The sequence below is a fragment of the Aquarana catesbeiana genome, linkage group LG05, assembly GCF_042186555.1.
Source record: "Aquarana catesbeiana isolate 2022-GZ linkage group LG05, ASM4218655v1, whole genome shotgun sequence".
Taxonomy (NCBI): Eukaryota; Metazoa; Chordata; class Amphibia; order Anura; family Ranidae; genus Aquarana; species Aquarana catesbeiana.
The window spans coordinates 491,579,352-491,651,440 of record NC_133328.1 but is presented as its reverse complement, the minus strand read 5'-3'; positions in this window follow the sequence as shown (position 1 = coordinate 491,651,440).

The window sequence follows — 72,089 nt, the reverse complement described above, 5'->3', positions numbered from 1 at the left end:
TGAGTAATATTTAGCACTTTTTCAAAAAAACCAGCATGAGGATTGCCTGCTATTTGTTTGGACACTATTGTGCACTTTGATTTATATACTCTTATGAATGGCTTGGACTGAGATATATTCATTTGTATGAATTGGTTTCGGACACTTTATTTATCAAGTAGCACTTATATATTTTTTTAATCATTTAAAGGATTTTTTTTTTTTTTCACATTTTTTTGCATGGTGCATGTTACCATTTTTCATATATTCAATTGTGGATTATAGTCACTTTCTTCACAGGTGTGTGACACTGTTTATAATTTATAACAATTTTTAATATTGTATAGATTTATTACTGATCCATCCCGTCAGCTGTGCCTGCCATCTGATCCTTCTGCTGTTGATCCTGCCAGGCACTCATACCACTCCGCACTCCTGCACCCCTGTCACCACTACCAGGGGCCCTCGAGTCGGAGGCATAGGAGAGGCCATCCTCTGCAATTCGGGCTCACCCTTTAGGTACGTAACAGTAGCAAACAGCCATGTCTGAGCCCGAGCAGGGAACCTCTCCTATGCAGGAACTTTGTTTGCCTGACCCAGGCTGTCAAAAGCCTTCAGGAAGGATGCACCCGGTTGGAGGAACGGGTCCAAGTACTGTCTTCTCCCACTGGAATTCAAGGAACTCCTCAAGCCTCTACCTCTTCTACAGGCACCGCATCCTCTCCTACGGTGGTGATGCTTCCGCCCGAACCACGTGTCCCCACACCTGAAAAATTTGCTGGGGAAAGTAGCAATTTCAGGGCGTTTTGCAATTCCTGTGAACTGTACTTTGCCCTCCAGCCACGTACCTTCTCCTTGGAAGCCACCAAGGTAGGCTTTGTCGTCTCTTTACTTTCGGGTGAACCTCAAATCTGGGCTCATCGCCTCCTGGAACAGAAAGCCGATGTGTTGACCAACCTTACCACCTTCTTCAATACCATGGCTCAACTGTATGAAGACCCTCAGCTTTCTGCAACTGCCGAAGCCGCACTGCACGCCCTTCAGCAAGGGCGCCGGAAGATTATGTGGCTGAATTTCGGTGGTGGAGCGCAGACACTGACTGGAATGACGCTGCACTCCATTACCAGTTTCGCATGGGACTGTCTGACCCTTTGAAGGACGAGCTAGCCCGAGTTGGTGTGCCCCAGACCCTAGACGCATTAATCAATCTTGCCATACAGATTGACCGGCGGCTGAGGGAACGTAGGTCGGAAAAAGCAACTGGATTTTCCCAACCAACCTGGATGTTACCTAGAGTGCCCAGTCACCTGCATCCGGCCCCTACCTCTCAGTCCACTTCTACAATGGACACTTCGGAACCCATGCAGTTGGGGGTGCCTTCGCCCTTCTCTTACTATGGAAGAGCGCCAACGCCGCCGGGTAAATCTATGTCTCTACTGCGGGGAACCCGGTCACTATGTCAAGAATTGCCCTACTAAACTTCGTAAGTGTTTCCGAAAATCTCCTGAACATGTGCTTACTGGAATCCAGACCTCTTCTCATCTTGCCCTCTCTATCTCTTTGCAGCTTCCAGGAAAGACTCTGTATCAGGAGACTAGTAGACCAGACTGTGTGGACTGCACAGAGGAGACCAGAAACACATGTAAGTGAAATGATGGTGTTTATTAACAAGTGATAAGTGAAAGGAATATAAACAGTGCAAAACCCACACAACAACCCACTACAAACAACAATATATATATATAAATGGAGATACTGTAATCGTAAACAAAGCCAAGCCAAGGTCATACACAGGGAAGTCAGCAGAAGGGTAAGGACGGGAAACTGAACAGGACAAGGAGAGGATGGATGGATGGGGTTCAGGGCAGGGATCCAAGGTAGCCAGGAACAGAAGGGACAGGACTAGGAGGGCCTCAGGATAGGGATAGGATCAGATCAGGACAAGGCAGATGCAGGCTCAAGGTCAAACAGGCAGCAAGGTCAGAACGCAGGGAGAGAGAGATACCAAGGCAAGCCTATGAGGGCTTGCCGGGTATTTATAAGGCTGTGGTGATTGACCTCATGTCACAGCTGAGCGCAGTGTGTGTTGTTTGCTCCACACTGCCAGAGTGCACCCGCTGGTTGACACCGGTACTACGGCCCAAGGATGCAACAGTGCCACCAGCAGGAAAGACCCCTTACTGCAGGTCCTAGGTGTTGGAAGACACCTGCTGATGGACACTGGTACTGCGATCCAAGAGACCGATAGCGCCACCAACGGGTAAACCCTCTCATGACAGTACCCCCCCCCTAAAGGAGCGGCCTCCGGACGCTCCAACAAGGTGCATCTGTCCAAAGTTCATGGCCTCCAACCGAACAGATGAGGGCACATCAGGCCGGGCATCGGGTACATCAAACTGGACGGTGGGTACGTCTGAGATGACAGTGGGCACATCCGAGCAGACGGCTGGCATGTCAGAGTCATTGGGCTGGGCAGCGGGCAGGAACCACTTGAGCTGGGCAGCAGACAGGAACCCCTTGAGCTGGGCAGCAGACAGGAACCCCTTGAGCTGGGCAGCAGACAGGAACCACTTGAGCTGGGCAGCAGACAGGAACCACTTGAGCTGGGCAGCAGACAGGAACCACTTGAGCTGGGCAGCAGACAGGAACCACTTGAGCTGGGCAGCAGACAGGAACCACTTGAGCTGGGCAGCAGACAGGAACCCCTTGAGCTGGGCAGCAGACGACAGGAACCACTTGAGCTGGGCAGCAGACGACAGGAACCACTTGAGCTGGGCAGCAGACGACAGGAACCACTTGAGCTGGGCAGCAGACGACAGGAACCACTTGAGCTGGGCAGCAGACGACAGGAACCACTTGAGCTGGGCAGCAGACGACAGGAACCACTTGAGCTGGGCAGCAGACGACAGGAACCACTTGAGCTGGGCAGCAGACGACAGGAACCACTTGAGCTGGGCAGCAGACGACAGGAACCACTTGAGCTGGGTAGCAGACGACAGGAACCACTTGAGCTGGGCAGCAGACACCCGGACATCAGGCTGGAGGGCAGACACCCGGACATCAGGCTGGAGGGCAGACACCCGGACATCAGGCTGGAGGGCAGACACCCGGACATCAGGCTGGAGGGCAGACACCCGGACATCAGGCTGGAGGGCAGACACCCGGACATCAGGCTGGAGGGCAGACACCCGGACATCAGGCTGGAGGGCAGACACCCGGACATCAGGCTGGAGGGCAGACACCCGGACATCAGGCTGGAGGGCAGACACCCGGACATCAGGCTGGAGGGCAGACACCCGGACATCAGGCTGGAGGGCAGACATCCGGACATCAGGCTGGAGGGCAGACAACCGGACATCAGGCTGGAGGGCAGACAACCGGACATCAGGCTGGAGGGCAGACACCCGGACATCAGGCTGGAGGGCAGACACCCGGACATCAGGCTGGAGGGCAGACACCCGGACATCAGGCTGGAGGGCAGACACCCGGACATCAGGCTGGAGGGCAGACACCCGGACATCAGGCTGGAGGGCAGACAACCGGACATCAGGCTGGAGGGCAGACACCCGGACATCAGGCTGGAGGGCAGACACCCGGACATCAGGCTGGAGGGCAGACACCCGGACATCAGGCTGGAGGGCAGACACCCGGACATCAGGCTGGAAAGCTGGAACATCAGACTGGAAAGCTGGAACATCAGACTGGAAAGCTGGAACATCAGACTGGAAAGCTGGAACATCAGACTGGAAAGCTGGAACGTCAGACTGGAAAGCTGGAACGTCAGACTGGAAAGCTGGAACGTCAGACTGGAAAGCTGGAACGTCAGACTGGAAAGCTGGAACGTCAGGCTGGAAAGCTGGAACGTCAGGCTGGAAAGCTGGAACGTCAGGCTGGAAAGCTGGAACGTCAGACTGGAAAGCTGGAACGTCAGACTGGAAAGCTGGAACGTCAGACTGGAAAGCGGGAACGTCAAACTGGAAAGCGGGAACGTCAAACTGGAAAGCGGGAACGTCAAACTGGAAAGCGGGAACGTCAAACTGGAAAGCTGGAACGTCAAACTGGAAAGCTGGAACGTCAGGCTGCAAAGCTGGAACGTCAGGCTGCAAAGCTGGAACGTCAGGCTGCAAAGCTGGAACGTCAGGCTGCAAAGCTGGAACGTCAGGCTGCAAAGCTGGAACGTCAGACTGCAAAGCTGGAACGTCAGACTGCAAAGCTGGAACATCAGACTGCAAAGCTGGAACATCAGACTGCAAAGCTGGAACATCAGACTGCAAAGCTGGAACATCAGACTGCAAAGCTGGAACATCAGACTGCAAAGCTGGAACATCAGACTGGAAGGCTGGAACATCAGACTGGAAAGTTGGGACGTCAGACTGGAAAGCTGGAACGTCAGACTGGAAAGCTGGAACGTCAGACTGGAAAGCTGGAACGTCAGACTGCAAAGCTGGAACATCAGACTGCAAAGCTGGAACATCAGACTGCAAAGCTGGAACATCAGACTGGAAGGCTGGAACATCAGACTGGAAAGTTGGGACATCAGACTGGAAAGCTGGAACATCAGACTGGAAAGCTGGAACGTCAGACTGGAAAGCTGGAACGTCAGACTGGAAAGCTGGAACATCAGACTGGAAAGTTGGAACATCAGACTGGAAAGTTGGAACATCAGACTGGAGAGCGGGCACAGGCTGAAAAGCAGGCACCGGGACAACAGACTGGGAGGCAGGCGCATCAGACTGTAAAGTGGGAGCAGGTTGGGTTACTGGCAAGATGGTGTGGGTCGGGAAGAATTTTTGTTTCTTTTTTGGTTTAGCCCATGCAGTTTTGTATGTAGGTGCAGGGCTGTAAGAAAAGAAAGTAGCTGGGCAGAAGGAAGACCAAGGAACTGTAGCTAGAGAGGGGTTTTGTGGGACTGTTACAGGTGGAGGAGAAGAGACAGGTGAATTGAAGGCAGGATAGGTGCGACACTTGGAGACTGGGTGGTAGTATTTGGTAGGGAGCTGATTAAACTGGGTTGTAGCTGAGGTTGCCATAGGTGATGGGGAGATAGATTTTTTGGAAGGCAGATGATTAATGGCAGGGCTGGAATATTGTGGTTTAGCTAAAGACAGGAGATCTGACCATGCCTGCAGCAAAGGTTGAACAAACGCTGATTTACACACAGCCTGACTAACCAAAGATTGTACTGAATAAATGCAATCGGATAACACCTGCTGGGAACAAGCGGAATAATGTTCATCAAAGGAAGCCGGATCATCCTCTAACAACCATACCAGGGATTCAACCTGGTCACAACTGAAAGGAGGGGAGAAATTGTCACTACCTTCGGGAATGCATGACAAGGCTGACTTTGTACATAATTGGATCAAAGGCTGAACATCCTCAAATAACATATGACCTCGATCTACAAGTAAATGGGCGGTTTGTATCGTTTCCAGCAGTTGGTCTCGGGTCCAATCTTTAAGAGTCTGACAACAATATTCATTATCCTCTGCCGCCAGCAGAGAATAATAGACAATTTCATCAAAGTCCATTTTGCGCGCCCATCGTAACAGGACGGTTTCTCAGTGCAGCCACGTCTGGTCAGGGATGGCCTTGGTATACTATCAGGAGACTAGTAGACCAGACTGTGTGGACTGCACAGAGAAGACCAGAAACACATGTAAGTGAAATGATGGTGTTTATTAACAAGTGATAAGTGAAAGGAATATAAACAGTGCAAAACCCACACAACAACCCACTACAAACAACAATATATATATATAAATGGAGATACCGTAATCGTAAACAAAGCCAAGCCAAGGTCATACACAGGGAAGTCAGCAGAAGGGTAAGGACGGGAAACTGAACAGGACAAGGAGAGGATGGATGGATGGGGTTCAGGGCAGGGATCCAAGGTAGCCAGGAACAGAAGGGACAGGACTGGGAGGGCCTCAGGATAGGGATAGGATCAGATCAGGACAAGGCAGATGCAGGCTCAAGGTCAAACAGGCAGCAAGGTCAGAACGCAGGGAGAGAGAGATACCAAGGCAAGCCTATGAGGGCTTGCCGGGTATTTATAAGGCTGTGGTGATTGACCTCATGTCACAGCTGAGCGCAGTGTGTGTTGTTTGCTCCACACTGCCAGAGTGCACCCGCTGGTTGACACCGGTACTACGGCCCAAGGATGCAACAGTGCCACCAGCAGGAAAGACCCCTTACTGCAGGTCCTAGGTGTTGGAAGATACCTGCTGATGGACACTGGTACTGCGATCCAAGAGACCGATAGCACCACCAACGGGTAAACCCTCTCATGACACTCTGTCAGTGCCCGCCATTATTGATTCAGGAGCCTGCAGCTGCTTTATGGACTCATCTTTTGCAACAAGACATCAGATTCCTCTGCTTCCTAGGACCCAAAGACTGTCCATTCACCTGGCTGATGGGTCCACTATTAAATCTGGGCCGGTTATCCAAGAGACTTCCCCTTTGCCAGTCACCATTGCCGGTGCCCACCACGAACTGCTTCGTATGGACATTATCTCCTCACCTCTGTTTCCTGTAATTCTTGGAATGCCTTGGCTTCAAGCCCACAATCCTGGTGTCAACTGGGCCACAGGGAAGGTCACCTTTTCCTCTCCTTATTGCCAGCAATTCTGTGCCTCAAAACCCATGGGCCCTTTCCTTTGCTATGTCTGGACACTGAAGCTGAGCTATGCCAAACTGTCCCGAAAGCCTACCATGACTTCATTGACGTGTTCAGCAAGAAAGGAGCAGAAACTCTACCTCCCCATCGGACTTATGATTGCCCTATCGAGCTCCTTCCAGGGGCCGAAATTCCCTTCGGAAGAATCTTTCCGTTAACCGAGTTAGAACAGGTGGCCCTTAAGAACTATTTCGATGAAAACTTAAAGAAGGGTTTCATTTGTCCATCCACTTCCCCGGCAGGTGCGGGTATCTTTTTTGTAGAGAAGAAGGATCACACACTTCGGCCTTGCATAGACTACCGTGAGCTAAATAAAATTACCGTCAAGAACAGGTACCCCCTTCCCTTGGTCCCCGAGTTATTCCAGAGACTGGGAACAGCTACTATCTTTACTAAACTTGATCCTCGAGGAGCCTATAACTTGGTCCGCATCAGTGAAGGAGATGAGTGGAAAACGGCGTTCCGCACCCGTTTTGGGCACTTTGAGTACCTAGTAATGCCCTTCGGGTTATGTAACGCTCCTGCCACGTTCCAGTATTTTATTAACGATGTTTTCCGGGATTATTTAGATCTGTTTGTCATCATCTACTTAGACGATATTCTAATCTTTTCTTCCTCCCTAGATGCTCATCGCAGACACGTCAGGTGTGTTTTGACTTGACTTCGACAGCATGGCCTGTACGCAAAGTCAGAAAAATGTGAATTCGAACAAGAGAGTATACCATTCCTGGGATTAATCATCTCAATAGAAGGTATCAAGATGGATCCGCAGAAGATCGCTGCAATACTTGACTGGCCAGTTCCTGTTGACAAAAAAGGAATCCAACGTTTCATTGGATTCGCTAATTTCTACCGGAAATTCATTAAGGGGTTTTCTGCCATCATTTCCCCTATTTCCCAATTAACCAAACTGGGGGTTCGCTTCCATTGGACCCCAGAAGCTCAAGTTGCCTTTGAATCTCTCAAAGAATTGTTTACATCTGCCTCCGTTCTAAAACACCCTGATTCCGCCCTGCCATTTGTACTTGAGGTAGATGCTTCTGAGATCGCTGTTGGAGCAGTACTCTCCCAATGCCAAGGAACCAAGGCACTGCTCCACCCAGTAGCCTTCTTCTCCCGCAAACTTTCGGCTGCTGAAAGGAATTATGATGTGGGGGATCGGGAACTGCTGGCAATCAAATCTGCACTTGAAGAATGGCGGTACTTACTTGAAGGAGCAACTCACCCAATCTTGATCTTCACTGATCATAAGAACTTAGAGTACTTGAGGTCGGCAAAGAGGTTAAAGCCACGGCAAGCCAGATGGGCATTGTTTTTCTCCAGGTTCTCTTTTCATGTTACTTACCGGCCAGGCTCTAAGAATACAAAACCTGACGCCCTATCCAGAATGTTTCACAAATCCAAAGAAATGACTTCCCCCGATACCATTCTTTCTCCAGGGAATTTTCTTCTGCTGCTGGAAGATTTGCTCTCCCGGATCAAGCAGGCTACTCTGGGGTGGACGCCCCCCGCTAAATCGGAACTACGAGCAAAAGATGGGTTGTTCTGGTACAGGGACAAGATTTTTGCACCTGAAAGCATACGAGTCCCTATATTAGAACTCTGTCACGATCACGCACTAGCTGGACATTTTGGCATAACTAAAACCACCGATTCGGTACAACGTACCTTCTGGTGGCCTCAGGTAGGCAGAGACTGCAAGAAGTTTGTTGAATCCTGTGTCACTTGCATTAGGAACAAGAGCAGTAGAGCCAAGGCCTGGGGATTATTGAGATCACTGCCTGTTCCGGATAGACCCTGGAAGATGTTATCCATAGACTTCATTGTAGTGTTACCCCCAGCAGAGGGTCATACCACCATCTTTGTGGTGGTAGACCGGTTGTCAAAAATGGCACACTTTATCCCTATGAAAGCCACTCCCTCTGCTTCTGAGACTGCACAGGTTTTCATCAGAGAAATCATCAGACTCCATGGAGTACCGGCCAACATTGTCTCAGATCGGGGGGTACAATTTACTTCCCGATTCTGGAGGTCCTTATGCAAAGCTTTGAAGATCGAGCTATCTTTCTCTTCCGCTTATCACCCCCAGACAAATGGGCAAACAGAGAGGACCAACCAAACCCTCGAACAATACCTCCGCTGCTTTTCTTCATTTACTCAAGATTACTGGATCTCTTTGCTTCTGCTGGCTGAATTCGCCTACAACAATTCTACACACTCTGCTACAAAACAAACCCCATTTTTTGCCAATTATGGCTTCCATCCATCATCCTGCCCAGCTCCATCCCAGAATGTCCTGTACCAGCAGTTCATGAAACAATTAATTTTTTTTCTCTCAACAATCAGCTCTTGCAAGAAACTATGGCCAGGACACAGGAACACAATAAATAAGTTTTTGATAAAAAGAAACGTGGAGAACTGTTACTGGTAATCTAGTTTGGTTGTCTACACTGAACCTGAAGATGGCATGCCCTTCGAAAAAGCTGGGTCCTAAATTCATAGGCCCATTTCCTGTGAAGAGGAAAATCAATGAAGTGGCTTACGAGTTGGAACTTCCTGAGTCACTTAAAATTCATCCTGTTTTCCATGTAACACTATTAAAACGCTCTGTTGCTAATCCCTTTCCAGGCCCAAGCTCTGACCCTCCTGATCCTGTATTAGTAGATGGGGAAGAGGAGTTTGAGGTAGAAGCAATAGTGGATTGCAGTAGGGAACAGTTATTTGGAAAGATGCTGAGCGTATCTTTTGTGTCTCTTCCCTACTGCAGTAGTTATTATTAATTTGGAACCACTAATCAATATGAGGATAGGAGTTGCCTATCATCAATTTAACCGAGTCAGCATGGCGAGCTTTGCCTTAGGAGGGGATTCCAGGTGAGCCTGAGTATCCGAAACGAGGAGCTTGAGACGATCTGGGAATTTCTGATAATCAGCCGGCTGAGGTAAGCCTTTTGCTTACATTTGAGTTATCAGACTTCCTTGATCGGTAAGGCATTTTCGGGACAAAGGGTACCTATTTTACTCCCCTTAATCGAACAGTATTGATTGGTGGTTATATGTTATGTTGTCCCTGTCTATTGTCCATTGGAGTGTTATAGATAAGAAAGGGAAGAATAGTGCTGTTCACAGGTATATGTAGTAAATCTGCTAGATAAAGTAGTTTAGAGGCAAGAGGGTATAGGCATATGTAGAGAAAACTGGCCAGTCATTATGGGCATTGAATTAAGTAAGGGAATGAAGGGTAAGAGACCCTCAAAAATGCCCATCGCAAGAGGAGCGCTACATATGAACCAAAGGTGCGGTTCCACCTATACTGAGCCCCTAGATTAATGGTAAAAGTGGACAGGGATCCACAATGGGTAACTGGGTTACCAAGGTCCACAGGGACTAAGAATCATGCAGCGTTAACAGCTAGAGAAACAGCTATCTATGTGAGCAGGATGTATCAAGGGTGACATTAACACTTGACAGAAAGGGACATTTTCATGTTAAGTTGTGGGATGAATTTGGGGTCAGGCACTACAACTAGTAAAAATCAGAAACAGAGAAATGAGAGTTAAAAGAAAGTGAGAGCGATATTGGTGTATGTGTGTGCGAATGCTGGGACCTTTAGTTCTATTGCTTGTGTGTGTCATGTACGCAGATGTGACCCCCTCCTTTGTGCTCTCCTGAAAGAATGTCCCTGAGAGGTCAGTGATAAGCTGGAAAGACACCATGCCAATTCCAGTTTTTTAGACAAAACATGTGCCGGGTTAACAAATCTAATGGTAAACAATGTGATCACAATTATTTTGAATCTGTTTTCCAGACATGGTAAAATGAAGGTTACATTTAACCGTGTATTACACAAATTGAATATCCTTTGATAGTGGAAACAGTGCATTTAAAAAAGGGAAATTAAGTAAAATTAAGTAATAATGAGTATTCATTTATAATATGAGTTTAACAATTTTATTAATAATATACATATATTGAAACTGGTTTAGACAACCTTTGGTTGGAAATGAAATCCAGGTTATTGGGGAAATTTGTAAAAATGGGATTAGTTTAGATTAAGATAACAATTTTGTAATTTTACATTTATACAATAAGCCCTTATTGAGAGAAAAAAAGATTAAGATGAGGTTGTTATTTGGAATACAGCTGCCATAATATTTAACAAAGCCAAGATGGATGGGATACATAAAAAGTTTTTCTACAAAAATGAAATTTCAAGGTTTTTGATAATAACTTGATGTGCGGTCCATGATGTGAGAGTAATAATAAATAAAATTTAAATATAACAGACCCATCACATCAAGTCCACACACCCTGTTAGGATAGATGCTACATGCAGCCAGTTGTTTTATAGTTTTTGATGCTTTCTGGTCCATCATACAGATTGTTGATCCTTTTGTTTTATTTATTTTTATTTTTGAAATCCAAAGCAGAATGTGTGGATTGTGAAATGATGTGCCCCTTTTTCCTTGTAAGTACAGTGGTATAAGCAGAAGAATATTCTGGATTTATGGACATCTCTCCATGACCGCAGGGTATTGTTATCATTTATTATATTATTGCCAGGAAGAAGTTGTCTTTTGAAACATGAATCTTACACAAATAGCATGATAGAAAACAAGCCATTGTAATATATTTATGCAAGCTGGACCCAGTAATGAAGGGTTCACCCTGATATATCAGAGCTGTAGCTTTTATGCAAAGGTGCTATTAGACAAAGTTAGATATTGTTTTGGTCAAACATTTAATTTTTAATGGTCCGACATTCTGTGCAGCAAATATACAGCTAACTAAATGTTTGTCTAATGAAAGGTTTAAAATATGAGTTTGTTTATGTACAAATCTAACAATGAAAAATGCGTACATTTGAATCCAGCCACCTTATTGCCTCTATTGTAGGAGGCTGTAGACAAAGGAAGACACGTGTGTTAAATTGATGTGGGAATCAGCTGCTGTGAGCCCAGTGCGGGACACACTCCCTGAAGACCCAGATATTAATTTTTTTGTAGATTTGAGTATGCAGTTTATCACCCAGAAGGATACTCTGTATTCAAAGTCATTGGATCCTTTTTCCCCAGCTCAAGAAGCAGAGTTCCATGTTTTAGCAAAGCCTGTGAGCTATAAAAAGAGTGTATATTTATATAGATAGTCGAGATATAGAGAGCTTTTGGTTCCATTTAAAGGGCCAGAAGTTTGTTTTTACTTCGGCAGGTAAACCAACCAAGCATGCCAAGTTAATTTGATCGGCTGTTTTCAGCCTTCCAGGTTCTTGCTGAGGTAGCCATATTAACTTTCACACATGGAAGCAGACCAGGTGACTAAGGATGCTGCATTTACAGCCCCGGACACTTGATGGGTCTGTGCAACTCACAGATTCCACCCTAGTTCTGGCCCAGTATAGCTGGGATTAATAATTCAACTTTAAGGACCCCAGAATGAGAAGAACAAGTGGTCCACAGGGGGCAACTTCTCATGAAATAGGACTTTGGAAAAGGTGATCATTTATGTCTGCCAGCCACTCTTTTCCCTCCAGCTTGACACATGGATCGTGTCATCAGTCACAAGAAGTTATGGCTGCCTTAGTAAATGAGCATGGGATAGAGCCAGGGTTCTCCACAGTTGTTTTTATAACATACCACTTCTTCCCTTCCAGAGATCACAAAAAGATATATCCAGATGCCAAAGTCAGGATCTTACGAGTATGCATTTTGTCTGTATGGACATGTTTTCTGGATGTCCAGTGGCAAATGCTACTGCAAAGGCCACAGTAAAAAGTGTTATCAGAAGTAGTTTGTAAGTACGGAGTGCAGAAAGTACAGAGAGTAACAGAGGAAATCATTTTTTATAGGAGAGTCCTTAATAGAAGTTTTGAGGTTTTATTTTTACACCCCTTACTGTCTACAATGTAGCGGACAAAGTAGAGTAAGAAACTAGAAAACTTTTGCCTGAATGTTTTCTTATATTTTATCAAGCCCCTAAGGAGGATGTTGGACTCTATCCCTATGGGATTTAGTTTGGGAGTGTGTTACTCACTTGCTTATATTTTGTCTCAGCAGCTGAAGTCCTCCATTCGGATCTCACAGAGAATGTTGCTGAACTTTTAAGGTTTTTTGACAAACTCATTTATGTGTTTTCTCCCCAATTCCAGATCCTAAAAGTTTGGAAGGATCTAAAACTAAAGCCAGGTGACTTGTGGATTGTTAAGAGACATTTATATATAAGGAAAAGTTTGGAGACTCAATACAGCATCTATTTCATGTACAGTTTTTGCAAAACGTGAAGAAAAAGTCACCTGGATCCACACCAGACACTGCAAAAATGACCAAATTAAAGAAATCTCTGAGTTTGATTCGTTTCCCTCTTGTGATCACAGTCTAGGGTACTTTTTGATTAAATTACTTTAATTGTAAGGGATATATATATTTGAAAAGTAGTTTAGCCATGTTGAAGTCATATTTTGTCTTTTGAACGTCTTCCATTTTATGTAGAATTGTCTGTGTTCACATATGCTGATAAGTCAGCATGCTCACAATTAAGCTAGAAGGCTATTCTGGTCACAGGAGTGTACAGCCAGTACTCTGTAAATATGTCTTATCAATAATTTGTTTTTCACAATGAAAAGTCATTTTGTAATGAAAATGTTGCTCAGCTATTATTTTCTCCACAATGGAGTTTTTTGCTTCTTTGGACTACCTCTTCCTAAGCGTGTGGAGGTTCCAGGTTAAAGGTGATAGCAGGTATGGTTAGTGATCAAAATATTGATCAAAAGAGGGGAGACTGTAATGGAAATTTGTAAGTTCTGTATATAATTGTATTGTATTTTGTATGTATTGCACATTGCCCTCACTGTGCAACAGCACTAATAATGTTTTCAGTAAATGTTTACATTCTTTCGAGTCCTGATTAGAATAAGCCTGCCTATGTAATGCCCCTTGTTACGATAAACCTACAATTGTAATATTAATGTGATACCTACGTAATCATGTGCATCAAACTCAGTTCCTGATCAAATGGAAGGGCTATGGGCCCGAGGAGAATTCATGGGAACCTGAAGAAAACATCCACGCTGAGAGTCTGGTTCAATCCTTCAAAAGGTCCCATCCTGAAAAATTGGCTCGGATAGGCATCCGGAGGCTGCCCCTTGGGGGGGGGGGGCAATGTCATGAAGATCCTGCCAGTAACAGGCAGATTAGACCCATCGGTGCACGATTGCAGGCGTCTATGCGCACGCACACATGCACTCGTTAGTGTCTGGCGGGTTATTTAAACCTGTCTGGCACTTGCATCATTGCTGTTTGCTCTGCAGCTCTGTGTTTGTGTTCCCTGAAAACCTGATATCTGCTCCTGTTTTGACCCCGGCTTGCTTTGAGACTATTCCTGTTATCTGCCTGTACCTGATCCTTTACTTGTTTGACGACCCCTCTGCCTGCTCCTTTTGTACCTCTGCTGCCAGCCTGCTTACCGACTCGGCCTGTCTGACGATCCTGGACTCCCATCCAGTCTGCTGAGCCTGTCTGCTGAGCCATCCAGGCTGTTCACCTGTCTGCTGATCCATCCAGTCTGCTGGGCCTTTCTGCTGAGCCATCCAGGCTGTTCACCTGTCTGCTGATCATCCAGTCTGCTGGGCCTGTCTGCTGAGCCATCCAGACTGCTCACCTGTCTGCCTGATACATCCAGTCTGCTGTCCTGTCTGCTGAGTTGTTCAGTCTGCAGTTCCTGTCTACTGATCCATCCCGTCAGCTGTGCCAGCCATCTGATCCTTCTGCTGTTGATCCTGCCAGGCACTCATACCACTCTGCACTCCTGCACCCCTGTCACCACTACCAGGGGCCCTCGAGTCGGAGGCGTAGGAGAGGCCATCCTCTGCAATTCGGGCTCACCCTTTAGGTACGTAACAGGTACATTTGTACCCCATTACCATTTCACACGGGGGGGGTGTTTGTTATTTTTTTAAATAAAATGTTTTCTTTTACAATCACTTTAACAAAAATGCTATATAAAATTATTAACAAATTAAATGAATTGTACAACCACTTAAACCCATGTGCATAAATACTGCAACCATAAAAAAATCCCCAAAAAGTGCTTATGTGCACTCATTCACAGTCCGTGTGATGATGATCTTAAAGGATAAGTTCACCTTTTGTAACATGTTACACCTATATACAGGGTGTAACATGTACCATGTTACAGATGCACCAGCCCCCCCATCCTCTGTTTTGACAGCAAGCAGGGATTTTCTCCCCCCTCTTTCTGTCACAATTTGAAAAAAATGTAGCTGTGCGGGACTCTGCCCACCCTACCACATCATTCATTCACAGTGTGCTTCGTGCACCTTTGCGGCTGTCGGCTTGTAGTTCTCAGTGAGCTACCATGGTTCTGTTGAGCGCTCTAGGTATAATAGTTCACTGAATCTTCCTGTCAGAGTGTAACTTCCTGCCAGTATGAGGTAAGAGCAGACAGGTTACCCAAACTGTCTGCAAGAATGCTGCATTGCACCTGCGATCTGCTGATCACGGGTGCAATGCTTTGTAGGCCCATAGTAAAAAATCAAATAAAATGCACATTTTTTTTACCTGCAAAAAGATGTGCTTTTTTTTTTTACAAAGGTGAACTTATCCTTTAAACAAGTGAGCAATCCATATTCAAATCCTCCAAAGTATAGAAACAGAGAATCGAAGCAAAATCCACACTACCTCCGGTCAGTGGGGTATGGCACATATGGCAAGTGCCACGGGCGCCATATGAAGGGGACGCTCGTGAGCAGGGCTGTCAGCATTACAGTTCTTTACTGAATTTAAAAAGTAGAGCTTTCTAAACTTCTCCCCTACTTGCTTATGGGGGGATGCAATAAAATTTTCCTGGGCCCCATCAGGTCAACATAGGGGCCCAGGAGGTGAGCGTAAAGAAGAGACTTTTTCTTAATTTTCGGGGCGCATGTACATCCTGCCGTTCTGCTACTCAATTAGTCCTGGCCGATGGAGTGATTCACTGCCCTGCTCCCATTCTCAGGTGCTGAGATGTGAGGCGTCATGCTTCTGACAAGGATCAGCTGGAGGAGAGCGTGGCTGCATGTGCCGAGCTCCATACAGATTAGCAGTGGAGATTGTCAGTCTGCAATTGTGTCCTGGCTCAGGGCTGCTGTCGCAAAGTTGTAGGAGCTGTGTGTGCAGGGAGGCTGAGATCGGAGGAATGAGGGGGAGGTAATAAAGCCGGGGTCTGACATCCCAGCATCCAGAGCGGCAGGACAGGACAAATCACAGTGACAACACTGCCCAGCTTATATGGAGCTTGGCATCCCGGGATCCCTGTAGACGTGCCTGCTCATCGCTCCCCTCCACGGCTGAGGCTGCTCTGTGCATCGGTGAGCATAAAAGTCATGTGTACATAAAAAGGTCCCCCACCACAGATATGACTGATCCTGCTCTTTTTTTAACTGTGGTGGTGAAATCACCTCCTACAGTGCTGGAGTCATGGCTTTATGTATTGTGGGAGCAAACGCTGTTGCTGTCAAGATAAATAAATTCATGCTGCAGCTGAATGGCGTACCTGAAAACAAAAAAATGGTTAACAATAAAACACAGTAAACAGTAAAGTATCAAAAAAATTACATACCTGAAAAGCAAACATGATAAAACATAACAATAAAACATTGCAGAATAGAATACAGTAATACAAGAGCAGAACAATAGAGAGAGAAAACAATAAAATGACAACTATTTTTTTTTTTTTTTAATTTTATATATTTGTGTGTTTTTTTGTTTTTTTTTACACTTTTATTTGTAACTAACGGGTTGGTTCCAGGTTCTGGTCTCTCAAAATGCGATGGCATCTTGGGAGACCCTGTGAAAATGTGCCCTAGTCTGTGCAGTGCTGTTCCCTACGCTAAAACTCCACTAGTGTATGGTAGCATTCAAAACATTCACCAATGCAAAGACCAGGTTTGTCAGGACAGGAGGGACAATAATAGTGGGTGTCACGCCTATATCCACACTTGCTACAGACACAACATCTTCTTTGGGGGGCTCTTTGGGTAGGGGTACTCGGGAGGACATACAGAAAATGCTTCTCATGCAGCCAGCTTACTGCATTTGGATTGGGAAGGTGGGGTGGAGCACCGTCTGGAAACAGAAGGGCTCTGACAATCTCTTCCTGGAATTTAAGGAAGGATCTAGTCTGTCCTGAAGCTCTGTAATAGCACATGAGCGTGCAGCAAAGCCAATTGAAAGTATACAGACACTTTTTTGTACCAGCATCTGGCCTTACATGCAACTAGGTACGGCGCCAACAACTGGTTATTGAGGTCCACCCCTCCCATATTTTGGTTATATTCGTGGACACAGAGGGGTTTCTCCACAACACCAGTCACCGTAGGAATTTGGACTGTCGTGTCTGCATGAAGGGAGGACAGAACGAAAACATTCTTATTATCCCTCCACTTTACAGCGAGGAAGTTATTGCACTTCAAGCAGGCTCTCTCCCTGTCAGGAGAGTACTTACCGAGGCCGAGATGCCGAGAGCGGTTTGGCCTTTGCAGCTACGCGCACCCCGTCCCCTGTTGGTGGTAGAGGGAATGGGTGGCACTAAGGAGCACGGGCCACCCGCAGGTATTGAGTTCCTGAAGAAAGACTGCAGAGCCAGATCAAGGGTTGCAGGGGTCCTGGACCTGGCTGAGGATCTCATGCTGGGTGAAGCAAGCAAATCTGTAAACAAGCAGAGTGTCAAACACGGGTGACAGGCAAGGCAAAGTCCGTTAAGCAGGCCGGGGGTCAAACACTGGTGGCAGGCAAGGCAAAGTCCATTAAGCAGGCCGAGGGTCAATCCAGGAGAGAAGTAGCGTGGTGAGAACAGTCAGGGTCACAACAGGAAATCAGATACGTCAAACAGGAAGCAGGAACCAACGGGAAGCTGAGGACAAACCAGCAACCCGTCTGGGCGCTGGAGCCGTTTTAAATAGCCCCGCCAGAGCGTCACAATGGGCGTGCGCGGGTCACCGTGCGCACACGTGTGCTATCATGCATACGCAGGCGCCTCTACATCAGGCCGCGTGCGTGTGTCGGAGTGCCAATCCACCGCGCACGCGCAAAGGACCATGGCGGATGCAGCTGGAAAAAAACCCTTCTCTGACAATCCCCCATCCTAAGACTGGAATCTACAAGCCTCTGGGTTAAGCCCCGGCGATTAGATTGCACGGTGCCACATGCGCCAATCTAATGATCAAACAAGTGACTAAAAAGTGGCACGCTCGTGTAATAATTGTCCACATACAAATGGTACCCCTTTCTGAATAAAGGTGACACCAAGTCCCACACAATCTTGCCAGCAATCCCTATGTAATCTGGGCAGTTCGGCGGCTCTACGTGACTATCTCTTCTCTCGCAAACCATAAAACTATATGTATAGCCTGTGGCCCTGTCACAGAGCTTATACATCTTGACCCCATATCTGGCACACTTGCTGGGAAGATACAGTTTGAAAGACAAGCGGCCAGGAAACTTAATCAGGGACTCATCAACGCAGACAACTTGATGGGGAGTAAACAAGGCTAATGTATAAAAATGTGCTGCGCTACTCCTAACCAACAATCAATACAACCTAAGCTGTAAAATAATCTGGATGATATGTGTAACATAAAACAGTGAATTACAAAATAATCCAATCATAATATAACGTGCTTGTAGAATAATAATCCAATCATAATGTAAAGTGCTTGTGCTCCGTGAATCACACACAGTCCATAATGATATAAATATAATCAACACAGTCCATATAAAGTGATAAGGTGTCTTCATGCAATGTGCACTCCTCCCCCTTCAGTTGTACACTCACCTTAAGGGCTTAGAAAATGAGCCAAAAGATGTTTTCAGCAGATATCCTGGACCACCCTTCTATCTCCTATAAGTATACTGGCTGCTGTGTGCTGGTACTCCTCCCTGGTCACCTCCTGCTCCTGATAATAGCCCACCTTTAAGAGGATACCAGTTTTCTCCTGGTCACTTCCAATAAGACTCCTCGCATATGCCACATAGGAAGAATGATAGAGGCATACAATAGTGTGATACCGTCTAATAAATGTTTAATCTTAAAAAACTCAAAGTTCATACAACTCACATTTACATAGTAACAGAATGCTTCTAAAGTGCTAATGCTGTGGTGGTGAGGGGGGGATAGGGTCACCTGAATCCCGGATCTGGAACCCCCGGTTTCTCAGCGTTAAATCTATCCTCTGCCTCCTCTCCAGATCACTTCCTGCTTCCCACATGTCAGACAATCAGGCTCCTCCTACTGGTTTCATCACAAATCTCTTAGATGGGAGTAAACAAGGCTGCAAAAAGTTGGTTGAAGTGGTTTACGAGGGGCCGAATTTTGTAGAGCCGATAGTATCCAGGGTCTCCACAAGGACGACAGAGTTCATTGTTGTTGAAATGTATGAACCGCAAGATCTGCTAGTATCATGCCCTGGCCATGGAGGCAGAGAACACAGGTATATGGTAAATTGGGTCAGTGGACCAATATGACCGCAACATACTCATTTTAACTATGCCCATGTCGAGGGATAGGCCCAGAAAGGTCTTAAATTCGGAAACCATAATTGGTTTCCAATCTCTGGCAAGGAAGGACTGGGGATTAGCGGCGATGAATTGACCAGCATACAAATTACTTTGGTCCACAATAGATCTATAGAGATCTTCTGTGAAAAACAGTGAATAAAAATCAAGTGACGTAAAATCAACTGTTTTCACCTGAATGGCCAGTGAATGGGGGAAGTACGGGTGCTGCAGAAGTGGTGAGCTCCCAATTAGGATTGGCAAATTCTGCAGGAAGGACACTATGGGCACGATGGGCCTGTCTTTGTTTTCTTGGTGGCTGCGGGACACTACTTGTGCTTGCCACCTTGCCAGCTTGAACTGCACTTATGGGACTCGTCACGTCACCACTTGATACTGCAGTTCTAGATGTACGACCAGGGTATACTAGGCCACTGGTGCTTGCCAGTTCACCAGAAGGATGAGCGGCACTAGTACTTCTCTGCTCCATACGAGAGCCCTGTAGTTCTTGCACCTCAACAACAGTAGAAGATCGGGTCTGGTACGCCTGACCTTGGCAGGGACCACAACTCCATTGTCAGAGCTATCTGTCATGGAGTCGCTGTGGTCTACAGGATCGTATTCTGAGCCTGAATCTGACAGATGAGTGACTTCCTCTTCACTATCTGTCATGCTCAGAAACGTGTAGGCCTTTTCACTACTGTACCTTCAATTTGCCATTTTGGGCTCTAAATTTACTGGTACAGTAGTGAGACTCACAGGTAAAAAAGCTCCTAGGCTGTCAGCAACTGTATCAAACGCTACCAAAAAAACTGTTAGTGATTGCAGGGATCAGGCCTGACTCTGCGAATGCTGCAGTTGTGTGTGTAGTGTTTTGTAAGTGATAGTGATCGATCGATACTGCACTTGGGTGGGCTGGGCTGGGCGGAGGGGCAAAACGCAGGTGCTAGCAGGTATCTGGGCTGGTCCCACTAACACTGCGTTTTTGGGAACCCTAAACTGCTGGGGACACTAGTATAGATCTGATCAGATATTGATCCGTTTAGACACTATACCACTAAGGGAGGTGTATGCTGCGTGCGTGGGTGTTAGCGGTACTGGCACTAATCTGACGCTGCCTGGGGCAACGCAGACCCTGACTGACACTAAAACGTAACGGATATCACCCGCTGGGTGATCAGGGGGTTAAACCTTTATTGGGTAATAAACGGTGGGTGTAAAAAAACAAACTAACCAGCGTCACCCGTAACACTTATACAGTGATCACTGGTGAAAGGGTTAACTAGGGGGCAATCAGGGGGTTAAAACCTTTATTAGGTAGTATATGGGGGTACCTGACACTATAAAAAGCTGACGGTGAACCTAAATAACTAACTGGCTACCTAACGTCACCCATGACACTTATACGGTGATCACTGGTCACATGGGGTGAAAGGGATAACTAGGAGGCAATAAGGGGGTTAAAACCTTTATTAGGTAGTATATAGGGGTACCTGACGCTATAAAAAGCTGACGGTGAACCTAAATAACTAACAGGCTAACTAGCATCAACCGTGACTCTTATACGATGATCAGAAAAATGATCGATTAGTGACACTGGCAACAGGGGGTGAAAGGGTTAACTGGGGGGTGATCAAGGGCTTAAACCTTTATTAGGGGGGTTAGGGGGGTACCCTAGACCTAAAGGGGCCTACCACTAATTGCCCTAACACTTATAACAGTCACAAAATGACACCAATGCAGTGATCAGTAAAAAGATCAAAACTGCTATTGGTGTCATTGTGACAAGGGGTGCAGGGGGGGTGGTGATCGGGGGTGATTGGGGGGTGGTTTGTGTGCCTATGTGTACTGGTGTTAGTGTGCTGTTGGTGCAAACTCACATTGATGTCTTCTCTCCTTGGGAGCCAGAACGAAAAGGCTTCACAAGGAGAGATGACATCACTTCCTCTGTTTCTGTTTACATTTCAGAAGCAGAGAAAGCTTCCCATTCGTCAGAAGCGATCGTGAGGGAGAGGCCATGAATCAGTGGCCTCCCCCTCAGGATGGATCGCTCCTGCTACGATGCCGACTGCTTCGCCCGCCCATGGGAGGGGAGTAACGTACCCATACGTTACTCTGCCTGCCCGTGCCATTCTGACGCAGTATATCTGCGTGAGGTGGTCGGCAAGTGGTAACATCACTTGTCTTCTGTCATCAGATTATCTGTGCAGATCTGAGGAGATTGTGTTCCGGACTGACTTCACTCGCTTCAAGATTTGGGACCTGGAGACTGGCACTTTGCTCTTTGAGATTTCCAAACCCTGCTCAGGTACCTGTTATTGAGGACGCCTTTCCTGGGGCAGGGGCAGGTCTCCTTCATACTTCAAGTAGAACTAGAGTTGTTGGATGGAGTAAGGGAGGGTTATTGTTCCCAATTTGCATCCATTTGGTATTTGATATTCATTTGGGTGCGGGTGCATGTCCTTAAATGCACACTGTCTGATCGGGGGCATGTTCCTGCACCCAAATGGATATTAAGGTGAGAGCAGGGGCTGTGTTCATGCAGCTGCTGCGTCCCAATTGATTTGAATTAGCCTGCCTGCCTGTGGATGTATATCTGTGTGAATCTCATGCACTGAAAACACGGCCCTGTACACTTAAAATGTTTTGACAGGGGTGCAGTTTCAGTGCTTGCCATAGGCATTTTCACTAGATACGCCTCTGCCTTCTGTTACTAACTAAACACTTACCAGAGCACCATGACCCTCAAAAACTGAGTGGTCACAACTAGCAAATTAATAGGTCAGCCTGCTAGTGCCTCCAAAGATAAGCTGTTTTCCGCTCTGGACCTCCAAAAGGGTTATATACAAGCATAAAAGCAAAGTCACTTCCAACGGTGTAGATCTGGGTAAACCACTTTATTAAAAGACATTTAAGCCATAGCATAGAAATGAAAATGCTTATCTGTACACAGAGTTCCAGTCCTAGTCATTTAATACGAATGGATGTAGTTACTTCTGGCTCTGTCCTACATGCATCATCAAATGGCGTCCTTACAGGCTCAGACAGGCACTGCTCATCACAATCTCACATATTACCCTCAGGGAAAAGAGACACCATCAGAAGTATCTTTGCTTTTATGCTTACATGTAACCCATTTGTAGCACTATGAATTAGGCACACACTTTTTAGAGGCTTTTAATGGATCCTATAATTCTACGAGGCATTCATTAGTTGGAAATTGAGTATTAGTGCAATTTTAACCTGTTCACCTGGTTTCTCTTGTGAGTGGCTTTTTAACAATAAAATAAGTGTGCATTAGGCATTTATTGTAGACCAATTACACCATTAAAATTGTACTGTATATTGTAGCTGTATATCAAAATATAAGGTGAGCTGCTTTTCTGTTATTTTGCCTAATAGCAAGGTTAACTATTTATCTTCTAATTAGTCTCCACCAACTGAAGCCAGTAGAGGTTCTGGCATTTGACAGTCTAATGCCGTGTACACACGATCGCACATTATGACAACAAAATCCATGTTTTTTTTCCGACGGATGTTGGCTCAAACTTGTCTTGCATACACACGGTCACACAAATATTGTCGAAAATTCCGAATGTCAAGAACGCCGTGACGTACAACATGTACGACGAGCCGAGAAAAATGAAGTTCAATTGCCAGTGCGGCTCTTCCATTTGATTCCAAGCATGCATGGAACTTTGTGCGTCGGAATTGTGTACAATGGATTAAGATAACGGATTTTGTTGTCGGAAAATTTGAGATCCAGATCTCAAATCTTGTTTGTCGGAAATTCCGACTGAAAATGTCCAATGGAGCCTACACACGGTCATAATTTCCGACAACAAGCTCCTATCGAACATTTCCCATTGGAAAATCCAACCGTGTGTACGCGGTATAATGACAGGGTTGGGGCTAGTGAAAGGGGGGGGGTCAGTGGTACTTAATCTTATGAACACAATAAGGTGCACTTTCACTTTAAATGATAAAATCCAATAGTCCACAATAAATAAAAAGTCCATAAAGTAAAACGTCTGCTTGATATCCAGCTCCACTGGATATCAAGAGCTCAGAAAAAACGAAATCTGCACCTGGCTGTTACACAGCTTTATAGTCTTCATTCTTATTTCTACTCAGTATGGCTCCAAACAGGTGATATGTGTAGGGATGAGCGAACAGTTCAGCCTGAGCATAAGTTTGGGCCAAACTTTCTTTTTCTGGTAAACAGCCGAACAAACGGGTCGTTTGACCGTTTGTGCAGCCCACCGAACCGACCACAATGCATTGTGACGCTGAACAGTGCATTGCAAACCCTGATTGGCTGAAGCAGTGAAAGCTTCAGCTAATCAGGGCACAGTGCACTGTCACAGTCATGATTGGACACTGTCATCATGACTTTATCCAATCATGGCTCATTCCCGCCCCACAGTAAAAAAGTATTCTTTCAATGGCAGCCATTTTCAGTGTGATTTTGGCGTGGAGAGGTATTGAACAGGGCTCTGTTCAGTGCTATCAGTTAATGTGCTATACTGTGCTATTTTGCTTCAATTGTGTAGAATATTAGTTTAGTGTCAGTCTAGGGATAGTATTAGTGTAGTGAGGAGGACCAGCATTCAGCTTTGCATAGAGTGCAGCTAGAGTAGGGACAGCTCAGATAGTTTCACTGTAGTGTAGTGAGACAGTGTCATTCATACATACATTAGTGTGGAGTAGGGACAGCTCATATAGTTTCAGTGTAGTATAGTGGGACCGTGTCAGTAATCTTGACATTCGTGTATAGCTAGAGTAGGGACAGTTCAGATTGCGTCAGTGTAGGGACGTTTGAACACCATCTCTTTGATTGCTTTACTGCCAGTTTAACGCCATTTACGTCTGTGTGCCTTACTGCCAGTTTAACACCATATCGCTTTGCGTGCGTTACTGCCAGTTTAACGCCATATAGTTTTGTGCGTTACTGCCAGTTTAACACCATATAGTTTTGTGAGCATTACTGCCAGTTTAACACCATATCGTTTTGTGTACGTTACTGCCAGTTTAAGACCATATCGTTTTGTGCGTTACTGCCAGTTTAACCCCATATAGTTCTGTGTGCATTACTGCCAGTTTAATGCCACATCGTTTTGTGTGCGTTACTGCCAGTTTAATGCCATATAGTTTTGTGAGTTACTGCCAGTTTAACACAATATAGTTCTGTGTGTTACTGACAGTTTAACGCCATATAGTTTTGCGTGCGTTACTGCCAGTTTAATGCCATATGATTTTGTGCATTACTGCCAGTTTAACGCCATATAGTTCTGGGCATCACTGTACGTTTGGCTCATTATATTGCAGTATATTATAGTGTATCCGTGGAGTGTGTCTGTGTAGTGTGAGTACTCATATTTAAGTGCACCAAACACCTCTTTACATTAATTAAAGTGCATCTACCTACAGATTTCAACTTCTTCTTTACATTTGCTTATAAGCACCGCCCCCTCCCAATAATTTCTGAGAGGACAACAAGGAGAGGCAGACGTTCCACAGGCAAAGGTGGACTTGGTGGTCGTTCCTCAGGCAGGGCATCATTTCCTCTGTTTAGTGAGTTTGCCCGTGCTATCCAGCCACAGCGACATAGGAGGTGGTGGACTGGCTTACTAAACCTTCCTCATCCTCTGTCACGCAAGTAGAGACAAATGTGTAGTCCCCTGCAGTTGCCAGAGTGGATAAACCTGTCTCCTTGTCCACATCTATTACTGCCATATCCCCAACATCAGCCATTGAGGAGTCAGCTGAGTTATTTGACCATAGCGTCAGCCACTTGCTCCTTGATGATGCCCAGCTATTACTGGATTCAGAAATAGGTTCTGAGGTTGAGGATGACAGGAACATGAGCCTAGAGAGAGGGAGGAACACTGGTAGACAAATTGGCATTCACGTTTCCCAAGCCGCAGATCATCATCATCATCATCAACAAGCATACCCTGGAGTTCCTGGTTCCTAAATTTCCATGTGTCCCCACCTTTTATACACTTCTGAAAACCCACAAAAATATCCGGACACCTCCCGGTAGACCAATCGTTTCTGTAATAGGATCACTTACAGACAATGCCAGCAAATTTGTAGATGCTTTCTTAATGCCTCATGTACGGAGCCTTCCCTTCTATATACGTAATACTACCGATCTCTTGAAACATATTGAGGGGATCCAGGCCCTGCTCATGGCTATAGATATCGAGGCTCTATACTCAAGTATCCCCCATGAGCAGGGTGTCTGGACGGCTGGTTCCTTCCTCAGAGAACAAGAACAGAGCTCTTGGTCCCTGAACCAATTAATTTTGTGAATACAGGCATACCCCACTTTTAAGTACACAATGGGGTTTATTTACTAAAGCTGGAAAGTGCAAAATCAGGCTCAATTCTGCATAGAAACCAATGAGCTTCTAACCCCAGCTTGTTCAATTAAGATTTGGTAATAAAACCTGGAAGCTCATTGGTTTTTATGCAGAAGTGAGCCTGATTTTGCACTTTCCAGCTTTAGTAAATAAACCCCATTGTTTACTTAAAAGTGGGGTATGCCTGTACTACATTTCATCTTGAACTAAAAACTATTTTACTTTCAATGATCAACTGTATCTACAGACTCAAGGAGTCGCTGTGTGCCATGGCATATGCCAATTTGTATTTGTTGGATGGGAGAGACATCATTTCTGATGATCGTTATACTCATTTCCTTGAACATGTCCTGTTATGGTACAGGTACATAGATGACCTGTTTATAGTATGGACCGGTACCAGAGACAAACTGTTGGAATTAATTCAGGCCTTGAATGACAATAGTTTTAACCTCAAATTTACAGTTGACGAATCCTGTTTTTGGATCTCTCTATCGTCAAACAGGATGGTACAATAGGCACAGACTTGTTCCGCAAACCAACGGCTGGTAACATGCTTCTCTATGTGTCTAGTGCCCACCCATGTCCACTAGTGCGGAGCATTCCGTATGGTCAATAATCTATGAAGAAATTGCACTCGAGACAGATTTCAGCATCCAAGCTAATGCTTTGCGTGACTGTCTTCTACTCAGAGGTTATTTGCGTACCAACCTAAGAAAAGCATTTAATTGAGCATTAGAATGTACTAGGAGCTCTTTACTGTATACCCCACCCAAACCTCCATCAACTGATACAGTTAAATTTATCACCAAGTAATATGCCCACCATCAACAACTCAGAGCGATACTATCCAACCATTGGCATTTGCTGACGGACCACCATGTCCTGAGTAGGGGATGAGCCGATCACCCCCCGGTTTGGTTTGCACCAGAACATACCAAACAATTGTTGTCATAAAAAGTGTATACGGACCTGGGAGCAGTGATTTTTTTTAATGCTTAAAGTGAAACAATAAAAATGAAATATTCCTTTAAATATCGTGCCTGGGGGATGTCTATAGTATGCCTGTAAAGTGTTGCATTTTTCCAGTGTTTAGAACAGTACCACAGCAATTTGACATTTCTAAAGGAAAAATTGTCATGTAAAACTGATCACGGCTGTAATGAATTGTTGGGTCTCGGTAATATAGATAAAACTCATTGAAAAAAAGAGCATGGGGTCCCCCCAGTCCATTACCAGGCTCTTTGGCTCTGGTATGAATATTAAGGGGGACCCCAAACCACAATTAAAAAGAATTGCGTGGGGACCCTCTAAAATCCATACCAGGCCCTTCAGGTTTGATATGGAAATTAAGGGGAACCCTGCGCCAAATTTAAAATAGATGGCGTAGGGGTCCCCCCCCAAAATCCATACCAGACCCTTCAGGTCTGGTATGGATTTTAAGGGGAATCCTGCAGCAACATTTAAAAAAAAATGGCCCCCCAAAATCCATACCAGACCCTTATCCAAGCATGCAACCTGGCAGGCCGCAGGAAAAGAGGGAGGATGAGAGAGCGGCCCCCCACTCCTGAATGGTACCAGGCCACATGCCCTCAACATGGGGAGGGTGTTTTGGGTAGCCCCCCAAAGCCCCTTGCCCCCATGTTAATGAGGACAAGAGCCTCATCCCCAAAACCCTTGCCCGGTGGTTGTGGGGGTCTGCAGGTGGGGGGCTTATTGGAATCTGGAAGCCCCCTTTAACAAGGGGACCCCCAGATTCCGGCCTCCCCCCCTGTGTGAAATGGTAACAGAGTACAAGTACCCCTACCATTTCACAAAAAAAGTGTCAAAATGTTAAAAACGACAAGACACAGCTTTTCCTGCGGCCTGCCAGGTTGCGTGCTCAGATAAGGGTCTGGTATGAATTTTAGGGGAACCCCTATGCCATTTTTTTAAATTTTGGTGCAGAGTTTCCCTTAAAATCGATTTTGGGGGTTCCCCTTAATATTCATACCAGACCCAAAGGGCCTGGTAATGGACTTGGGGGGATCCCATGCTTTTTTTTTTTCAATGAGTTTTATCCATATTGCCGAGACCCGACAATTTATCAGTTTTAAATGACAATTTTTCCTTTTAGAAATGTCATTTTGCTGTGGTACTGTTCTAAACATGGGAAAAATGTGCCACTTTACAGGCATACTATAGACACCCCCCCAGGCACAATATTTAAAGGAATATTTCATTTTTATTGTTTCACTTTAAGCATTAAAAAAAATCACTGCTCCCGAAAAAACGGCCATTTTTAAAAAAAATGTTTCCATTGATGCATGTCCCCTGGGGAAGGATCCAGGTCCCCAAACACTTTTTATGACAATAACTTGCATATAAGCCTTTAAAATTAACACTTTTGATTTTTCATGTTAGTTTCCCATAGACTTTAACAGTGTTCCGGCGGCTTTTGAATTTGCCCCGAACACCGCATATCGTTTGGTGTTCGCAGAACATCCGAACAACCAAAATTCAGCGGAACTTACGCTCGGCCCGAACTGTTTGCCCATCCCTAATCCTGGACAGACTTGTGAGATTTACTTCTGAACCGGTGTTCCGGAGAGCATCCTCATTAAGGGACCCTTTGATTAACAGCCAACACCAAACATCCAAGCGATCTGTTGCAGGACCGAGTGGAACCTTCCAATGTGGGGATTGTCCCCGCTGCCCCTGGATTTGAGGGGAGGAGGTTCCAGTTATCCAACAGTGAAACTTTTTCACCTGGTATCTTTTCCAATTGCGGCCTTCTGGGGGGCGATTTACCTTATGCTGTGTAAGTGTAATGCCTTCTATGTAGGCAAAACAATATGAGAACTTTGACAGCGAATCGGGGATCACTTATACTATTCTTACAATGGTAAAATTACCACCGTAGCTGACACATCGGACCGCACCACCGCTTTGATGTTATGGCTGTCAATTTTTTGGTTCTTGAAGTAGTCCAACAGAGTCCTAGAGGGAGTGATTGGGATAGGACCATTTTACAGAGAGAAACTCTGTGGATCGAACGTCTCAATGCTACTGATATCTTATAAACCGTTCCTGTAGGTTTTTTGCAACTTTCTCCTCCCCCTTCCCCTCCCCCACTCCATTCCTTTCTCTCTCTCCCCTTTCCCCTCCTTCCTCCCTATCCCTTTTGTCCCTTCCAATCCAAATTACCCTTATCCCATGGGTTTTCTTTGTGTACCCCTGCTAACTATTGCAGCAATTCCCCATTGGCCTAATACACCTCAGGTTACCTGCCTATCCATATCTGCCCCTGAACTAGGTCAGTAATAGTCACATTTCTAAAATGTTTTGTTTACAAATAAAGTTCTGTATTATAGATTTGGGGCTATCCAGTCTTGTAATTAATGTTGTTTCTATGTATTAATGTTGTGTATACTTGGTGTAATTAATTTGGGTTGTTGCTTTCCCTAGAGGTTTAGCCAGCCTCTTCCTGGCTGTTTGTTTTTTCTCCCCAGCGGCAGATATGTGACTCCCCTGGTGAGGGCGTTTTCCACCCCTCTCTTTCACTGCCTATTTTTTGGGCTTTCCAGCCCATTTGACATGTACGGCATGTGCTTGCACCTGCGCAGTGCAGGGAGCCAGACCCGATGACGTCACGTGCCACCATCAGGCGGCGTGTGTACGGCTTCCAGGTTGGGGAGCTCATTTAGTGGGTCCCGGCCCACTGGTGAGCACCACGGATATTTCTCTCCAGGGGGGTCATGACCAGCAACCAGGAGGAAGGTAAGACTGGGACCTTTGCGGCAAGGTCTTGGTGGGTTGACTCCCTGCCTTTTCCCATATGAATGCCCTATTTGTTCTATCTTTACAGACCTGACTGACTCCTATAGGCTTTAGCTTGGCTACAGATAGAGGGATCCCTTACCAGGCTCTTGCTTCATGTACACTGAACCCTCAGCTTGCAGCTATCTACTGGTGATGAAGAACGATGGCATATTCTAGCCACCACCGCCTGAGATACTTTATATATGGTCTCCCCTCTCTTTGCCTGTTATCCCTTTTCCTCTCCCCCCTGGAGCTTTGTATATACTCTTTTAAAGTTATCTAAGCAGGTAGGTTATAATTCTTCTAACCATTAGGTATTTATGCACTCCCCTTTCCATCACCACCCATTCCTCTCACCCCCACCCTTCCCTTCTCCCCTTCACATCCCCACTTAACCCAAACCCCCCCCTCCCCCCATTACCCATCTCCTCAAATAATAACTTCACTCCCCATAATCCCCCCTTTTCCCCCCTCCTCACCCCCTTTTCCCTCCCTGTCCCTTCCTCTCTCTATTTTTCTCTTCCACTTCCCCCCCTTTTCTTTTTTTTCTTCCCCCCTTCCCTTCCTTCCCCTCCCCTCCTCCCCCCCCCCCCTCCTTCCCCTCCCAGTGCACTACATAATCCCCATATGGGTATTACTTTACCAACCATTCTGCATATATCTGTCTACCCCTATTTAGATTCAATTTCCTCATAATTCCCCCTTGTCCATTGTGTGGGGGGTCGCCTTTTGATCGGCTGGGCTTTGTACCTGGCGATTGACCTGTTGGGTAAGCAACCTCTCAAAGTTACCGCTGAGCTCTATGTGTATATATCATGCTTTTGTAATTCTTTAATTACTGGTATGTGTTTTTGTGTTTTATTTGATCATTTGTTTTATAGATTATTCCTCCTGACGAAGCCGTCTATATACCGTGAAACTAGTAGCTGACTGGTTAATCTATGAGAAAGCCCCATCAATGGATATCTCTTGGGGAAACCTTTGGGTATTCGTATACTGTTTTTTGAAACTTTTTTTAGTGTGATCTATGTATGTCTTTTTATATGTAATAAAATATTAAATTTTTATCCAAGATTTGTATTTTGTGTACCAGTACCGAGATAGTTCACCACAAAACCTTGTGGGTTGGAGTATGTTTGGTCAGTCTCAGCAACTGCCTTCACGCTCCCATCCCCTCCCTTTTTTCCTATATCATTTTTGGATGGTACCTTTTTTATGCTTAGGTTTAGGCTTTGTCATTTGAGGCTAAACTCAAAAATATCCTATATCACAAAACTGTTGAAATCTTGAAAAATGTCATTCATGAAATGTTGGAAGACAGCAGGGGCATTGAAAGGTCCAAATGGCATAACCAGATACTCAAAATGTCCAGTGTTAAATGCTGTCTTCCACTCATCTCCCTCTCTAATTTGAATCAGATAATAAGCCCCTCGGATGTCCAGCTTAGAGAAGATAACTGCTCCCTTAAGTACATCAAACAGTTCTAGAATGAGAGTCAAAGGATAGGAGTCTTTTACAGTGATTTGATTTAACCCTTGATAGAACAAAGAAAAAACCTGCCCCTACTGGAGAAGAGGGTTGGATAAAACCTCTTTCCAAGTTGTCTTTTACATATTCCTCCATAGATTTTTGTTCAGGCAATGACAGGGGATAGGTATTTCCTTTGGGAAGAGGTGCTCCAGGAGTCAAATTAATTGCAGTGTCAAAATAATGATGGGGAGGTAAGACCTCTGCCTTTTGCTTGCAAAACGCATCTGCAAACCCATGGCAATTGCAAGGCAAGGTTGGTAGGTTGGCCATGGAAGCCAGCAGACAACCAGAAAGTCTTTTGGGTTGAGACAAACAGTTTAGATAACAGGACGACCCCCAAGAGGTTAGTTCTCCATTTTCCCAATCAAAAGAAGGGTTGTGTTTTTGTAACCATGGGTAACCAAGGATAACAGGTAGAAGTGGAGAATCAACAAGAGACAGAATGATTTCCTCTTTATGGAGTGCGCCTACCTGAAGGGTGATTGTCGTAGTCTCAAACTTTACAAGGCCATCTCTCAATGGTTGTCCATTCAGGGTGATGATGCTCAGGGGTCTAGACTTAGGAACAAATGGGATGTTATTTTCCTTAGCAAAAGGGTAGTCCAGGAATATGCCAGCGGCTCCAGAATCCACAAAAGCCTCACATGAGACAAGTTTAGAGACTAAATGGAAAATTGCAGGAACAGTAATTTTGGTCTTAGAGGATATACCTGTAAGGTCTAACCCAGCTCCTCCAACACTGGTTAGACCCTGCATTTTACTGGATGGGAAGGGCAGACAGATAACAAATGTCCTTTACATCCACAGTACAAGCATAGGCCCAATGCACGCCTCCTTTGTTTCTCTGACTCTGTTATGTGGAGACGGCTGACTTCCATGGGTTCCACAGGTGCTTGGGATTCAACTGAAATTTCAGGTTGTGGCTGAGGTGGTGCTTGGAAGTTAGGGGCCAAACGGTAAACTGGTCTAGGAAGCTTGCAAGTTCTAAGTCTCTCTTGGCACCTTTCATGATACCGGACATCCAGACGAACACACAACTATAAATTTTTCAAGGTCTTCTGGGGAATCCTTATAGACGAATTCGTCCTTGATGCGATCTGTAAGACCTTTTCGGAAGGCTACACGTAATGCCCTTGAGTCTCAACTAGTCTCAAAAGCCAGGGTATGGAACTCAATAGCACACTGTGCCACAGACCTGGTACCTTGCTTTATGTCCAAAAGGGCAAGCAATGGGGGGGAAAAGCGAACTTAGGACTTTAAATGGGACGCAAGGGAAGGTTTTGCGCCCCCATCCTTAATATCATGAAAAAGAGGGGGGAAGGTTGGGACTTTGAGGTGCGCATGATGCAGCCCAATCACACTCACAGAGGTGCAAACATATGTATGTTTATTAAGGACCAATGATCAACATGGCATAAAAACGCATTGCATACATTAAACATAAAAAAAAAAAAAATCGCATATAGACAATAAATCTATGTATATACAACCATAGGACATGGGTAGGTACAATTATGCATCTTAATCCCCCAAGCAAGATAAAAGTCATGTGAAGTAAAAAACATCTGAAAATTGGTCAATGTGTGTTTGATGCATCAATGATAGGCCCGATGCTACGTTTCGTGGACTTCAATCCACTCTTCAGGAGCCAGATGCATCTAAATTCTATAAAAAATGTATGAAAAGCAATATAGTTTCAGGGTCTAACAAGATCAGCAGAAAAGGGGGAAATTTGGGCATAATGGGCCATGCCAAAAAGGGTTACTCACATGATAGCCAAAACTTGGACCGTGCGACAAAACAAAGCCAGGGGTGAGCCATGGAGCCTGGCCCGGGAGCTGAGAGGGGGACCTCAACGAGGAACACCGGACTGCGCACACCAACACCCTGCAGTGGAGGGGACTTCTATTATGTAGGAAATGTATCATCATAGATACATTTTTTATATATTTCCTACATTATAGAAGTCCCCTCCACTGCAGGGTGTTGGTGTGCGCAGTCCGGTGTTGAGGTCCCCCTCTCAGCTCTCAGACCACTGCCATTGTGGCCCATTTGTAATGTAAGATATCTGTGATAGGTAGTGTCAGAAGTGGAGCTTGTATGCAGAGGATTCAGACAAAAACGTAGTTAGGCAGGTCAAGTTGGCAACAGATCAGGCAAAGAGGTACAAAATCAAAATTCAAAGAACGGGGAGGAAGGCAGAGGTCATGCATGAGCTGGCGGTGAAGTACCAAATCAGCAGGCTGGAGAATGGTCAAGAATTCAGGCAGAGGTTCAATACACAGTAGTCAAAATCATAGCGCTATCAACACACCCAGGGAGCAAGCCCAAACAAACGGGCACTGAGTAACAGGAAGTGCTGCTATTTATGGGCTGCTTGCTAGTACATTGTCCGCAGCTGGCAGCAGGTGGGGCTAGAGAGTCCAAGGCAATGCATCAAGTTGGGAGAACATTGCAAAAACTCCAGCGCTCCCCTGTGGCGCAACAGGTAAGACTGCAGCTGTGGGACCAGGAACATCCCGGTTCAAAGACCACCAGGTGCATGAGATACCCAACGAAGAATAATTTTCTCCTGAAGAAGTGAACTTTGTTTTACGAAATGCATAGAGTGTCATAATACCAACTGGTTACTTTGATATCTACAGTGCCTTGCAAAAGTATTCACCCCCTTGGCACTTTTCATGTTTTGTTGCCTCACAACCTGGAATTAACATGGATTGTTTGAGGATTTTCATCATCTAATTTACAGAACATGCCCACAACTTTAAAGATTTTTTTTTTTATTGTGAAGTAAACAACAAAAAGGACAAAATAACAGAAAAAGTCAATATGTATAACTATTCACCCCCCTAAAGTCAAAACTTTGTAGAGCCACCTTTTGCGGCTATCACAGCTCCAAGTCGCTTTGGATAAGTCTCTATGAGCTTGCCACATCTTATCACTGGGATTTTTGCCAATTCCTCCTTGCAAAACTGCTCCAGCTCCTTCAAGTTGGATGGTTTGTGCCTGTGAACAGCAATCTTTAAGTCTGACCACAGATTTTCTATTGGGTTGAGGTCTGGGCTCTGACTAGGCCATTCCAACACATTTACATGTTTAACCTTAAACCACTCAAGTGTTGCTTTAGCAGTGTGTTTGGAGTCATTGTCCTGCTGAAAGGTGAATCTCCGTCCTAACCTCAAATCACACACAGAGTGGTACAGGTTTTGCACAAGAATATCCCTGTATTTAGCACCATCCATCTTTCCCTCAACTCTGACCAGTTTCCCAGTCCCGACTGCTGAAAAACATCCCCACAGCATGATGCTGCCACCACCATGTTTCACTGTGGGGATGGTGTTCTTTGGGTGATGTGATGTGTTGGGTTTGCGCCAGACATAGCGTTTCTTTGATGGCCAAAAAGTTCAATTTTAGTCTCATCAGATCAGAGCACCTTCCTCCATACATTTTGGGAGGCTCTCACATGTCTTTTCACAAACTAAAAATGTGCCATTTTGTTTTTTGCTGAATGTAATGGCTTTCTTCTGGCCACTCTGCTGTAAAGTTCAACTCTATGGTGCGTACGGCTTATTGTAGTCCTATGTACAGATACTCCACTCTCTGCTGTGGAACTCTGCAGCTCCTCCAAGGTTACCTTAGGTCTCTGTGCTCTTTCTGTGAATAATGCCCTCCTTGCCCAGGCCGGGAGTGTTAGTGTGCAGCCGTCTCTTGGCAGGTTTGCTGTTGTGCCATGTTCTTTCCATTTGGTTATGATAGATTTGATGATGCTCCTATGGATCATCAAAGATTTGGATATTTTTTTATAACCTAACCCTGACTTGTACTTCTCAACAACATTGTCCCTTACTTGTTTGGAGAGTTCCTTGGTCTTCATGGCAGTGTTTGGTTAGTGGTGCCTCTTGTTTAGGTGTTGCAGCCTCTGGGGCCTTTCAAAAAGGTGTGTATAGGTAATGACAGGTCATGTGACACTTAGATTGCACACAGGTGGACATCATTTCACAAATATGTGACTTCTGAAGGTAATTGGTTGCACCAGAGCTTTTTATGGGCTTCATAACAAAGGGGGTGAATACATACACACGTGCCAATTATCATTTTTTTATTTCTGAAAAATTGTTTTATGTATATATTTTTCTAATTTTACTTCACCAACTTAGACTTTTGTCTTCTGATCCATCACATATAATTCAGATTAAAAAAACATTGAACTAAAGGCTGTAATGTAACAAAATAGGTAAAAAGCCAAGGGGGTGAATACTTTTGCAAGGCACCCTATACATGGCAGTATGTAATTATTTACTATGTCCTGTTATGCTTTGTGGAATTTTCTCATGGTTTTAACTTTTGCATGTGAATAAAAATCACATTTTTATATATTGTTGTTAATTTGTGCAGCTCTTCAAAAGTCCCACGGGCAATTTCTTTTTTGGGGACTGAGCAGCACCCTCATTCATTTACCAGGGCCTTATTTCTCTATGTTAAAGCAACAACGCACCTTATTGTGATCTTACAGTATGTTTTCAGGCATCTTAGTGTACTGCTGTTACACTGTGTGATTTTGTTTTTCTACACCGAGCGCAGGAATTTGTTTTTAGTTTACATAGCTGTCATTGGAATACACTTGTTTCTTGCTTGTGTTCTTTAAGATGGATAACTTGAATATTATAGCTCGAGAAAAATTGATGCTGCTGAAGTGTTTAATAAAAATTCAAACAATTCTACAGAGATTAGCAGTATCTTTTTATGAAAAAAATGTCTTAATTACTGAGATACATACCTCTTGGGGCATTGTATTCCTTGAGAGGTACAGTACTGTGCAAAAGCTTTAGGCAGGTGAGAAGTAATACTGTACTATAAAGTAAGAATGCTTTCAATAATACAGTGTATATTTTAATTGTTTATTTTTTATCAATTTAAAAAATGCAAAGTGCAAGAACAGAAAAAATATCTACATCAAATTAATATTTGGTGTGACTATCCTTGGGTTTCAAACCAACATCAATTCTTACGCTTTCACATTTTGTAATCCTACACAAAATCAGGGATTTTGTAGAATTCCTCTGTGAAAATCTGACTCCCTTGTTCCCATGTACCTGTGTACATGGAAAAATCAATGTCCCCTCATATCAGTGCCCCCTGCCCCTAAAGACCCCAGTTAGCTTGCCTTACCGGCAGGAGCCACTGCTACCCATGAAGTGAAGCTGGGAGGTGGAGCAGCTCTACTGTAGCATCATTTTCCTCCTACTGTACGGGGGCAGAGGCGGGGGAGTCAGGGAAAATACAGAGAGTACAGGCAGGCGCTGCTGTGCTGGACCAACACAGGATTGGAATCCTCACTGGTGTTGCGGTGCACAGAAAGCAGAGCACCTGGCATTTGCTTTGGCACTGGGACAGGATGGTTTCAGTAGAGCTATATGTGTCCAAGTTTCAGGTGGACTGAAACCTGTACACAGTTGTCAAAACCCGGACTGTCCAGGCTAAAACTGGACAGGTGGAAACGCTGGTGCCCCTCGGGATGCCTGGGCCCCTTACCTGCGTATGGGCTGTCCCCCCCGATGGCAGAACTGTAACTGCACTAGGTAAAAAAACTGATTATATATCAAATATAGAACACTCAATAGTGCATCTATTTAACACAACTGTGCTCTCAATGCATATAAAAACAAAAGTGAAAAAAATAAAGTAAACAAGAAGTGTCCATAATATGTTCCTCCCATTATGTGATATTTCATGCTTCATAAAGTCTTCCTTATATTCTTCAGTGCAAACACCCAAGTGCTGCTGCCTTTGACCCAAAAACACAGAACATACAAGGAACCGAAAAAAAAAAAAAAAAAAGCTGAGTTAGACTTACCGGTAACTCCTTTTCTGAGAGTCTTCCAGGACAGCCCATGAGACCTTGGGCTCCTCCTACCAGGACAGGAAACACGTCACCCCCACCAGATAAAAGGACGGTCATCCAGGCCCATGTCAGTATTCTCAAGAACCGTAGGACCCTGCAAAACATATGCATAATACACATAACTTCAGACAATACCGGGTGGGAATCCGGCTGTCCTGGAAGACTCTCAGAAAAGGAGTTACCGGTATGTCTAACTCAGCTTTTCTCCAAGCGTCTTCCAGGACAGCCCATGAGACGATGAGCCAGAACTTACCAGTCTAGGGAGGGACAACTGCCTGAAGGACCTTACGACCAAACGCCTGCTCCTGAGCTGATAGGAGATCCAGGCGATAATGTTTAATGAAGGTTGAGTAACTGGACCAAGTAGCAGCCCTGCAAATTTGTTCCGGTGAGGCACCAGCCCTCTCAGCCCAAGACGTAGACAAGGCTCTAGTTGAGTGCGCAGTAACAAAAGGTGTAGGGACCTCCCTAATTTAGTAAGCTTCCAAGATGGCTTGCTTTATCCATCTAGCCAATGTGGCTTCAGATGCACTATTCCCCTTGTGAACTCCAGAAAAGAGGACAAACAAGGCATCAGTTTTCCTAAAGGTCTTCGTGACCTCAAGATAGACCAAGAGAATCCTTCTTACTTCTAGAAAACTACATTTTCTTTCTAAGTCGCCCTGTGGCGAACTACAAAAGGTTGGCAATACAATGTTCTGAGATCGGTGGAATGTACTTGCCACCTTGGGCAAAAAACCTGGATCGGTTTGTAACACAACTCGATCCTCAAAAATCGTGAGGAAGTGCTCCCTTACTGATAGGGCCTGCAACTCACTTACCCAGGAGCTGAGGTAACAGCTATAAGGAACACAGTTTTTAATGTAAGTAACTTAACTGGCATACTTTCCAGAGGTTCAAACGGAAATTCTACCAGAGATTGAAGTACTAGGGACAGATCCCACGTTGGACAACTTCTCACTACTACTGGTCTGGCCCTAGAGATAGATTTGAAAAATCTGGCTATAGTGGGATTTTCCAGGAGAGAAAACTGGAGGAACACACTAATAGCTGCCGCCTGTACCTTTAAGGTACTAACAGAAAGACCTTTGTCGACACCCTCTTGGAAAAATTCCAAAATAGACGGAATATCATGAGTTAATCTATCATTTTCAGATAACCATGAGTTAAACCTTTTCCAAACTTTGGAATATATGGCTCTAGTAACCGGCTTCCTGCAATTAACGAGAGCCCTGACTACTTTGTCAGAGAACCCTTGGGCGCTCAATATCTTTTCTTCAGATACCAGGCCGTCAAGTTTAAGGAAACCACCTGAGGGTGTGATACTGAACCCTGCAATAATAGGTCTTCCCTTTTCGGAAGACTCCACGGAGGCTCTGAAACCAGAGACTGTAGCAGGGAAAACCATGGCCTCTTGGGCCAAAACGGGGCAATTAGAATCAGATCTGTCTCTTCCAGCCGAAACTTCCGGAGGAATTCTGGAATCAGTCTGATTGGCGGAAAGGCATAACATAGGCCTGGAGGCCACGGGTTTGCCAGAGCATCAATCCCCAAGGCTTGGTCTGCCAGGTTCATGGAAAAGAATATCTCCGTCTTGCGGTTGTTTCGGTTTGCGAACAAACCCGCTATGGGATAACCCCATCTCTTGGTGAGGTCTGCAAAGACTTCGGGATGAAGGGACCAGTTGTCTCGGTCTATCCTGTGACGGCTGAGATAATCTGCCAGGCAATTGTTTGTCCCCTTCAGGTGTACAGCAGAAATAGAGGCTAGATTCCCCTCTGCCCATGAAAGGATCTCCTGGGCAATGGACTGAAGCCTCCGGCTTCTCGTGCCTCCCTGCTTGTTGATATACGCGACTGTCGCTATATTGTCTGACAGAATTTGGAGGTTGTGACCCCTGATCTCCATCTGAAAAGACTGGAGGGCTCTCTGGACTGCAAGCAGCTCTCTGATTGGATGAGGCCCTTGCCTCCTCTGGGGAACACTCTCCTTGTGCTACTGCATTGCTGAGGTGGGCCCCCCATCCCCAGGAACTCGCATCCGTGGTAATCCTTCGGGAAATGGGAAAGAACCATGGGAGACCTCCTGCTAGGTGCTGACCAGCTCTCCACCACCACAGGCTTCTTTTTATCCTGTCGGGAAGCCAGATCCTTGACTCCAGGGACCTTACGTCCCCATCCCAGTTTCTTAAAAGAAACCTTTGTAACGGACGCTGGCGGAGTCTCGCCCATGGTACTGCGGGAAAACATGAGGTCATAAGACCCACTGCCCTCGACACCTGTCTCAGAGAGACCGACTGGTTGGTCTGCAATGCTGACATAGTCTGGAACACTTTGGTAATCTTCTCCTGAGGAAGAAAACTCTTTGGTTCACTGAGCAAAAATCGTAACCCAGATAAGTTACTTTCTGGGCCGGAATCAAGGACGATTTTTCTTTGTTTATTAGCCAGCCTAGGGACTGTAAGAAGTCCTGTACAGCCTGGAGATCCTCCAACAGCCTTTGGTATGATTTTGCCACTATCAGGAGGTCGTCTAAGTAAGGGATAACCGTTATTGCCTTTAATCTTAGTGAGCCAGCGCTTCCCCCAACACCTTCGTAAAGATGCGTGGGGCTGAGGAAAGATCGAAGGGGAGGGCCTGAAATTGAAAATGTCGGGTCTCCATACCCGTCTTCACTGCCAATCTCAAAAACTTTTGGAAGGCTGGATGGATAGGGATGTGAAGATAAGCATCCCTTAAGTCCAACGTGGCCATAAAGCAGTTTGGGTATAGTAGGTTTTTGATTGTAAAAACCGTCTCCATACGGAAAAGCTTGTATCTGATGGACTTGTTTAAGGTCCGGAGATTCAGGATAAGTCGAAACTTTCCTGCTGGCTTTCTGACCACAAATACATGGGGATAGAATCCTTTGCCCTGCTCCGATCGAGGAACAGGAATCAGTACTTTTTGATCTAATAAGTCTCCGATCTAGAGACCCAGAGCCCTCGCTTTCTCCCGATCTTGTGGAGGAAATGTGACCAACAAACGTTCTGGTGGTTGGTGAACAAACTCCAGCCTGTACCCGTTGGTCACTAGGTCCAGGACGAAGGGGCTCAGAGTGACTGCTGCCCACTGTGGGATGAAGGCCCTCAATCTCCCTCCCACCGGGGAACACAAGTCACTGCGGCTTGGCGGGCTGTTGAGGAGGGTTAAACAGCACTCCCCCTTTGCCTCTGCCTTTGTGCCCAGTCCAATGCTTTTTCGGCCTGCTGTCCTTTTCTCTAGGACTCTGTTGCCTGCTTTGGCCACGAAAAAATTTTCTGGCTGTCTGAACTCTCTTTTTCTCTGGAAACGCCTTTTTCTTATCAGCCGTGTGTTCCAGTGCCTCCTGTAGACCTGGGCCAAATAAATGATCGCCAGTTAAAGTAAGGCCACAAAGGCGCAACTTGGAGGCCGAGTCCCCTGACCAGGTCTGAAGCCAAAGGCTTCCCCTGGCCGAGTTCACTAGAGCCGAAGTCCTGGCTGACATTCTTACCGACTCAGCGGAAGAATCTGCCAAAAAACCCACTGCCTGAAATAGGAGAGGAAAAGACTTTAAAATTTGCTCTCTGGACGTACCTGCTGACAGATGTGACTGAATCTGAGTCAACCAAACCTCCAGATTTCTGGCCACACAAGTGGAAGCCAGAGCTGGTTTCAGGTTTCCAACTGCTGAGTCCCAGGCTCTGTGGAGAAGGATATCCCCCCTCTTGTCCATCGGATCCTTAAGCGTACCCATATCATCGAACGCCAGGTCCGAGTTTTTTTAAACCTTTGAAAGAGGTGCATCTAACTTGGGATTCTTATTCCATGGCTGCGCAGTGTCCTCATCAAAAGGAAACCTCCTTTTTAGGTTACTAGAGAAGAATGGTTTTCTCTCAGGATTATCCCATTCCAGTTTAATAGTATCAACCAAAAAACTATGAACTGGAAAAACTCTCGATTTTCTCTTATGCAATCCTTTATACATAAGATCATGTTTGGATAACTGAACCTCTTCCTCTTTTAATTCAAGGGTAGTATAGATAGCCTTTAATAAGTCATCTACATCCTCAAAAGATAACTTAAATCTTGAGCCTCGAGTGGATTCTCTATCTCTGGGCTCTGTATCTGACCCTGATTCTTCCAGAGAAGAACGGGTAGATCTGACCTCAGCCTCAGAGTCCTCACTCTCTGCCTGCCGCGGAGTGCTTACTGACGCCTTCAGTGAAGACGGACTCCCTGCTGGAGTCTGGAGCTTGTCAATAAGCGTTCTAAAGGAACTGAAGGTGGACGCAAGCTCATCCCTAACAGAAGTAAGCATCTTCTGGCAAGAGGCAACCGGGTCATCCTTTACTAGGCCTTCTATACAGGTGCGACAAACTGCTTTGCTCCATGAGGAGCTCAATTTGTTTGCGCAAACCGCACATTTCCTTTTAAGTGGCTGCGCTTGGGCCTTGTCCCGAGTCTTGGTCTGCAAGACAAAATAAATGACCCACAATGTAATTAAAGCCACCCAATCACTCTGTAACACCACGTGCAGGAGGGAGGAAATGTGTCCCCTTACACCCACTACTACAGAGGGGGGAGGGGGAGGGAACACTCACAGGGATAGCAAGGTGGTGACAGAACACCCCAGGCTTACCTGTGAGGTGCTGGTGTTGGGAACTGCATCCGCTGCCTGTGCAGGTACTGCAGGAGGATCCATTCTGCCCCTCTTGGTCATCTACAGCCTGGCTGCTTAACACCAAGAAACACCAGCAGCCAGCGTTCTCTGTTCGCGCCGTTTATGAAGACTGGAACCTCGTCTCCGGCGCCCGATGATGAGGTCATATGCCCCAGAAGTAACCCTCTCCAGGCACTTCCTGTGGGCCAGCTTGGAGCGCAATAGCTCTGCCCCCTCGAGCGCTGCGGCTTCCTCCATTCCCTGCTCAGATCAGCCACACTGTCGGCAGGGAAGGACAACCGAAGCTCAGCTGAGCTATAGTGCAATGCACTGCGCTAGGGGCACGACCTCACACCGGTCCTGGCCCTCTCCAGGCACTGAGGACAGGGAACAGCAGCACAGCCAACCTCCCCAGCGGTGTGCTGCTTCTGGCAGAGGAAGAGGTAAGTGATATGCCCCAGAAAATAGCCATACAAAGCCCCTGCTTATAAGGCCTATGGGAGCAGGTTCCATGAACATGTTACCCCCGTCCGGAGGAAACACAAATAACTGACATGGGCCTGGAGGACCGCCCTTTTATCTGGTGGGGGTGACGTGTTTCCTGTCCTGGTAGGAGGAGCCCAAGGTCTCATGGGCTGTCCTGGAAGACGCCTGGAGAAACCTTTTTCGTGCACATGATTGTATGATAAAATTAGCAGAGCTTCCCCTCATTTCAGTTCTTCCCCTCAAGTTTACAGCGACTGCACTTCCAACAAGTGCATTTGCAGTGCAATTTCTAAAGTGCACTTTTGTTGCAGATTTTATGGATGGTATGGGAAGCCTTTTTGGATTGCAGAGCTCTAGCTAATAGTTTACCGGGTTTGTTGCCGAATTCATAGTATAATTTTTGCGTCAGTCCAAATTTGCGTTTCAGCGTCTTGTTAAGCGTTCCTCTCTTGCCTGTGTCAGTTCGTTCAGTGAAGTAGTTGCAAGAGAAGCTTTGTGTGTCTGTTCGAGCGTGCGTATACGTGTGGTTAGTTCAGCAATGCGAGCATGTTTAAGTTTGTTGCGGTGTGCCGTTAGACAGCAGTTCGCCTCGAATGACGCATTTGTGAGCAGCCCATGTGGTCATGGGTGTGGTATCATGAGAGGAATTGTTTGTGAAGTAGTCAGAAAGGCATGTGGTCAGCCTGCGTACGTTAATCTCGTCAGTCAGTAAGGAGCTGTCAAGGCGCCAAATACGTGTCTTCGTGCGTGTTGTGGGTAGTTGTAAAGTCATAGAGACAGGGTTATGGTCCGATAGGAGGGACGGGTCTATGGTAGCTTTGGTGAGGTAAGTCAGGTCATTCTGGGAGAGAAAGAAGTGGTCCAATCTGGAGTACTTATTGTGGGGCGGTGAAAAGAAAGTGAAGTCCCTCTCCTTGGGGTGCAACGTATGCCAGGCATCATGAAGTAGGTTGCTTAACTGCAGTTTGATGGCCCGTAGGGCCTGGTACGTAAGGGAAGATGCCCCGGTTGAAGTATCAATGGACGGGGTTAGAGGGACAATGAAATCTCTGCCGACAATAAGGGTTCCAGATTGGAAGCTGGAGAGCAGTTGCAGAGTCGTGCGGAAAAAGGTGACTTGGCCAGAGTTGGGGGCATATATGCTGGCTATAGTAAAGGGTAAGTGGTGTAGAGTGCCTTTTATAAAAAGGTATCTGCCTACAGGGTCTCGTAGTGTGTCAGTTAACTGGAAGGGACAGTGTTTAGAAATGAGGATGGTTACACCTTTGGATTTTGCCTTTGAGTTGGAGGCATGGATCACTGTGGGAAAGTAGTGATTGTGTAGTTTGGGGATGGAGTCCGTCCGGAAATGTGTTTCCTGTATAAGCGCAATTTGTGCTTTAGATTGTTGAAGGGAGAGTAGAAGTTTAGACCATTTTTCAGGAGTGTTAAGACCCCTGATGTTGATAGAGTATAATTTAAGTGATTGGGGTAAGGATGATGATACACCCGAAGTGGGAAGGGTGTCTGATGTAGCTGCCATCATGGAAAAACAAGAGGGAAGAAAAGGGGTGGGGTGGGGGGGTTGGAGTCTGTTGTGGAAGATGTGAGCGTGGAGTGAGCGTGGGGGTAGTGGGGGGGGGGGGGGACCGAAGAGGTGTGGAGCTATGTGTCCACTCACCTCACGAGTGTGAGTTTGGTACGGTACTTGAGCGGGGCGTATCGCCCTGTAAGGGATACAGCAGCCCGACACAAACCTGTATGGGGGTTGGCCAGAAACAAGACAATGGAGAGAGTGTGGTAGTAAGGATGAAAAGAGAGGACAAGGTCCGCCGCCACAGCATGATGTGTAGGCAGTATTGAAGGTAATAAGCCTAAGGGACGTTATTCCGGTCTTATGATGAAGACTTTGGTGGGTGCGTGGGAGGGTTCAGTAAGCACCGGGGGGTACACAGTGAGCTAGAAAACAGCAATACAGTCAAGTTGAATATCTAGACATACTGAGCCATGGGGTCAACCACCCGCCTTGAACTGCAGGAGAGGGCAGACTACTGTCTATGCCAATTCCTGCAGTGCAGTGACGTACACTAACAAATGTGAGGTAGCGGCATCGGCAGGGGGTGTGTGCCAGAGCCGGAAACATAGATGCCCCAAAGGCAGGTACCTTAAAGCTAGAGACAGGCTGATCTGCTACATTATGTCTACGATTAAGTACACAACTGAATAGGCAAGTAATGATATATGTAGGGCACAGAGATTTCAGCAAAACAAGTAACAGTTCAACAGGTGAGTATTGTATGGCATAGGAGCCAAGGAACTGTAAAAACAATACCGGAGTAGGCTCTACGAGTAGAAGGGGAGAGACGAGCGGCAGCAGGGCGACTTCTCCAGCAGTTCGCGAGCATGCGTCTGGGGTATGGTATCTACCTCAAAGTCTCTCCTAGTTCGGATGGATATCGGGCAGAGATGGGCTGTCTGAAGTGAGTCCAGATCGACCGAAGAGCCACTGTGTGGGCAAGTCATTGGATGGACGAAATCGTCAGGTCAAGGGGCTCGTCTCTGAGTTGATTGAAGAGTGTCTCTGCGAGTTTCAGGAAGTCAGACGGAGGACATGCGAGGCTGCAATGTGACCGGGGCGGGGTATGTTGCCGAAGTGCATTGTGGTGAGTGTAGTCTTGAGCGGAGCAGTTCAGCAAAGTCCCGCCGTAAACTAGTGGAGTCATCAGCCAAGGGCGATTGGAGCTAAAGGCAGTCAAGGGGCTGAGGAGTGAGAGAGCAAAGGGAGGAGCAGCTGCCGTGCAGATTTTGCGGACAGGCATGTAGGGGGAGCACGATGTACAAGCGAATGGACCGGTGTTCTCTACTGGTAGTCTGGTCAGGCCAGGACTAAAACACTTCAATAAAAAATAGAAAAAGTAAAAGTAAAAGCTAAATCCAGAACAGAAACCAAAGGCAAAAACAGACCACACTGGGGCCTAACTGCTTAGACATGCTGAGGGACAGGGCTACTTCCAACCTTTAGCGGTCCCTGCGGGTTCTCCTGGACCTTGGCAAAATGGTGGGGCTGCCATCACGGGTACCCGAGCGGTACATGGCGTGGCCCCTTAGTGTAGAAGGAGAGCGTCTCCTGCGGTGCATAGAATTCTGTGCATTCATGGGTTCCTCCCTGAGTGTCTCCCGGGTGAGGGGCCTGGGGCGGAAAGCTGCATACCAGTTGGGTACCAGTACCAACAGAAGGCCAAGCGTGGCACAGAAGTGAGGAAGGTCTTCGGGTACCTTGAGGATCACCGTACGGCCATGAGCAGACGCCGAGAGGCAGAAGGGGAATCTCCATTTATAAAGTATTTTCTTCTCTCGCAGGATATCCAACAGGGGTTTTAGATCACGCCTATGCTGGAGTGTGATTCCAGAGAGATCTTGGTAGATTTGTACAGGCGCTCCCTCATGGAGGATTTGCTGTCTGCCCCGTGCAGTTTTTATGATGTCCTCTTTCAGTTTAAAATCCACAATGCAGCAGATTATGTCCGTGGAGCCTTCCCTGCATGCATCTCTGCAGCCTTACCTCCATGCTTCTCTGCAGCCTTCCTTGGAGGCTGTGCCTCTGGTGGTGTACATGGGGCAGGAGGAGGAGGAGGAGAAGGAGGAGGAGGAGGAGGAGGAGGAGGAAGAGTGGCTTCATCTGCTAGAAAGGTTGTAGCAGTAAGCTGCCCTCTCAAGTCCTTCTGATAGGCCTGCAAAATCAGACCCTCACAGAGGAGGCGTTGCCCCTTTTCCAGTTCCAGCAATCTGCTGGCCATATATGTCCCATACGCCTCCTCTGCATTGGGTGGTGTGCTTATTATTTTGCTTGCTTCACGAATGAGGGCTAGGGATTCCTCCTCAGTTTGTGTCATTCTTCTGGGCCTTTTGGTGGTAATGTGGAGGGGAGGCACCTGACACTCCGTGCGGCTTCTACTGGGCCCAGCCACAGCCTCCTCCTCTCTCCTACTGGGCAAGGCCTCCTCCTCTCTCCCACTGGGCAAGGCCTCCTCCTCTCTCCCACTGGGCAAGGCCTCCTCCTGGCTGAGGTCATCCTTTGTCAAAAAAAAAAAAAAAAAAAAAAAAAAAGGGACATAGTTGTAATTTTGGGTTACACAATCACACACAATTTTCAGCTCATGACTTGCAAATCTAATTCTAAACAAATAGTAAAGGCTATCTATTTGACCCCACCATTATTCCAGCTGATCAACAATATCTGAAGAAGTATATTTTTTGGCCACTACTGTCTAGTGATATGTCTACATATTAATATTTGTGATGAAGTCATTTTTTATGAAGCACTTAAAAATTTGAGACGTTAACATCATTAATATTTACACAATCACAAATTCAACAAAAAAAGAAGGATACCTGGCTGAAGCTGGGCGCATCCACTTCATCAAGGATGAAAAGGCCCAGTTCTTCCTGGGACTCCTCAGCTGGGGTGGAGGTGGATGGAAGGCTGGAGGGAAGAGTGGGGGGAAGGGTGGGGGGAAGGGTCGAAAGAGATTGCCTGGCTTTTGTCTGGTCATCCAGGAATCGCAGTTTGTGGTAATGCCACAGCTTGGGTACATAAACTTGGTCGGCTGCTGCTCCGGATCTGAGCGACTCCTGGATCTTATTGTGTTCCCGCTTATACATGTTTCGCAAGATACCAATTTTCTTGTCCACAAACTTGAGGTCTGCCTGGGGGACTCGAGTCTTCACAAATTCTAAAAGTGTGCCCAGTGTTGCCTTCCTTACATCTCTGTTGTAATATAATGGGTGTTTGACCTCCCACAGGTTTTTGTTTTCCTGATATAAATCTATAAATCTGGAAAAAAAAAAAATCTTCCTCCTTAAAGGGATTCATTTTTGCTGAAAGACAAGACACAAGATAAAAACTGTAATGTCAGTCAGAACTCCCAGGATTATTTTTTGAAGAATCTAGGGGACACATACACACCAAACCCCCCCCCCACGTTTAATCTTACCTTCATGCTCCGCCTGCGTCGCCCGCCCCTGACGTTCTTTAGTACGATTTGTCCCCGCCCCTTCACTCTTCGTTGCGCAGTGAGAGTAGATAGAGAAAGATGGCGGAGAGATTAACTGGAAGTAGCGCGGAGGAAAGCCCGGAGCCACAACCATCCACATCCTGGTGGAGATATAAGGCCACCAACATGGCTTTTGAAGAGATGGTGGAGATGGTGTCCATATTGAGAAGGGAGGACTACGATGGGAAAAAAGGACCGTACACACGACCGAATATGCGCAAGGACAAAATAATGTCCTCAGTTGTCACCACTCTAGAAGCTAAATTTGGCACAAAATGGTCTAAAGAACAATTGAGGAAGCGGTGGTCTGACATCAAAAGTAGGGAGCCAGAACAATATCGGTGAATAAAGAAGCTGCTTAAAAAAAGTAAGTACTTGTTGTGTGTTCCTAGTGAGATACTTAACTTGCTGATCCATATTCCATAGTTCATAAAGACCGTTCTTTGTAAAATACATATGATACTAAGAAAATGACGTTATTTTTTCACCAAATACGATGTTACAGGGTTGGACATACATTTAGGTCTTGATGATTTGTCGTATTCCCAAAATTTGGTGATGTGGTGTAGATGTGTTTGAAAATATAATGCTTCTTCAAAAATGATTCAGTGTAATGTAAGGACAGGACACAGCAGCTGTTTCCACATCTGGACTCACAAGCACTAGTGTACTATGTGACCATAAAGAAATTTGAGGGGTAATACACATAGGAGATCATTGAGGTGTCTGCATCTGTGAAACTTGCATGAAAATGTGTATTGTTTATAATTGTTGTTCAGAGGGAATTTTCATCCTGTCTTCTAAATTTTTGTGGAAAAAAAAAGGCAATTGTCCACAACTCATAACCAACGTTTCATATTAATTTTATATTCATTCATATTAATTAAAATAAAAAATATCACTGTGTTTTAACTATACATTTTGTTTAATTCTCATAGAGGAGAAAAGACTCAGACAACAGTCCAAGGATCCCAGGACCTCCCCAAGGTCCCAACCTCCACCAGCCTGAAGCTGAAGATACCCCAAGCCCCAGCCCAAGACCACGCCCACCCGACGAGCTGGAGGAAGGAGAGGTGGAGGAAGTGTGTGACGTTTCAACCCCAAGTGAGTGACTGACACCCCAGTTTAAGGTAATCTATTTAGGCGTGCATATTATAACCCATTTTTTTATCCACACATTTTAGGTGAGGTTCTGGTTGTGGAAGGCCAAGCGGCAGAGCCATTCAGCACAGACAGTGCACAAAGACTTATTGGCCAGATAATGTTGTGGAATGGCCAAATGCGTGACCAAATTGACAGCATGAAAATTCGGCTGGACACCATGCAACAGGAAATGAAGAACATGATTGATGTTTTGGGCAGAATATAATAACGTTTTGCCTAAAAACATCAATCATGTTCTTCATTTCATTGTCAAGTTTGTTTTTTGTTACAATTTAGAAGTTTAGCATTAAAAATAAACCAATTTGCAGATGCACACGGTGTGTCATAATGTGCTATCTTCCATCAGGTGATATCCATGTACTTGTTTTGTGTTTGCAACCCCTTCATCCTAAAAATGACCAATGTACAAAACACGTACATTGGTCCCCCATGATGGGACATAGCACATGTTGACGTGAACCTTTTTTAATACCCAATTTTGAGCATCTGCAAATTTGTGCCTTTACAAGGGTGACCTTACCAGCACCGTTATTCACACATGTTGAACTTTGTAAGTTCTTTTTTTTTAAATGTATGTTTTTAAAAACACTGTTAATTGTAATTTTGTCAACAAGGTCTATTTTTTTAGAAATATGCTTTAAATAACCAAAAAAAAAAAAATATATATTTTCCAAAAAAAAAAAAAAAAAAAACCTTTCAATGTGCACACAGTAAAATGTTTTTACTACTACAACGTGTGTGGCTGATTATTTATCAATAAGATGTTTTGCTAATTTTTGTGTGGTTACAGTGACAAAGAGCCTTATTAAATAAAGGGAAATGCACTTGCCACTACTACAAGTGCACTAGGAGACAGACAAAATGCAAACAAGAATAAAAACAAGATAATTTCAGTCAAAATTTATTTTCTTTATTTTTTTAAGAAATTAGAGCTCTTCTTGAATAGCAATGGCTCCCCGACCATTAAAATAATTGACATATCGGTCACGCACTTGACGTGCGGTTTGGGGGGCCAAGCCAATACGGCCAATATCCAGGCCTATGAGAGTTTGATCAACTCCAAGTCCCGCCTCAGGCCCAACAGAGGTCATATATGTAGCGGAATGCCTTCTTAAAAAATTATGAAGTATGCAGCAAGCCAGTATGACATGATTTAGTTTATAGTCCGCCAGATTTATGGCCGAGAGGAACAAACGGAACCGGCTGGCCAGAATCCCAAAGGCATTCTCCACAACTATTCTTGCTCTGGCCAGCCGGTAATTAAATACCCTCCTCTCAGGCATGAGTGTCCTTTGGGGGAACGGCCTCATCAAGTGCTCGCCGAGAGCAAACGCTTCATCAGCGATAAAAACTGAGGGGGTCTGGAGACGCTGGCACAGCTCGGTCTGTGCAAAGACTCCTCTGTCAGACATCTGAACAAACAGAAAGTCCAAATGTGCCGAGACCACCGCCATCAAAACTACACTATGGAATCCCTTATAGTTATAGAAATAAGATCCCGAATGGGGTGGTGGCACAATGCAGACATGCTTCCCATCAATCGCCCCGACACAGTTGGGAAAGTCCCAACGGTCAGCGAACTGGGAGGCCACAGTCTGCCATTCCTGTGTACTGGAAAGAAACTGGAGTGAAACCAAAAAAAAAAAAAAAAGATAAGTACTTTTAAACATAACTTGGATTACACAAAAACATTCTTGAACAACAGCAGTCGAACATTATTAATATGCTTTTTTGTTAGTTTAATTATAAAAAACATAAGGCCCACTTATAATATTACTCACCCCCTCTGATGGCCCATTGATCAATTTTAATGTGGGGGGAGGGGTACTAATTAGGGTAAAAAACACACTTGACAGTTTCAAACATTTGAGGGGGTGGGGGAGGGTCAAACAGTACAATGGAGCTGACAGTATACATTGTTCAAGGGACTATAGGCTAGAGATATAAATGGACCCAGGATTGCATGGTGGGAGGTTATTGAAGGTAAATATGCATGTAGGGCAAAAAAGGATTAATGTAAAAAAACAGGCATGCATTAAGATAAAGGGGACATTCACAGCATATTCCAAGCATGGTAATTAGGTAACGAGGACATTTAGACAATACATTAGCAAAAATGTAATACATATCATGTAATGTTAAAGGATAAAACTTACCTTCATATAGTCCTTCTGCAGGACCTGAATGATGGCAGAACAGGTCTCTGGGATTATGATCCCCAGAGCCTGGGGGGAGATGCCTGTCGAGAACTTCAAGTCCTGAAGACTTCTCCCAGTCGCCAAGTAACGTAAAGTGGCAACTAGCCTCTGCTCCGCAGTGATGGCTTGCCACATGCAGGTATCCTGCCTGCTGATATAGGGGGTCAGCATAGCCAGCAGACGTTCAAAAACGGGGTCCGTCATCCAGAGATAATTCCTGAAATCCTCAGGATTATTCTCACGGATCTCATGGAGCAAAGGCATATGCGAGAATTGGTCACGCTGGCGCAACCAATTCTTCATCCATGAACTCCTCCTCACCCTGTTCATGGACTGGACTTGGGTCAAAGTATTAACCCCAACACCAAGTTCCCATGCAGCACGAACTCGAGAACGAGTACGTCCACGCTACATGGCTTCAAAACGGTTGGCTGGTCAAACAAACTTATAACAAACGCACTGAAGAACAGCAAGGCCTATGAAGAACGACCTGAAAATCAGGAACGAGCGGACCAGAACGGCCTTGCTAGGCAGGTTACGGACTGACCAACACGCACTGAAAAGCAGATACAAACCTCACAACCACAAACTGAACCGCAGAAAACGATCGAAATAAGCTGAAGTGTGAAAAGCGCGAATCGTCTCTAACCAAACTTGTACTAACACGAGATAAACACAAGATTAGCAGAAGGAGCCCAAAGGGTGCCGTAGCGGGGCTTGAACTTCCTTTTTATAGTCCCGTCGTACGTGCTGCACGTCACCGCGTTCAAAACCAGCGGACTTTTGGAGTGATCGTGTGTGTCCAAGTCTGTCCGTTTTTAAGTCCGGCGCACCTAGTGGACAAAGTCAGTAGAAAAGTCAGCCGAGCAAAGTCTGCCGTAAAGTCCGCTCGTGTGTACGCGGCATAAGATTGCCCGGTATTTGGCTTCATCCACCTTCCCATCAACTCTGACCAGATTCCCTGTGCCTGCTGAAGAAAAGCATCCCCACAATATGATGCTGCCACCACCATGTTTCACGGTGGGAATGGTGTGTTCAGGGAGATGTTCAGTGTTAGTTTTCCTCCACACATACTTTTTGGCCTAACATAAAAACGCTAACATTTTGGTCTCATCTGATCAGAGCACCTTCTTCCACATGTTCGCTGTGTCCCCCACATGGCTTCTTGCAAACTGCAAACGGGACTTCTTACGGCTTTCTTTCAGCAATGGCTTTCTACTTGGCACTCATCCATAAAGGCAAGATTTGTGGAGTGCATGACTAATAGTTGTCCTGCGGACAGATTCTCCCACCTGAGCTGTGGATCTCTGCAGCTCCTCCAGAGTTACCATGGGCCTCTTGGCTGCTTCTCTGATTAATGCTGTCCTTGCTTAGCCTTTCAGTTTAGGTGGACATTAATGGCTGTGTGTTGAGTTATTTTGAGGGGACAGCAAATTTACACTGTTATACAAGATGTACACTCACTACTTTACATTGTAGCAAAGTGTCATTTCTTCAGTGTTGTCACATGAAAAGATTTAATAAAATGTTTACAAAAATGTGGGGGTGTACTCACGTTTGTGAGATACTGTATATATATATTGTAATATTGGGGGTGTTTAGCTCAAGTTGATAGATGAATTTTTGTGCAGTGAGCCCATGTCAGACAGGCGTTTATAGTTAAGGGCCTGGTAGCCCACGTTTATTAAACGGAAAAACAAAACACAAAGTCCATTCAGGATTCCCACACAGGGGTTCAACTTCATTTAGCACTCAAAAATAAGGAAAACATACCAAGCCACCTGGCTCTCGTCAGCAGTTCCTCTGCTTACATTCAACTGACTTGATTCTTTCCAGCCCCCTGGACTCACTGGCTTCCGTAGTCTTCCCGACTGTCAAGGCTGGCCAGCCTTTCCTAGTCCCTGGGCAAAGAATCCCCCTTACACGGGCTGCAGTCTACCACAGGGCAGACCACTTTCCAGACACAGGTCTGTCTTTGCACAGCACCAGCAGTAGCAAGCTGCTCACACTCCACCTTCCTTCACTTACTACTCTCACCAGACCCTCATTATATGCACCTGGACACACACCCTGCTGGCTGTCTACAACTACCAGACACAGGGTTGGAGATCCCATCCCACCCAAGACTATGAGGGATCTCCAAACTACAGAGCCCCATCTGGAAATAGCAAGATCCGGAGAAAGCTGTCAAATCTATGCTCTGTAGCAGTCCGCCAATTTGCAGACTCTGGGGCTGATTTACAAAGCATTTGCTCCATGACTTGCGGTGCACGCTGATGCGCAAATGACATTTTCGTATTTACAAAACATTTGCGCCATAACACAGCGCAATCCCCCATTTACTATTCTCTTCCCGGCGCACGGGAAGATGTAATCGGTACGCCACTATAGACTTGGCGCGCGGCATCTTTAACTTAAAATTTAAACAAGCTGGAAGTGCCAATATTATGGGGGTGATGTGGGGTAATGTGGGGAAGTGTAGTACTAACTGTCCAAGTAACAAATATGGCCAAAATAGAATGAGAAAGTGTCTTTTTCCCCCGCAAAGCACCTTGTCCCCATGTTCATGGGGACAAGGACCTCATCCCCACAACCCTTGCCCGGTGGTTGTGGGGGTCTGCGGGCGGGGGGGGCTTATCGGAATCTGGAAGCCCCCTTTAACAAGGGGACCCCCAGATCCCGGCCCTCCCCCCTGTGTGAAATGGTAAGGGGGTACAAAAGTACCCCTACTATTTCACAAAAAAAGTGTCAAAGAGACAGTTTTTGACAATTCCTTTATTTAAATGCTTCTTCTTTCCATCTTATATTTTCTTTCTTCTATCTTCCTTCGGTTTCTTCTTTCAGCTTCTTCTTCTGGCTCTTCTGGTTCTTCCCCCAGTGTTCTTGTCTGGCATCTTCCTCCGCGGCGTCTTCCCTTCTTCTCAGGTCGCTCAGCATCCATGGGAGGCTCCCGCTGTGTGACGCTTCTCGTCTTCTGATGGTTCTTAAATAACGGAGGGTGGGGCCACCCGGTGACTTCCCTGTCCGCCCACTCTGACGTCACGTGGAAAGCCTCGGGTAAGTCCCCGTGCGTCAGAGATGGGCGGGGTCACTGGGTGGCCCCGACCTCTGTTATTTAAGAACCATCAGAAGATGAGAAGCGTCACACAGCGGGGGCCTCCCATGGATGCGGAGCGGCCGAGAAGAAAAAGGGAAGAAGACGCCGGACGAGGACACCGGAGGAAGAACCAGAAGAACCAGAAGAAGAAGGAGAAGAAGATGAAGGAAGAAACTGAAGGAAGATAGAAGATAGAAGAAAGAAGATGGAAAGAAGAAGCATTTAAATAAAGGAATTGCCAAAAACTGTCTCTTGTCATTTTTAACATTGACAGTTTTTTTTGTGAAATGGTAGGGGTACTTTTGTACCCCCTTACCATTTCACACAGGGGGGGCAGGATCTTGGGGTCCCCTTGTTAAAGGGGGCTTCCAGATTCCGATAAGCCCCCCCCGCCTGCAGACCCCCACAACCACCGGGCAAGGGTTGTGGGGATGAGGCCCTTGTCCTCATCAACATGGTGACAAGGTGTTTTGGGGGGACCCCAAAGCACCCTCCCAATGTTGAGGACATGTGACCTGGTACGGTTCAGGAGGGGGGCACTCTCTCATCCCCCCCCTCTTTTCCTGCGGCCTGCCAGGTTGCGTGCTCGGATAAAGGTCTGGTATGGATTTTTAGGGGGACCCCACGCCATTTTTTTTATTTTGGCGCGGGGTTCCCCTTAAAATCCATGCCAGACCTGAAGGGCCTGGTATGGATTTTGAGGGGGACCCCCACGCCATTTTCTTAAAAATTTTGGCGCGGGGTTCCCCTTAAAAACCCATACCAGACCTGATGGGCCTGGTATTGATTTTGAGGGGGACCCCCACACCATTTTTTGTTTTATTTTGTCGCGGGGTTCCCCTTAATATCCATACCAGACCTGAAGGTCCTGGTATGGAATTTCGGGGGAACCCCACACATTTTTTTGTTCTTAATTTTGTTTTTTTTCTTAATGCTGTTTTTATCAATGAACTTGTGTTCGTGAAAATGTGTATTGCCGGACCGACATTTCATTATAGCCGCGAGTATTTTTAAATAACATTTATTCCTTAATGGGCAGTTCACACCACATGCAGTCCAGTGCGTTTTTTTTCTGCATCACAAACGCACGGAAAGTAGGTTATATTGTTTTCAATGGCATAGTTTTTTTTTTTAAACAATCTTTTTATTGAATTTTTTCGCATTGAATACAAACACATTGGGGATCATTTACTAAAATGAATGCATTGCGCTGGTTCAGACCTTAATTGGTGCACTAGATAGATCCTTAATCCAGCGTGTGAACCAGCGCACACACAGGAGTACCTGCACACGAGAATGTTTTCAGCGCGATAGGATTGCGCTGGTTCTCGGCGAGGTACATCTCACACTCGCTGCAATAGGAAAAATACATCTTCCTATCAAAGCAGCGCGAGAAAAACCGGCATGGGTTCCCCCTTTGGGTGCATGCCAGGCCCTTTGGTCTGGTGTGGATATTAAGGGGAACCCCCTACCCCGAAAAAACGGCGTGGGGGGTCCCACCAAATCCATACCAGACCCTTATCCGAGCGCCCCCCCTGCTGAACCGTGCCAGGCCGCATGCCCTCAACATGGGAGATGGGTGCTTTGGGGAAGGGGGGTGCACTGCGCCCCCCCAAAGCACCTTGTCCCCATGTTGATCAGGACAAGGGCCTCTTCCCGACAACCCTGGGCGTTGGTTGTCGGGGTCTGCGGGCGGGGGGCTTATCGGAATCCAAGAGCCCCCAGATCCCGACCCCCCACCCTACGTGAATGAGTATGGGGTACATGGTACCCCTACCCATTCACCTAGGGAAAAAGTGTCAATAAAAAAAAAAAACACACTGCACAGGTTTTTAAAGTAATTTATTAGACAGCTCGGGGGGGTCTTCTTCCGGCTTCGGGCCTTCTTCCAGCTTCGGGCCTTCTTCCAGCTTCGGGCCTTCTTCCAGCTTCGGGCCTTCTTCCAGCTTCGGGCCTTCTTCCAGCTTCGGGCCTTCTTCCAGCTTCGGGCCTTCTTCCAGCTTCGGGCGTCTCTCCGGTTCTTCTTCACTGTCTCTGGCCTTTTCTTCCATTGTTCGACCTGTTCTCCGCGCTCTCGGGTTCTTCCGCCAGGCTCCTCCGCTATCTTCTGCTGTTTTGCCACTCTTTTGCTAGCGGAGGAGCCTGGTCTGCTGCCTTCTGCCTTCTTCCCTCTTCTCTTCTTCTGATGTTGACACAACGCTCTCTCCGGCTGGAATGTTCTCTGTGCGCTCTGCTATGGCTTATATAGGCGGTGACCCCACCCCCTTATGCCGTCACAGTCCCTGGGCAAGCTGGGACTGTGATGTTTTAGGGGGCGTGGACACCGGGTGATGTTGACCACACCCCCTAAAACGTCACAGTCCCAGCATGCCTAGGGACTATGACGGCATAAGGGGGCGGGGTCACCGCCTATATAAGCCATAGCAGAGCGCACAGAAAGCATTCCAGCCAGAGAGAGTGTCGTGTCAACATCGGAAGAAGGCAGAAGGCAGCAGACCAGGCTCCTCCGCTAGCAATAGAGCGGCAAAAGAGCAGAAGATAGCGGAGGAGCCCGGCAGAAGACCCGGAGAGCGCGGAGAACAGGTCGAACAACGGGAGAAAAGGCTGGAGACAGTGGAGAAGAACCGGAGAGACCCCCGAAGTCAGAAGACCCCAAAGCCGGAAGAAGACCCCCCCGAGCTGTCTAATAAATTACTTTAAAAACCTGTGCAGTGTGTTTTTTTATTGACACTTTTTCCCTAGGTGAATGGGTAGGGGTACCATGTACCCCATACTCATTCACATGGGGTGGGGGGCTGGGATCAGGGGCCCCCCCTTAATAAAGGGGGCTCCCGGATTCCGATAAGCCCCCCGCCCGCAGACCCCGACAACCAACGGCCAGGGTTGTCGAGAAGAGGCCCTTGTCCTCATCAACATGGGGACAAGGTGCATTGGGGGGGCGCAGCACATCCCCCTTCCCCAAAGCACCCATCCCCCATGTTGAGGGCATGTGGGCTGGCACAGTTCAGGAGGGGGGTGCTCGCTCGTCCCCACCCCCTTTCCTGACTGGCTGGGCTGCTTGCTTGGATAAGGGTCTGGTATGGATTTTGAGGGGGGACCCCACGCCGTTTTTCGGCGTAGGGGGTTCCCCTTAAAATCCATACCGGACCGAAGGGCCTGGTACACACCTGGGGGGAACCTATTCCGGTTTTTTATTTAAAATTTGGCGTGGAGTTCCCCCTCAAGATTCATACCAAACAGTGGCGGGCATAGGCGGGGATCCAAGTCAGATCCCCATTCAATACAGTCGGTACCCTGTCGGTTGCTATGGAAATGGCAGACCGCAGCTAAACGCAACCGCAGCTGATTGCAGTGCCTGGAGTCTTAAATTTCACAGAAAAAAAAAAACATGCTTTTAACTGTGGCAGAATAGCCTAAGGCCCCTTTCCACTGGGGCATTTTTCAGGCGCTATAGCGCTAAAAATAGCGCCTGAAAAACGCCCTAAAGAAGTGGCTCTATTCACTCCAGTGTGAATCGGGCTTTTACACTGGAGCAGTGCGCTAGCAGGACAGTAAGGTTCGATTCACATCTATGCATGTTGCTTTTGCGTGTTTCTGCAGTGCTTTTTGCGGTGCTTGCCGCGTTTTTGGACCGGCGTTTTTACTGTGATTTTTCTGCGATTTGCGTTTTTTTTTTTTTTTTTTACACTGTATATAGCCAGTTGCTAAGGAGGGGGCCAGGAAGCCGGCCACCGCGTCCTTAACAACCGTTGAGTCATCAGCTGACTTCCTGCTCAATGTAAAAAAAAAAAAAAAGAAGACGGCAAAAAAAAAAAAGCAAAAAAAAAAAACAAAAAAACAAAAAACAGCGTAGGGTCCCCCCCCAGGTCCATACCAGGCCCTTGTATTTTTTAACACTACACTACTTTTTTTTTTACAGGTGAATGGGTAGGGGTACCCCATACTTATTCACATAGGGGGGGCGGGATCTGGGGGCCCCCTTCTTAAAGGGGGCTTCCAGATTCCGATAAGCCCCCCGCCCGCAGACCCCAACAAACACCAGGCAAGGGTTGTCGGGAAAAGGCCTTTGTCCCCATCAACATGTGGGCAAGCACCCATCCCCCCATGTTGAGGGCATGCACCTGGTATGGTTCAGGATGGGGGGCGCTCGCTCGTCCCCTCCCTTTCCTGACCTACCGGGCTGTGTGCTCGGATAAGGGTCAAAACGCAGCTGGATCGGCATTATGCCGGCGGTATCACAGCGCTGCCCCATTGATTGTAATGGGGAGGAGCAGTGAGTTCACCGCTCCAAAGAAGCTGCTGGCAGGACTTTTTGTGATGCCCTGCCAGTGCATTGCTCCAGTGTGAAAGCCCTCACTAGATTGAATGGAGCCGCTTCTTTAGGGTGTTTTTCAGGCTCTATTTTTAGTGCCGTAGTGCCTAAAAACGCCCCAGGGGCCTAAAAAAAGTCCTGCTAGCAGCATCTTTGGAGTGGTGTATCAACCGCTCCTGCCCATTGAAATCAATGGGACAGCGCGGCTATACCGCCGGCAAAACGCAGCTGCGGTGCCGTTTTGTGGGCGGATTTAACCCCTTTTCGGCCGCTAGCGGGGGTTAAAACTGCTAGTGGCCGAATACCGCCGGTAAAGCAGCGCAAAAAATAGTGCAGTTTTAACGCTGCTGCCCGCACCGCCCCAGTGTTAAAGGGGCCTAAGGCCCCCCTCACACGGACTGACCTTTCAGGTCCGCCTCGGACCTGAACAGACACTCCATAGACCTCTATTGAGGGTTGGATGTCAGTGGTGACATGTCCGCTGACATCCGACCCACTCCAATCCTAAAAAGTGTAACGGAGGAAAAATCTATTTTTCTATCCATCTGCGGATCGGATCGGGTGACGATGGACTCTACGGTCCGTCATCATCTGATACCCCATAGAGGAGAGCGGCATTCTGACAGGTCTGTCCCTGCACAGTGTGCAGAGACAGACCTGTCATCTGTCTGCCCAGCGGGGATCGACGGAGCGATCCCCCGCTGAGCAGAGCAGGCTCCGTACACGGGGTACAAAGTCCTGTCGTGTGTATGAGGCTTAAACACCAGAAATTCAAGTTTTTCTATCTTTAAAGGTCACCATACACTGGCCAATCAGTTAGATCTTCCATAAATTAGATTCAGTGCAAGAGCCTGTTTGATTTTCTACAATTAGAAGTAATTCTTACAGTGCATCTTCCTATTACCGCTTTAGCCTAATGATCTTTCCACTATTTCAACCCCAAAGTTGCGTGATTTACAATGTGCTTTTTCGGTTGTTTTCCACTATTGCAACTTGTCATGCCACTAGGGACTGAAAAGTTGCATCACAAGTTCTACCCCATGATTTACAATGTTGCATGTTTTTTCCGCAAGTTTCCCGCAACTTTTTGCCAAAACTTGAAGCAATGCCTGTGTATTTTTGAGGTCTATGGACTTCAAGTCACAGCAACTTCAAAGTAGTCCCTGCACTACTTTGGTCCCACTTTGATGCGACTTGAGGTCCATAGACCTCAAAAATACACAGGCATTGCTTCAAGTTTTGGCAAAAAGTTGCGGGAAACTCGCGGTAAAAAACGCGCAACTTGGGGCTTGCAATAGTGGAAACCGAGCTTTAATGCCGTGTCATGTGACTAATTCAAAACATCTGAGAAAAAGTCGCACTGAAGTTGGAACAAAGTAGTGCAAGAACTTTTTTTGGAGTTGCACCAATTTGAATGGGGAAACATTGAAATACATGTGTTTTGACTTGTCCTGCGACTTCACATGTGTCAAGTCGCACAACAACTCACAGTAGTGGAAAGAGAGCCTAAGGCCACTTGGGACTGAAAAGTTGCATCACAAGTTATACCCCATGATTTACAATGAGTACCGTTCATATGTGTGCGACTTGCTTATGCACATGCTGTATACACAGCGGGCACACATCTTTATTACAGAAATCCGTATTTGGCATGGAAATTAACCACTTGCTTACTGGTCACGCAAACCCCCCTGCTGTCCTGACCAATTTTCAGCGCTGATCCATTTTGAATGACAATTGCGCGGTCATACTTAGCCAAATGTTTATTTTTCTTTTTTAAGTTCCCACAAATAGAGCATTCTTTTGGTGGTATTTGATCACCTGTATGTTTTTTTTCTTTTGTTCAAACAAAAGAAAAGACAGATTTTTAAAAATAATTTTGTATATGTTTGGATATTTTGATATTAAATTTTGCAAACAGGTAATTTGTCTCCTTCATTAATGTACGCTGATGAGGCGGCACTGATTGGTTACACTGATAGGCAGCACTGCTTGGGATCACTGGTGGGCATTGATAGGTGGCACTGGAAGGTGGTACGGGTGGGCACAGATGAGGCAGAATTGCCTGTTCGGGACCAATGTCCCTTGCACCTAAGCCGGCGATCAGCTTTTATTTTCATCCTCATGCTGTCAGCGTAAGTTGAAAAAAAAAAAAAAAAGAGAGGCCCTTACTTCGATCTGTGATCACTCGAGTCTCAGTGAGCACGCAACAGGGAGCATAAGGGGAGCCCGTCCTATGACAGCCTCCCAGAAATTCAGGTCCACTCTGTGGCCATCGTTTGGCTATAGCACAGACACCAAGTGGTTAATAGAAAAACAGATGCAGATTTCTAGGACTGGCCAAAAATAATGTTTAGAGTCAAAGGCAACTGATGACTTTCTCTTAAAGGTCTAAATGGGCCATTAACATGCATCACAATTGAACTTAGGAATGTGGCTTTGCAAAGTTAAACTCATTCAAATCCTTTCTTATTTTTGCTTGGGGATAGACTGCAGAGGGATTATAAGTTTTGGGGGATGTCTACACCCCTGATAGGGTGAAGACACCTCCCAAATTTTGCCAATTTCACATTCAAAATTATTCACTTCCTGTCACCTAGCCAAACAGGAAGTGAGGATAAAACCCTACCAATGTATGTCCTTGGGGACACACAGGTCAATCTAAATAGTTTCCCCATTTGGGAAATTGCACTCTAGCATTTTGCCATGTACATCCCAAATTATTATGTATCTTGGGGTTTATTTACTAAAAGGTAAATCCACTTTGCACTACAAGTGCACTTAGAAGTGCAATTGCTGGAGATCCGAGGGGGACATGCAAGGAAAAGAAAAAAAAACAGCATCTTTGCCTCTACATGATTGGATGATAAAATCACCAGCGCTTCCCCTCTGATTTTCATCAACTACACTTGTATTGCAGAAAGGATTTGCCTTTAATAAACCCCAAAATACCTAATAATTTGGGGTGTACACAACAAAGTGCTAGAGTGCAATTTGCACAATGGGGGCACTAGTTAGATTGACCTGTGTCTCCCCAAGGAAAAATATTAGTGTTTTACTCTCACTTCCTGTTTGGCTATGTGACAGGAAGTGAAGCCAATTTTAAGAAAAGGGACACAACCCTTAAAAAAAAAAAAAATCTTCATTTCCCTCAAATGTCCACAATTAGAATAGGATTGTCTACAGCTTGATTTTAGTTCAGTGCTCTAAATCAGTGCTTCTCAACCCTGTCCTCAAGTACCCCCCAACAGGCCATGTTTACAGGTTTTCCTTCATCTTGCACAGGTGCTTTAAATCAAAGTCAATGGCTTTGTATGTTGGACAGCTATTTTAGATAAGATAACATTTCCTAAACATGTCCTGTCAGGGGGGTACTTGAGGACTGAGGCTGAAAACCACTGCTCAAAGAGAAAATTGAATACTTACCACTCTGAAATGTTACTTTCCTGGTCACTATCCATGGCAGCATATGCACAATCCATGCATGTGCTACCATTAAGGAACCAGAAAGTAAATTAAAACTAAAAAAAAAATAAAAAAGGGATTTGTCCAAGACATGCCAATCAGCCTAGTTAAGCTGCAGCTGGAAAATCATTTGCATGAAAAAAACACACGTAAAACAAAGAATTTGAAACAATTTTATTGGTCCAAAAAAAAAAAAAAAAAACAGAACTTGGAAAAGAAGCAAGGAAAGCAAAATACACACATATGTGTTAAATTGAGACACTAAGGCCCCTTTCACACGATCGGACCGTTCAGGTCCGCCTGCCAGTTTTGACGGCGGACCTGAACGGGCGCTCCATGTTAGCCTATGGAGCGACGGATGTCAGCGGAGACATGTCTGCTGACATCCGACCCGGTCCGATCCACTGAAAGCAGACGGATGGCCCTACGTCCAGATCCGTCGCTGGCGGATTGGGTGAGATCTGATGAAAACGGACACGCTGTCCGTTTTCATCCGATCCCTCCATAGGCAGCAGCAGCGCCGGACAAGCCCCTCCCTCCCCGCTCAGTGAGCAGAGAGGAACCTGTCATCTGCCAGCTCAGCCAAGATGAACGGAGAGATCTCCCGCTGAGCCGGCGGACCGAGGCGGGCTCCGTGGAAACGGCGTCCGCCTCGTGTGAATGAGGCCTAACAGAATAGGTTTGAGGTTTTACCCTTTCGCAGTGTAAATTAACAGGAGTTAAAAGGAGTGCACCCACAAATGGACATCTTTTAAGGATTAAAACATTAGGCACAACATCTTGAGAAAGAATTTTAAAAATAAGGCAGCACAGACAGTTAAATCAAAGTGAACAACGTAAAAACAACAAAAATTGCCAACATAAAAAAGATTTCATGGTAAAATAACCACCACCCCAAAAAAAAAAACCCAGCAAACCAAAGTAACAAATAAATTGCATAAAAACACATCTGTTTTGCAACAACATAACACAAAATACAAATAGAAAATACATGTGTTAGAAACTCAATAAGGACACCCAAATGTACTCTTTTTTTCCCAATTCCACTTCAGAAAACTCTCGAGAGAATATTCAGCTTGACGTTCATTCACTGTCTCCAACAAGGTCTTGCATCATCGTGGAAGAGACTTAATTTTTAATCAACATTCTCCATTTTTTAAATTTCCAGATGCCTTCGGCATCCACACCCTTCTTTTTATCCAACACGAAAAAAAAGTATAGCTTGCTTAGCCATAATCTTATACATTGTTTACTGTCTAACGAAACATTTTTATATACATACAAGTTGCGTAGCATCCCACAACACTTCCTTTAATGCACATAGCACTAACCACAATACTCTGTTTATCTTTTTCCAGTTTCCCCAAGCCATACATCATCATTTTCCACTCGCTCACCTTCACTCCTGTTATTTCTTTCACCAGATCTGGACTCTTATTGATTACATCTTTCGCTCTACCACACCCCCAGAACACATGCTCACTGTCTTCTACACCCCCACAATTAATTCTCGGACAAATATCAGACACACGCGAATCCCTCCTTTTCATAAATAGCCTCGTAGCTAGACAGTCATGCAAACTCATCCATACTATCTGTGTCTGCACATTTGTCACCCCATATATACTCATTTTCTGCCATACTTCCCCAGCCACTGACGCATCAACTCCCATAAGGTTACACACATACTTCTTCTCTATCAACCACTTTCTCACCTTCACTTTATCCCTCTCCCCTTCTCCTAAATCTGCCAACTTAAACTCTACCCTAAACTTTTCCAATACACAGTAGTCGCGTGCCACCACGTAAGCCACCGGTATCCTTGAATCCCTTCCCAATCACCCCCATCTCCTAAATAACCACCCACCTGAAAAAGCTATCATCCTAGCACACACTCCACCATTCCTCAAAACTTTCACCACACAGAACCAATAATGCATTAACAAAAACACTCTCACATTCGGAAAGCTCAACCCACCATTACATTCACGTCTACATACATATTTTCTCTTAACTCTTTCCATTTTCGACCCCCATAAAAAGGTAAACAATAACTTATTAATTTTCCTCAATCTTATCTCCCCAGGAGGGAAGATATTACTTGCATACAAAATTAAAAGTAAGATTACTGCCTTGACTACTAAAACTTTCCCATAAATTGACAATTTTCTTAGACACCAAAGCCTCAACTTCTTGGCTATCTTTTCTCCCTCTTCATTCCAGCACACTTCCCCTTTCATTCCATAGTCAAACACAATACCCAAAATCCTCACTCCACCCTCAACCTTCCCAATCTGATCATCCACACATTCCATTTGTCTTCCATACACACCCAAACTACACTTATTCCAATTCACACTCATTCCCGCACATACACAAAAAATTGACAAAAGTAACTTCACCCTTATTACGCCCACCACCGACTGACACTGCCAGCACGTCATCCATATAACCTAAACATTTCACAAATTTTCCCCCCACTCCCAGGCACCAAAAAGCCCCTCACCACCTTATCCCTCTGTATCTTCCTTAACAGTGGCTCAATAAAACAAATAGAGAATAGGGGACAGGGGGCACCCCTGTCTCACCCCAGATTTAACCAAAAAAACCCGCCCCAAACTCCCATTAACCAGAACCCGACTACTGATCCCCCAATACAACCCTTTTATTACATTAATGAGCAGCTGTGGTATACCCATCCGCTTCCAAAACTCCTACAAAAACCCATGATTTGCTTTATCTTATGCCTTCTCAAGGTCAAATGATGTCAGGATAATCAAACTATTCCTATCTTTACAAAAATTATTTATATCCCTAACTAAAATTAAATTCTCCAAGATCATTTGACCAGCACTGCACAGGCCTGCATCTCGCTAACCATCCTACTAATGACCTTAGATAATCTCCTCGCCACCAACTTTGCAAAGACCTTGTAGTCTGAATTTAGTAAGGAGATAGGCCTCCAATTTCGAATATCCATCTTATCCCCCTTCTTATAAATTAATACCACTACCCCCTCTCTCATAGATTCTGATATAATGCCAAAAAAACCTTATCATCCTCATCTAAATTATCCTCTACCATATCAAACACTCCAGTATCTGACTCATCAACACACACTCCCTCATACAATCGTTCATAAAATTTTGTCACGCATTCCAGCACATTCTCTCCCTTACATTCCCTACCTTCTTCATCATAACACCCTCAAACACTCCTTTTTCCTTACAAACCTTCTTGAAAAAAAAATCTAGAACATTTTTCATCCTGCTCCAGGTGTTTAACTCTCGCATGAAAAGTAATTTGTTTTCCTCTTTCAGTTAATACCCCTTTAATCCTCTTCCTAACATGGTCTATTTCATCGGCCATGTCATAGCCCATATTTCTAAATGAATATAATGTAGCCAACCTGACTTGTAACCGAGAATATCTCCTTTTCTCACTGCTACTTTTATCCCTACTCTTTTTTTGAAAAAAGAATTTAATTTTCCTTTTGACCCAATCCCACCACCCCAAAATATTACTAAAATCTTTTTTCCTATTAACCCATCTACTATATACCTTACTAAAATGGGCTTTGACATGCTCGTCCTGCAACAATAAACTATTTAACCTCCATACCCCTAAACCAAACTTAATACTATCTCCCATACTCAAATCAACATACACTGCCACATGGTCTGAAAAAATTACTGGCCTGTGTTTAACATTAGCACATTTGAACGCATCAGAAAACAAACAAATCAATTCTGGATTTGGTGCGCCCACACTCCGAAAAAAAAGTGAAATATGGATCCACCAAACCCAGAACAGTATGAGCATCATTGAGATGCAAGTCCTGAATTACCCCATTCAGCATAGTGCTACCTACATCTAACTTAGTATCCGCTACTCCTATCCAATCTTTCACAAATCGGATCGTATTAAAATCACCCATGATCACACTAGGTCTCCTTCCCACTGCATGTAACTTCAAAACTTCAAAAAACTCAAGACGTTTCTGGCTATTCACAGGAGCATATAAATTAAAAAGCCTAAACTTCTGGTTAAACAAAATTAAATCTGCTATAATTAATCTTCCTGGCACTAACACAACATGAGACATAATGCGAATATTCCTATTTGTAATGATAATGCCTACCCCAGCATTCCTATTTTCCCCAACTGTCGACCATATGTAATCCACCACCCACTCCGGAGGCTTGGGCGGTTGATTAAAAAAAACACTCCTGTAGACATATGTCTCCTCCATTGACCTTCAAGTTCCCAAAAACAGCACACTGTCGAGCAGGAGACCCAAAACCCCTCACATTGAGGGACACCAGCTTGATGCTCATTCACATGAAGATGTGCATCATTCACCCCCAGACCTATCACTTAAGCCAGAAAACTGACATACATTCCTCAGGGCCATAGCGCTTTTATCATCCAAAAACTCCTGACTAGGCGACAATGTGGCCGGCTGAAAAATGTCTGGAGTCCCTGGACTTAGTGCTGGTGATTCTACCTCCACTCCAACATCCCCTAGGACCTCAAAGGGGTTAGGTGTTTCAATCCCAGCTGTCTCTACTTTCAATTTCTTAGCCCTTCTCTTCTTAGGGCTCCCCAAAGCGTCCACCTTGGTCTTGGCACCCAGTGTCTCCATCTTTTCCACCTCCTCTTCTTGGGCTTCCTGCACTTCCGGCTCCCACTATAAGGCTGCTGCCAACTCCTCCATAGCCTCCTCCACTGCCCTCTCCACCTCTGCTCCACTCCCCACTGTTAATGACTCCACACTAGTGGGTGGCACTCTTTCCTCCACTCTCTCCTCCACGCCCAGGTGCCCACTTTCTTCCTCCTCCACCACCACCTCCTCCTCCTCCTCTTCCTGTCTTTCAGCAGAGTCAGACAGCACCTGTGTGGACACTGGTCGTCCACTCTCAGTGGTGCGCCTGACAGCTTCAGCATAAGAGACATAGGCCCTTCTTACTTTTGGACAATTCTTCACTGTATGATCACGCTGTCCACAATTATCACAGGCCCGCTTAATCAAGCAAGCCCCAGCCTCATGTCCCTCCTCCGCACAGTTCTGGCAGTGCATCTCCGCATTACAGTCATCTCTGGTATGCCCAAACTTATGACATCTTCTGCAGTATGTCAGTTGACCAGGGTAGTAGAGAAACCCTCTATTTCCTGCTATTGAAAAATTAGCTGGTGGATGCCGCACTCCACCAATCCCTTCAGAATCCACCTTCAGCTTGACAAAAAAAAACTTTAATTTGCTATTAAAGATCCCCAGACGATTAGTCAGCCTGAAGCCTCCCTTCACTGCAGAGCAGTATCTCTTCAAAAAAGCCACTACCAAGGCAATGTCCGTGAAGGGGTTAAACAGGTGAACAACCAATGGTTTCTCCTCCATAGCATACAAGGGTTCCACTATGAAAGGCCTTATAGACTCATGGTTAGCTTTCTCCAATTCCTTACACTTCTCAATAGCTCCCATGCAAAAATTGCTATGCACAAAAGAAACATCATAGTACCTTGGTGCTGCATGGTCCTGGATACAATAGATGTGATGTGGTTCCACTGCAACTGTTTTTTCCAGCAAATCCTGAACAAGGAACTCCAAACTCACTTTATGCAGATGACCAGGCATAACCTGAAACTGCAGGGTGTTCTGAATCCCCTTTCGCTCCATTGAGCTCAGCAAAGAAAAATTCAGACCATCACACAATCTTGGCTCTTTTCAGGGCAAAGTAAAGATTGCTATCTGCAAGCTTTATATAACATAGGTTTTTGTGCTAATGAGGCAATTGCAAACACATGGACAGTCCATTAAACACACAAAATTCACATTCACCCAATGTAGAGACTGAACTTCAAAGTGGGTACACCTGTTAAAGATGTCCTTAAATTACTAACCCAAAAAACACACTCTGAGCATGCCCAGAAACATCCAAGTAATGGTCACACACAAAAAGCACCACCAAAAAAAAAACAAAGTCCCCGAGCATGCCCAGAACAACCCAAATGCAGCTAGCACAAAATAAGCCACCCCACTGTCCAAAATTAAGCACATCATCCAGCATGCACCAAAATTACAGATGGGACAAAACACCCCCCAGTCCAGGGGGGCAACTAAAGAGCCTAACATGTGCAAAAGTTATACAACAAATACCATTGCAGTCTAAGGGAACTGACTTGGCAATTTTACTAGTCCCCACTTGGCTGGCTTATCTTCTAGTTATTGGCCTTAAAATGGGTATGGGGCCCAGGTCCCACCCTAAGGGACATATATCAATGTCACCAATTGGACAACCTCGAAAACGAAACAAGGAGAAATGCCTTTAAATATGCCAAATTGCTTAAGGGCCAGTTCACACCAATGCAGTCCAGTGCATATTTTATGCATCAAAAATGCATGGAAATTCGGTTATATGGTGTGCAATGGCATAGTTCACACCAGTGCTTGCTGTTCCAGTGCATTCCAGTTCCAGAAAAAAAAGTAGAACATGCTGCATTTTTTCTGCACTGGACTGTACTGGAAAGCTGTAAAATGCATAAAAAACGCACTGGAATGCACTTGTCCTTATTTAAGGTTAAGAAAAAAGAGGAGGGAAAAAAAGCACTGGACTGCATCAAAAACGCACCAAAAACACACTGGAACGCATCAAAAACGTGCATGCAGAAAAGCACCTGGAACGCGTCCAGACTGCGTTTCTATGGTCTGAACTGGCCCTAAGGGCCCTAAGGGTCAGATCATACCATAGAAACGCAGTCTGGATGTGTTCCAGGTGCTTTTCTGCATGCACGTTTTTTATGCGTTCCAGTGCGTTTTTGGTGCATTTTTGATGCAGTCCAGTGCTCCCCCCCTCTTTTTTCTTAACCTTAAATAAGGACAAGTGCGTTCTAGTGCGTTTTTGATGCATTTTACAGCGTTCCAGTACAGTCCAGTGCATAAAAAATGCAGCATGTTCTACTTTTTTTTTTTGGGAACTGGAATTGCACTGGAACAGCAAGCACTGGTGTGAACTATGCCATTGAAAACCATATAACCTACTTTCCATGCGTTTTTGATGCAGAAAAAAAACGCACTGGACTGCATGTGGTGTGAACTGGCCCTTAAGGAATAAAAGTTATTTAAAACTACTTGCGGCTATAATGAAATGTCGGTCCGGCAATTAGGGATGAGCCGAACACCCCCCTGTTCGGTTCGCACCAGAACTTGCGAACAGGCAAAAAATTTGTTCGAACACGCGAACACCGTTAAAGTCTATGGGACGCGAACATGAATAATTAAAAGTGCTAATTTTAAAGGCTTATATGCAAGTTAATGTCATAAAAAGTGTTTGGGGACCCGGGTCCTGCCCCAGGGGACATGGATCAATGCAAAAAAAAGTTTTAAAAACGTCCGTTTTTTCAGGAGCAGTGATTTTAATAATGCTTAAAGTGAAACGATAAAAGTGTAATATTCCTTTAAATTTCGTACCTGGGGGGTGTCTATAGTATGCCTGTAAAGGGGCGTATGTTTCCCGTGTTTAGAACAGTCTGACAGCAAAATGACATTTCAAAGGAAAAAAGTAATTTAAAACTACTCGCGGTTATTAATGAATTGCCGGTCCGACAATACACATAAAAGTTCATTGATAAAAACGGCATGGGAATTCCCCATAGGGGAACCCCGAACCAAAATGAAAAAAAAATGACGACGAAGATGGAGGAAGAAACCGAAGGAAGAAAGAAGAAGCATTTAAATAAATAAATTTATCCCCCCTCTTTTCCTGCGGCCTGCCAGGTTGCGTGCTCGGATAAGGGTCTGGTATGGATTTTTAGGGGGACCCCACGCCAATTTTTTTTTAAATGTTGGCGCTGGGTTCCCCTTAAAAGCCATACCAGACCTGAAGGGCCTGGTATGGATTTTTAGGGGGACCGCACACCATTTTTTTTTGGCGTGGGGTTCCCCTTGATATCCATACCAGACCTGAAGGGCCTGGTATTGAATTTCGGGGGAACCCCACGCATTTTTTTCTGAATTTTGTTTGTTTTCTTAATGTTGTTTTTATCAATGAACTTTTATGTGTATTGCCGGACCGACATTTCATTAGAGCTGCTCGAAGTGAACCAGCGTTAAAAAAAAAAAAGTCTAGAGGTGCGCCCGTTCAACCTATGCAAATGCTTTTACGTTGCCTGACATTTACTAATATTTTGCCGGCGCTGTGAACCAGAGTATTTGAACAAGGCCAAATGCCGTTTGAGCATGCGCAGTGTATAAATTCACCTCCCGCAGTTTAAATGTATTTGCCGGCCCTGCTGGCTTATTCAGAGAAAGTCACTTTCTCATTCTATTTTGATATATTTGTGACTTGGACAGTTAGTACTACGCTTCCCCACATCACTCCACATCACCCCCATATTATTGGCACTTCCAGCTTGTTTAAATTTGAAGTTAAAGATGCCGTGCACCAGGTCTGTAGTGGCGTACAGATCACCTCTTCCCGTGCGCCGGGAAGAGAAAGAGTAAATGGGGGATCGCGCTGTGTTACCGGCGCAAATACTTTGTAAATACGTAAATGTAATTTGCGCATCAGCGTGCACCGCAAGTCATGGCGCAAATGCTTAGTAAATCCGCCCCATTGTGTAAAAAAAAAAACAAAAAAAACACAACACCAGGCGGGCAACATACCCGCCTTCGATTTGGCCACGCAGGGCCTAAACAATGGGGAACTAACATAGTTTAACTATGTGTCTTGCTTTAAGTTGATCGAAAGTAATAAGATCACCTTCTCTAGTGATATCCTCCAATATCTTAATGCCCTTATCAGCCCACACTGTAGGATCTGGAATGAAGCAGAAGTGTGACAGATTCGGGTTTAACCATAACGGTGCTGAAGGTGTGACTCCCACATAGCTAGGCGATACCAATGTAGTAGCGACCTCCCAGGCCCTAATAGTGGCTTTCATTGAAACAGTTATAGGTAAACTGGATTTCGGGTCCCTGTAAAGTGCCAATTTCAGGCTTTCATAGGATCCCATGTGTGCCCCTTCCAGAACTGTAGCAGAGTACCCATCATCTGCCGTTAGCCAGATAATATTTTTGCCAGTCTGGAAGTGCCAAACCCCCCCCCCACCATGGTTCTTGAAGGATATTTATACTAATTCGAGGTGACTGCGGGTAACAGATGAAAGATCCTATTATTCCATTCAGCGTGGCATAAAAATCTTTTGGGATCCATGTGGGAGAGTGACGCAAACAGTACAGTATAACCGATAAGAATTTCATTTTAATCAAACTAACTCTCCCTAATAGCGAGAACAGTAATTTCTTCCATATTTAAGTCTTTTGTTTCAGTCTAGTCACCAACGGAAGAAGGTTCAATTTCATATACTCTTGAATGTTAGCTGTGATTTTAACCCCTAAGTAAGTGATAGAGGAAACCCATCGCAACGGTAAAGCGTCATCTCTCTGAGCCTGTGCCTTGGGACCCAGTGGTAATATAGACGACTTGCTCCAATTCACCCGCAAGCCTGAAAAGGTGGCAAATTTGTCTAAGATCAAGAGAGTGGCCCTAAGAGAAGGCCCAGGATCTCGAAGGAATAGGAGCAAGTTGTCCGCATAGAGCGCTACACATTCTGTGATCGTTCCCACTTGAATCCCTCCCACCTCTCTGGATAATCTCAGCGCCCTAGCAATAGGTTCCATCATCAAAGCAAAAATAAAAGGGGAGAGTAGACACCCCTGCCTAGTGCCCCTACCAATTATAAAAAGTCAGAGACCATCTAGCCCAATCTGATTGCCGTCTGAGGATCACTGTTTAACATCGCAATCCAGCGACGAAAACCAGGGCCGAAACCTAATGCCTCCAGTACCTTATGCATGTAGGTCCAATCTACTGTATCAAAAGCTTTTTCAATGTCAATGGAGACAATGACTTTAGCTGGGGACTCAAAGGTGTCTAGTTGGAGATGAGTGAACAATCTCCTCAGATTCGTGTCCGTTAACATGCCAGGCATGAATCCCATTTGGTCAATATCTACCACGGTTGAGATTTATTTATTTATTTAAGTTACTTATATAGCGCCATCAATTTGCGCAGCGCTTTACATATACATTGTACATTCACGTCAGTCCCTAACACTCAAGGAGCTTACAATCTAAGATCCCTAACTCACATTCATACATACTAGGGACAATTTAGACAGGATCCAATTAACCTACCAGCATGCCTTTGGAGTGTGGGAGGAAACTGGAGTACCCGGAGGAAACCCCGCAGGCACAGGGAGAACATGCAAACGCCAGGCAAGTAGTGTCGTGGTTGGGATTCGAACCAGTGACCCTTCTTACTGCTAGGCGAAGGTGCTATCCACTATCTACTATTATTATTATACAGGATTTATATAGCGCCAACAGTTTACGTAGCGCTTTACAACTTGAGGGTAGACAGTACAAATACAATACACTTTAATACAATAGGAATCAGAGGGCCCTGCTCCTTAGAGCTTACAATCTAAGAGGGAAGGTCAAGAGATACAAGAGGTAATAACTGTGGGTGATGTGCTGATTTTGAAGATAAATGTACAGTTGTTAGGTGGGGGCCAGATAGGCTTCTCTGAAGAGATGAGTTTTCAGGGATTGTCTGAAAGTGGATAAAGTAGGAGAAAATCGGACGGATTGGGGTAGAGCATTCCAGAGGATGGGAGAGGCTCTGGAGAAGTCCTGAAGGCGAGCATGGGATGAGGTGACAAGGGAGTTTGAGAGCAGGAGGTCTTGGGAGGAGCGAAGAGAACTATTAGGTTGGTATTTTGTGACTAGGTTAGAGATGTAGCTGGGGCCAGGTTGTGGATGGCTTTGTAAGTTATAGTTAGGATCTTGAATTTAATTTGGTGACT